We start from the raw sequence: 72,089 nt of genomic DNA on the forward strand, positions 1-72,089 counted from the left end.
AATGTGCATTTGTTGAAAAATATATGGCTAATAGAAATCAAACTGCATGGTCTTCAGAAATAGATTGGAGGGGTTGAGGGTAGTGGAAGGATAGGAGTAAAAACTATTGTAAAATAGATTGTGTCCATAAGATGTATATAAACACAGCAAACAAAGAAATGTCCTCTCACTGTCAACTGCATTTATTTTCAGCAAACGTAACATGTGTAAGTATTTGTATGAACATACCAAGATTCAACAACTGAGACATAAACTGAACAAGTTCCAAATACATTTGACTAATAGAAATGGAATAATGTGTCCCTGAACAAAGGGGGGGTAAAAAAAAAAGTAACAGTCAGTATCTGGTGTGGCCACCAGCTGCATTAAGTACTGCAGTGCATCTCCTCCTCATGGACTGCACCAGATTTGCCAGTTCTTGCTGTGAGATGTTACCCCACTCTCCCACCAAGGCACCGGCAAGTTCCCGGACATTTCTGGGAGGAATGGCCCTAGCCCTCACCCTCTGATCCAATAGGTCCCAGACGTGCTCAATGCGATTGAGATCTGGGCTCTTCGCTGGCTATTGCAGAACACTGACATTCCTGTCTTGCAGGAAATCCTGCACAGAACGAGCAATATGGCTGGTGGCATTGTCATGCTGGAGGGTCATGTCAGGATGAGCCTGCAGGAAGGGTACCACATGAGGGAGGAGGATGTCTTCCCTGTAACGCACAGCTTTGAGATTGCCTGCAACGACAACAAGCTCAGTCTGATGGTGCTGTGACACGTGGTCTGCCACTGCGAGGACGATCAGCTGTCCGTCCTGTCTCCCCGTAGCACTGTCTTAGGTGTCTCAGTACGGACATTGCAATTTATTTCCCTGGCCACATCTGCAGTCCTCATGCCTCCTTGCAACAAGCCTAAGTCACGTTCACACAGCTGAGCAGGGAACCTGGGCATCTTTCTTTTGATGTTTTTCAGTCAGTAGAAAGGCCTCTTTAGTATCCTAAGTTTTCATAACTGTGACCTTAATTGCCTACCGTCTGTAAGATGTTAGTGTCTTAACGACCGTTCCACAGGTGCATGTTCATTCATTGTTTATGCTTCATTGAACAAGCATGGGAAACAGTGTTTAAACCCTTTACAATGAAGATCTGTGAAGTTATTTAGATTTTGACAAATTATATCTGAAAGACAGGGTCCTGAAAAAGGGACGTTTATTTTTTTGCTGAGCTTAGGCTTCTACTTCCAGCTAATACATACTAATTGTTGTTGTTCATTAGTTTACAATTAGGGGAGGGGTGGAAGGGTTAGTGGAAAATAATAAAGGAAAATATATTTATTGTGGCAGACCAGGGGCTTGGTCAAGACATTTACATAGATCAGACACGGACAGAGTTGGATTAGCTCGGTTTCAAGGGTGTTTATTTAAATAACAAACAAAGTGAAAAGAATATCCTCCGGGATACCGTCTTCTGGGCTCCGGAGTCTTGCTGTATCCTGTGGTTAATAAAACTGAGCTCCCGCCATTATCTTTGGTACTGAGCACGACTATATTGGAGTAACTTCTCTTCCCCCAGTCCACCCTCTCATGTGCTGCCATTCTGGAAGCTTTATGGGACTTGTCCAGCTGGTGAGCAATCTGCCCCTCGATTACTCACAAACCAGAATCAGCCCCAATTAGTCCTGGCTAGAGATCCCATCGAGACCTGTCACGTCCAGCAGCGGGAGCCATCGCCTTGTGATGTAGATTCCATCCTCGACGAGTCTCCCCCTGGTGGCTAACCTGCTGTACGGCACAATGTGTATTTTGTATGTATGTAAATGTACAGTACCAGTCAAAAGTTTGGACACACCTACTCATTCAAGGGTTTTTACTTATTTTTTACTATTTTCTACGTTGTAGAAAAATAGTGAAGACATCAAAACTATGAAATAACACATATGGAATCATGTAGTGACTGAAAAAGTGTTAAAGAATATATACAGTATATATTGGATTTTTGAATCTTCAAAGTAGCCACCTTTTGCCTTGATGACAGCTTTGCACACTCTTGGCATTCTCTCAACCATCTTCATGAGGAATGCTTTTCCAACAGTCTTGAAGGAGTTCCCACATACAGTATGCTGAGCACTTGTAGGCTGAGTTTCCTTCGCTCTGCGGTCAAACTCATCCCAAACCATCTCGATTGGTTTGAGGTTAGGAGATTGTGGAGGCCAGGTCATCTGATGCAGCACTCCATCACTCTCCTTCTTGGTCGATTAGGCCTTACACAGTTGGGAGGTGTGTTTGGTCATTATCCCGTTGAAAAACAAATGATAGTGGGACTAAGTGCATGGATGGTGTATCACTGCAGAATGCTTGGGTAGCCATGCTGGTTAAGTGTACCTTGAATTCTAAATAAATCACACAGTGTCACCAGCAAATCACCCCCACACCATCACACCTCCTCCTCCATGCTTCACGGTGGGAAACACTCATGCGGAGATCATCCGTTCACCTACGGCAGTTGGAATTTGGACTCATAAGACAAAAGGACAGATGTCTAATGTCAATCGCTCGTGTTTCTTTGCCCAAGCAAGTCTCTTCTTCATATTGGTGTCCTTCAGTAGTGGTTTCTTTGCAGGAATTCGACCATGAAGGCCTGATTCACACAATCGCCTCTGAACAGTTGATGATGAGATGTGTCTGTTACTTAAACTCTGAAGCATTTGTTTGGGCTGCAATCTGAGGTGCAGTTAACTCTAATAAACGTATCCTCTGCAGCAGAGGTAACTCTGGGTCTTCCTTTCCTGTGGCGGTCCTCATGAGAGTTAGTTTCATCATAGCGCTTGATGGTTTTTGCGACTGCACTTCTTGTTCTTGAAATTTTCCAGATTGACTGACCTTCCTGTCTTAAAGTAATGATGGACTGTCATTTCACTTTGCTCATTTGAGCTGTTCTTGCCAGAATATGGACTTGGTCTTTTACAAAATATGGCTATCTTCTGTATACCACCCCTACCGTGTCACAACAAAACTGATTGGCTCAAATGCATTAAGAAGGAAACATATTCGACAAATTAACTTTCAACAAGGCACACCTGTCATTTGAAAGCTAGCTCATGAAGCTGGTTGAAGAATGCCAAGAGTGTGCAAAGCTATCATCAAGGCGGCAGGTAGGCAAGGTGGCAGGTATCCTAGTGGTTAGAGCGTTGGACTAGTAACCAAAAGGTTGCAAGATCGAACTCCTGAGCTGACAAGGTAAGAATCTGTCGTTCTGCTCCTGAACAAGGCAGTTAACCCACTTGTTCATAGGCTGTCATTGAAATTAGGAATTTGTTCTTAACTGACTTGCCTAGCTAAATAAAGTGCAAAGGGTGGCAATTCATTTTGATTTGTTTAACACTTTTTATGTTACTACATGATTCCATATGTGTGATTTCATAGTTTTGATGTCTTCACTATTATTCTACAAAGTATAAAAATAGTAAACATAAATGTATGCATGTATAAATGTGTGTATGTATGTACATTGCATCCAGAAAGTATTTAGACCCCTTGACTTTTTCCACATTTTGTTACGTTACATCCTTATTCTAAAATGGATTCATTCATTTTTTCCCCCTCATCAATATTTACACAATACCCCATAATGACAAACCAAAAACTGTTTTTTAGAAATGTTTGCACAAAAAAAACTTGAAATATCACTTTTACTGAATACTTTCTCGAAGTACCTTTGGCAGTGATTACAGCCTCAAGTATTTTGGGGTATGATGCTACAAGCTTGGCACACCTGTACTTGGGGAGTTTCTCCCATTCTTCTCGGCCCCTCAAGGACATTCAGAAACTTGTCCCGAAGCCACTCCTGCGTTGTTTTGGCTGTGTGCCTAGGGTCGATTTCCTTTTGGAAGGTGAATCTCCAGGCCCTGAGCGCTTTGGAGCAGGTTTTCATCAAAAATCTGTTTTTACTTTGCTCCGTTCATCTTTCCCTCGATCCTGACTAGTCTCCCAGTGCCTGCTGCAGAATATTGCCACAGCATGATGCTGCCACCACCATGTTTCACCGTATGGATGGTGCCAGGTTTCCTTCAGACGTGACGCTTGTCATTCAAGCCAAAGATTCAATCTTAGTTTCATCAGACCAGAGAATCTCGTTTCTCATGGTCTGAGAGTTCTTTAGGTCTTGGGGTCATTCAATGCTGCAGACACTTTTTTTGGTACCCTTCCCCAGATCTGTGCCTCAGCACAATCCTGTCTCAGAGCTCTAGGGACAATTATTTCGACTTGGTTTTTGCTCTGACATGTTCTGTCAACTATGGAACCTTATTTAGACAGGTGTGTGCCTTTCCAAATCATGTCCAATCAATTTCATTTACCACAGGGGGACTCAAATCAAGTTGTCGAAACATTTCAAATATGATCAATAGAAACAGGATGCACCAGAGCTCAATTTTGAGTCTCATACCAAAGGGTCTGAATTATTTTTTATTTTTAGTACTAGACCTGTTTTCGCTTTGTCATTATGGGGTAATGTGTGTAGATTGATGAGGAAAAACATAATGTAATACATTTTAGAATAAGGCTGTAACATGACAAAGTGTGGAAAAAGTCAAGGGGTCTGAATATATTCCAAATGCACTGTATATATTTACAAAAAATTATATGGGGGATTGGAAATGATGCAGACAATTACAGTCTTTCTGCAATATTAAAGCTGATCTACACCCCCCCCCCCCCCCCATTTTTCTATTATAATAATGAAATAAATACTGCTACAACCCTTCAACTGACAGTTTGCACAAATACATAAACTGAGTTCAAACATTAGGAACACCTCCACCCGCGCTGATCCATATGCTACACTACCATAGTCCAGTGATGACCTTGATAGCGCCCAGACCCTTTTGCCCTCAGAACATCCTTCGTTGGGGCATGGAATCTACAAGGTGTCAAATGTGTTCAACAGAGATGCTGGCCCATGTTGACTCCAATGCTTCCCACAGTTGTGTCAAGTTTTTAGAATGTTGTGTCATGATCCCCTGGAATACTTGGGACTCAACCTCATTTGGCATTTGAACTCAACATAATCTTTTCCTGCTGCACCACCAGGTATGTGGACATGAAAGAGATTGGCAATACATACACTATATTTACAAAAGTATGTGGAGATCCCAGCAAATTAGTAGATCTGCTATTTCAGACACACCCGTTGCGGACAGGTGTATAAAATCGAGCACACAACCATGCAATATCCTTATACAAACATTGGCAGTAGACTGGCCTTGCTCAGGGACATTCCACGTGGCACCATCATAGGATGCCACCTTTCCAACAAGTCAGTTCGTCAAATTTCTGCCCTACCAGAGCTGTCCCCGGTCAAATGTAAGTGCTGATATTGTGAATAGGAAATGTCTAGGAGCAAAACGTGTCAGCCGCAAAGTAGTAAGCCACACAAGCGCACAGAACGTGACCACCGAGAGCTGAAACACGTGCGCATAAAATCATCTGTCCTCGGTCGCAACACTCACTACTGAGTTCCAAACTGCCTCTGGAAGCAACGTCAGCACACAAACTGTTCGTCTGGAGCTTCATGAAATGTGTTTCCATGGCTGACTAGCCGCACACAAGCCTAAGATCACCATGCGCAATGTCTAGCGTCGGCTGGAGAGGTGTAAAGCTCGCTGCCATTGGACTCTGGCGAAGTGGAAACGCGTTCTCTGGGGTGATGAATCACGCTTAAGCATCTGGCAGTCCAATGGAGGAATCGATGTTTGGCGGATGCCAGGAGAACGCTACCTGCCCCAATGCATAGGGCCAACTATAACATTTGGTAGAGGAGGAATAATGGTCTGGGGCTGTTTTTCATAGTTCGGGCTAGGCCTCTTAGTTCCAGTGAAGGGAAATTGTAATGATACAGCATACAATGACATTCTGTGCAGGGAGGGGAAAGCCCTTTCCTGTTTCTGTGACAATGCACCTGTGCACAAAGCGTGGTCCAAACAGAAATGGTTTGTCGAGATCGGTGTGGAAGAACTTGACTGGCATGCACAGAGCCCTGACCTCAACCACATCCAACATCTTTGGGATAAATTGGACACTGACTGCGGACCAGGCCTAATCGCCCAGCATCAACGCCTGACCTCACTAATGCTGTTGTGGCTGAATGGAAGTAAGTCCCCGCAACAATGTTCCAACATCTAGTAGATAGCTGTTATAGCAGCAAAGGGGGACCAACTCCATATTAATTCCCATGATTTTGGAATGAGATGTTTGACAAGCAAGTGTCCACATACCTTGGTCTCATGTAGTATATGTGGCCAAGAATACAATTTAGCATTTTGTCTAAAATACACAATCTTGAAGGTGTTCTTTTTATACAATGACAGTATGTTGCTGTATTCTGATTTAAATTAGTGTAAAAAAAGGTAGTTTATTAATTTGTACTGAGACAACACTTGGAACTTAGCCTTAACTGGGATTTGAACGTAAAACATTTTGGTTGCAAACAACCTGATAAATCCTGCTACACCACCAGTTCTGTGAGCATAAATTCCTGCACTTTGCTGAAGGCTGCCCAAAATCAAGTAAACAATTGTCCAATTATCACCACCAACGGTGATGCTCCCCTTCAGCGTACGACGTCGCAAGAGTACTAACCACGTTTCCTGGGATTCATCATCAGGCACACCTGAATCATTATGATTCACACCTGGACTCCATTACCTTCATTATTTCCCCCCCCCCCCCCCCCCCCCCCCCCCCCCCCCCCCCCCCCCCCCCCCCCCCCCCCCCCCCCCTTCTTTATGTCACTCTCCCATGTTCACTCACCAGTTGGTATTGTTCTTGTGTATCGTGTCTCGTGTTTGTGGTTTTATAAAAACATTAGCCACCTGCTTAGCCACCTGCTTCTGACTCATCACCCAATTATTACAAATAAGGACACTTGACAGAGTATACAGTGGCATGCGAAAGTATTCACCCACCATGGCATCTTTCCTATTTTGTTGCCTTACAACCTGGAAATAAAATAGATTTTTTTGTGGGTTTGTATCGTTTGATTTACACATGCCTACCACTTTGAAGATGCAAAATATTTTTTATTGTGAAACAAACAACAACTAAGACAAAAAAACTGAACACATGAGCATGCCTAACTATTCACCCCTCAAGTCAATACTTTGTGGAGACACCTTTTGCAGCAATTACAGCTACATGTCTCTTGGGGTATGTCTCTATAAGCTTGGCACATCTAGCCACTGGGATTTTTGCTCTTTCTTCAATGCAAAACTGCTCCAGCTCCTTCAAGTTGGATGGGTACCGCTGCTGTACAGCAATCTTTAAGTCATACCACAGATTCACAATTGGATTGAGGTCTGGATTTGACAAGGCCAGTCCAAGACATTTAAATGTTTCCCCTTAAAACACTCGTGTTGTTTTAGCAGTATGCTTAGGGTCATTGTCCTGCTGGAAGGAGAACCTCCGTCCCAGTCTCAAATCTCTGGAAGACTGAAACAGGTTTCCCTCAAGAATTTCCCTGTATTTAGCGACATCCGTCATTCCATCAATTCTGACTAGTTTCCCAGTCCCTGCCGATGAAAAACATCCACACAGCATGATGCTGTGGGGATGGCCAATTTTCCTTGATGGTCAAAAAGCTGAATTTTTTGTCTCATCTGACCAGAGTACCTTCACCCATATGTTTGGGGAGTCTCCCACATGCCTTTTGGCAAACCGCAAACTTACTTGCTTATTTTATCTTTAAGTAATGGCTTTTTCTGGCCACTCTTCCGTAAAGGCCAGCTCTGTGGAGTGTACGGCTTAAAGTGGTCCTATGGACAGATACTCCAATCTCCGCTGTGGAGCTTTGCAGCTCCTTCAGTGTTATCTTTGGGCTCTTTGTTGCCTTTCTGATTAATGACCTGGTTGCCTGGTCTGTGAGTTTTGGTGGGCGGCCCTCTCTTGGCAGGTTTGTTGTGTCACAACCCCCTTTTGAATTTTTTTATTATGGTTTTAATGGTGCTCCGTGGGATGTTTAAAGTTTCTGATATTTTTTTATAACCCAACCCTGATCTGTACTTCTACACAACTTTGTCCCTGACCTGTTTGGAAAGCTCCTTGGTCTTCATGGTGCCCCTTGCTTGATGGTGTTGCAAACTCTCGGGCCTTTCAGAACAGGTGTATATACACTGCTCAAAAAAATAAAGGGAACACTTAAACAACACAATGTAACTCCAAGTCAATCACACTTCTGTGAAATCAAACTGTCCACTTAGGAAGCAACACTGATTGACAATAAATTTCACATGCTGTTGTGCAAATGGAATAGACAACAGGTGGAAATTATAGGCAATTAGCAAGACACCCCCAATAAAGGAGTGGTTCTGCAGGTGGTGACCACAGACCACTTCTCAGTTCCTAGGCAACAACCCAGCAGCAGGACCGCTACCTCCGCCTTTGAGCAGGAGGAGCACTGCCAGAGCCCTGCAAAATGACCTCCAGCAGGCCACAAATGTGCATTAATAGAATAACCACTTTATTTTAAGAATGTGTTATGTCAGAATAATAGTAGAGAGAATGATTTATTCCAGCTTTTATTTCTTTCATCACATTCCCAGCGGGTCAGAAGTTTACATACACTCAATTAGTATTTGGTAGCATTGCCTTTACATTGTTTAACTTGGGTCAAATGTTTTGTGTAGCCTTCCACAAGTTTCCCACAATAAGTTGGGTGAATTTTGGCCCATTCCTCCTGACAGAGCTGGTGTAACTGAGTCAGGTTTGTAGGCCTCCTTGCTCGCACACACGTTTTCAGTTCTGCCCACACATTTTCAATAGGATTGAGGTCAGGGGTTTGTCTTGGCCACTCCAATACCTTGACTTTGTTGTCCTTAAGCCATTTTGCCACAACTTTGGAAGTATGCTTGGGGTTCTTGTCCATTTGGAAGACCCATTTGCGACCAAGCTTTAACTTTCTGACTGATATCTTGAGATGTTGCTTCAATATATCCACATAATTTTCCTGCCTCATGATGCCATCTATTTTGTGAAGTGCACCAGTCCCTCCTGCAGCAAAGCAGCCCCACAACATGATGCTGCCACCCCCGTGCTTCACGGTTGCGATGGTGTTCTTCGGCTTGCAAGCCTCCCCCTTTTTCCTCCAAACATAACGATGGTCATTGATGCCAAACAGTTCCATTTTTGTTTCATCAGACCAGAGGACATTTCTCCAAAAAGTGCGATCTTTGTCCCCATGTGCAGTTGCAAACCGTAGTCTGACTTTTTTATGGCGGTTCTGGAGCAGTGGCTTCTTCCTTGCTGAGTGGCCTTTCAGGTCATGTTAACTTCTTATGGCTGCAAGCCCGACGTCGGTACACTTATGACAACAGCCAGCTCAAGTGCAGGGCGCGAAATTCAAAATATATATTTTTTTAAATATTTAACTTTCACACATTAACTTTTTATGGCTGCAGGGGCAGTATTGAGTAGCTCTGATTAAAGGTGCCCATTTCAAACGGCCTCGTACTCAATTCTTGCTCGTACAATATGCATATTATTATTACTATTGGATAGAAAACACTCTCTAGTTTCTAAAACCGTTTGAATTATATCTGTGAGTCAAACAGAACTCATTTGGCACAAACTTCCTGACCAGGAAGTGGAAAGTCTGAAATCGATGCTCTGTTCTACTTCCTGCCTATACATGGGCATGCTACGTAAGAGTCTACGTGCACTTCATAGACCTTCCCCTGGATGTCAAGAGGCTGTGAGAGAAGAAATGTAGTGTTTATCTTGGTCTGAAGTTGAATACAAGCTCTTTGTATGACGTGTCCCTCATTTCCGGTACTCTTGGGAGCGCGAGGTGGACAGTGGGATTGCCTTCTGTTTAGCTGCCGTTATGGACGACTACTATCTCCGGCTCTGATTTTATTTGATACATGTGACCATATCATCGTAAAGTATGTTTTTTCAATATAGTTTAATCAGATTATTGAAATTTTTTCGGGAGTTTTGCCGTGTTCCGTTCTCTGACTTTGTTGACGATGGAGCGATTCGTGCCACTTGGCTAGTGCGCGTGCTAAATGAAGAGGGAAAGTTGCCGTTCTAAATCCAAACAACGACTGTTCTGGACAAAGGACACCTTGTCCAACATTCTGATGGAAGATCAGCAAAAGTAAGAAACATTTTATGATGCTATTTCATATATCTGTCGTAGATGTGAACTAGTCGTCGGCGCCCAAGTGTTTCTGGCTATTGTGCTAAGCTAATATAACGCTACATTTTGTTTTCGCTGTAAAACACTTAATAAATCGGAAATATTGGCTGGAATCACAAGATGCCTGTCTTTCATTTGCTGTACACTATGTATTTTTCAGAAATGTTTTATGATGAGTAATTAGGTATTTGACGTTGGTGTCTGTAAGTTTTATGGCTGCTTTCGGTGCAATTTCTGATTGTAGCTGCAATGTAAACTATGATTTATACCTGAAATATGCACATTTTTCTAACAAAACATATGCTATACAATAAATATGTTATCAGACTGTCATCTGATGAAGTTGTTTCTTGGTTAGTGGCTATATATATCTTTATTTGGTCGAATTTGTGATAGCTACTGATGGAGTAAAAAACTGGTGGAGTAAAAAAAGTGGTGTCTTTTGCTAACGTGGTTAGCTAATAGATTTACATATTGTGTCTTCCCTGTAAAACATTTTAAAAATCGGACATGTTGGCTGGATTCACAAGATGTGTACCTTTCATATGCTGTATTGGACTTGTTAATGTGTGAAAGTTAAATATTTAAAAAATATATATTTTGAATTTCGCGCCCTGCACTTGAGCTGGCTGTTGTCATAAGTGTACCGACGTCGGGCTTGCAGCCATAAGAAGTTAACAAGTCCAATACAGCATATGAAAGGTACACATCTTGTGAATCCAGTCAACATGTCCGATTTTTAAAATGTTTTACAGGGAAGACACTATGTAAATCCCAAGAGTACCGGAAATGAGGGACACGTCATACAAAGAGCTTGTATTCCAATTCAGACCAAGATAAACACTACATTTCTTCTCTCACAGCCTCTTGACATCCAGGGGAAGGTCTATGAAATGCACGTAGACTCTTACGTATCATGCCCATGTATAGGCAGGAAGAAGAACAGAGCCTCGATTTCAGACTTTCCACTTCCTGGTCAGGAAGTTTGTGCCAAATGAGTTCTGTTTGACTCACAGATATAATTCAAATGGTTTTAGAAACTAGAGAGTGTTTTCTATCCAATAGTAATAATAATATGCATATTGTACGAGCAAGAATTGAGTACGAGGCCGTTTGAAATGGGCACCTTTAATCAGAGCTACTCAATACTGCCCCTGCAGCCATAAAAAGTTAATATAGGACTCGTTTTACTGTGGATATAGATACGTTTGTACCTGTTTCCTCCAGCATCTTCACAAGGTCCTTTGTTGTTCTTCTGGGATGATTTGCACTTTTCGCACCAAAGTACGTTCATCTCTAGGAGACAGAACGCGTCTCCTTTCTGAGCGGTATGACAGCTGCGTGGTCCCATGGTGTTTATACTTGCGTACCATTGTTTGTACAGATGAACGTGGTACATTCAGGCGTTTGGAAATTGCTCCCAAGGATGAACCAGAATAGTTGGGGGCCTACTAATATTTTTTGCTGAGGTCTTGGCTGATTTCATTTGATTTTCCCATGATGTCAAGCAAAGAGGCACTGAGTTTGAAGGTAGGCCTTGAAATACATCCACAGTTACACCTCCAATTGACAATTGTTGGAAAAATTACTTGTGTCATGCACAATGTAGATGTCCTTACCAACTTGCCAAAACTATAGTTTGTTATCAAGACATTTGTGGAATGGTTGAAAAACGAGTTTTAATGATTCCAACCTAAGTGTATGTAAACTTCCGACTTCAACTGTAAGATCACATGTGTTTTTGGAACACTTCACGTGTTCATGTGAAATTCATGTGGTTTTTCCATAAAGGGTATAATACAGGAGTTTCCTGACATGTATTACACAGGGTCACCCCCCCCTTTTGATAGTACCATTCGATTCAATAATAACAATAGACAGTAAAAAGTAAAAAAAATGTCTCTTGTATAATTTTAATGGTGAGTACAATGTGTCTCCCAATTCAGACATCAGTATTAAGTCTTTCAATCAGAGGACTCCATGACCAAAGCCTCACTCCTGGACCTCATTTGTAACCATTGCGTAAATGTTACACTAAAGATATGTGTGCGCTATATCTGAAAAATCATCTACGTAATTGAATCCATTCTCAAAAGAAGTAAATTCAAGTACAATTTATTTATTTGATTCAATGATAAAATCTTCATTTTGAGTGCAGATGCGTAAGAATTGCCTGTACGGCAAGCCCCTCTTCAAAGAGTCAGGGTGGTACCTTGATGTGTGGAGAACGCTATCTGTCGGTTTGACATAGAGGGTAGTGTAGAACGAATTGTAAAAAAAATCATAACCATTATGTGTCTGGAAAATGTATCTTATCATCAGGGTTACATTCCAAACTAAAGTTATTAGGGTCAACTAAGCCATTGTCATACTGATGGAACGAGTCCAGTTCCGTTTTGGTGCCTTTCCATATGATTAAAAACATCATCAATATAGTGTTTGAAGGACACAATGTTATCAGAATGAGGCCCAAAGAAAGGTTAGAATAATCAGGGGTAAAGGTAGCGCCCATCCGGTACCTCAGGATTGTAGATAATAATCCTCTCCAAACATAAAATTGTTCTTAGTTAGCACCAACTCAGCCATTTCTCTAAGAAACTGGGTGGGAGGAGTAGGGTCAGCTCTAGAGTCTAAAGAGTAACGTAAAGCCTACAGTCCAATGTTGTGGGGAATGTTGGTGTAGAAGCTAGTTACGTCCATAGTTACAAGATAAATAGGCCTATCATCCTTGTTCAGCTTTAGTTCAGATAATTGATTGATGAAGTCGCCTGTGTTTCTTAGGTAGGATGGTAGCTTAGTAACGAGAGGTCTGATGTGGAAATCAATTAAGTTAGACAAAGGCTCGGTTAGAGAGTCATTATTTTCCACAATCAGACATCCGGGGGAAAGTCCTTTCTAATCCTTGTGCGTTTTTGGTGGGCCACTTGTTGATGAAGTAGCACCGCTGCTTGTCAGTCAGGTAGCCTGCCTCATGAGCTCAACATTTCAGTTTTGTACACAGAGGTAGGGTCACCTTTGAGTTTGCAGTAGGAGTCAGTGTCAGACAATTGTGTATGGATTTCTCCATCACAGTCAGATCTATTCATGCATGCCAATCCACTTCCCTTATCACAGCTCTTGAAGATAAGGTTGAGATTTTTATAGATGGAATGGCATGTCTATTTTTTTATATATTTTTTAGGGGGTAGATCAGCTTTAATATTGCAGATAGATTGTAGCTTCCATCAATGTAATTGTCTGCACCACTTCCAATCCCCCATATATATTTTTTTGCAAATATATATATATATATATACACTACCGTTCAAAAGTTTGGGGTCACTTAGAAATGTCCTTGTTTTTGAAAGAAAAGCACATTTTTGTCCATTAAAATAACGTCAAATTGATCAGAAATACAGTGTAGACATTGTTAATGTAAATTACTATTGTAGCTGGAAACTGCAGATTTTTTATTGAATATATTCATAGGTGTACAGAGGCCCATTATCAGAAACCATCACTCCTGTGTTCCAATGGCACGTTGTTTTAGCTAATCCAAGTTTATCATTTTAAAAGGCTAATTGATCATTAGAAAACCCTTCTGCAATTGTGATTAACTTCTTATGGCTGCAGCCCGACGTCGGTACACTTATGACAACAGCCAGCTCAAGTGGAGGGCGCGAAATTCAAAATATATTTTTTTTAAATATTTAACTTTCACACATTAACAAGTCCAATACAGCATATGAAAGGTACACATCTTGTGAATCCAGCCAACATGTCCGATTTTTAAAATGTTTTACAACGTAAACACCACGTATATTTATGTTAGCTCACCACCAAATACAAAAGAGGACAGACATTTTTCACAGCACAGGTAGCATGCACAAAGCCAATCTAACTAACCAAGAACCAACCAAACTAACCAAGAAACAACTTCATCAGATGACAGTCTTATAACATGTTATTCAATAAATCTTTGTTTTGTTCGAAAAATGTGCATATTTCAGGTATAAATCATAGTTTACATTGCAGCTACAATCAGAAGTTGCACCGAAAGCAGACAGAATAATTACAGACACCAACGTCAAATACCTAATTACTCATCATAAAACATTTCTGAAAAATACATAGTGTACAGCAATTGAAAGACAGGCATCTTGTGTTTCCAGACAATATTTCCGATTTATTAAGTGTTTTACAGCGAAAACACAATATAGCGTTATATTAGCTTAGCACAATAGCCAGAAAGACAAGCCATTTCCCAGTAGCAAAAGTAAGCGATCGTAACAAACAAGCAAAATATATATAATTTTTGACTAACCTTGATTTTCTTCCTCAGATGACAGTCCTATAACATCAGGTTATACATACACTTATGTTTTGTTCGAAAATGTGCATATTTAGAGCTGAAATCAATGGTTACACCGTGTGCTAACTTAGCTACTTTTCCCCACTACGTCCGGATTTTTCCTGACACTTTTTCTGACACACATATTCTGACCAAATAGCTATTCATAAACATAACTAAAAAATACATGTTGTATAGGAAATGATAGATCCATTAGTTCTTAATGAAATCGCAGTGTTAGAATTCTAAAAAATAACTTCATTATGATATGCAGCTTCGGTATAGCTAGAGTACCCAAACGTTGGCCGCCCACGACTAGTTCACATGCACGACAGATATATGAAATAGCATCATAAAATGTTTCTTACTTTTGCTGATCTTTCATCAGAATGTTGGACAAGGTGTCCTTTGTCCAGAACAGTCGTTGTTTGGAATTAGAACGTTCATTTTCCCTCTTCATTTAGCACGCGCGCTAGCCGGGTGGCACGAATCGCTCCATCGTCAACAAAGTCAGAGAACGGAACACGGCAAAACTCCCGAAAAATTTTCAATAATCTGATTAAACTATATTGAAAAAACATACTTTACGATGATATGGTCACATGTATCAAATAAAATCAAAGACGGAGATATTGGTCGTCCATAACGGCAGCTAAACAGAAGGCAATCCCACTGTCCAGCGCGCGCTCCTCAGAGTACCGGAAATGAGGGACACGTCATACAAAGAGCCTGTATTCAACGTCAGACCAAGATAAACACGAAATGTCTTCTCTCACCGCCTCTTGACACCCAGGGGAAGGTCTATGAAGTGCACGTAGACTCTTACGTATCATGCCCATGTATAGGCAGGGAGTAGAAGAGAGCCTCGGTTTCAGACATTCCACTTCCTGGTCAGGAAGTGTGCTGCAGAATGACTTCTGTTTCACTCAGAGAAATAATTCAAACGGTTTTAGAAACTAGAGAGTGTTTTCTATCCAATAGTAATAATAATATGCATATTGTACGAGCAAGAATTGAGTACGAGGCCGTTTGAAATGGGCACATTTTATCTGGCTACTCAATACGCCCCCTGCACCCAAACAGGTTAAAGAAGCAATAAAACTGGCCTCCTTTAGACTTGTTGAGTATCTGATGCATCAGCATTTGTGGGTTTGCTTACAAACTCAAAATGGCCAGAAACAAAGACCTTTCTTCTGAAACTCATCAGTCTATTCTTGTTCTGAGAAATTAAGGCTATTCCATGTGAGAAATTGCCAAGAAACTGACGATCTTGTACAATGCTGTGTACTATTCCCTCACAGAACAGCGCAAACTGGCCCTAACCAGAATAGAAAGAGGAGTGGGAGGCCCCGGTGCACAACTGAGCAAGAGGACAAGTACATTATAGTGTCTAGTTTGAGAAACAGATGCCTCACAAGTCCTCAACTGGCAGATTCATTAAATAGTGCCCGCAAAACACCAGTCTCAACATCAACAGTGAAGAATGGTGACTCCATGATGCTGGCCTAGGCAGAGTTCCTCTGTACATTGTCTGTGTTCTTTTGCCCATCTTAATCTTTTATTTTTATTGGCCAGTCTGAGATATGGCTTTTTCTTTGCAACTCTGCCTAGAAGGTCAGTATCCCGGAGTCGCCTCTTCCATGTTGACATTGAGACTGGTGTTTTGCGGGTACTATTTAATGAAGCTGCCAGTTGAGGACTTGTGAGGCGTAAAACTTTGCTCCCGTAAATGTGCATTATAACTCGTCCTGAATAATGCCCATCATTCACGTTTTATGGTGACAATAATGCCATTATTTGCAGTATACTTTGGAAGTATTGGAAATATATGCCAAGACATATATCTAAAGCAAATATCAATGGCGAACTTGATCAAATTGTTGGCAGAATGTTTATTTTTTGTAGTGACATTTGTTGTATCTGATCATTTCTGAAACAAAAAAATATAGCAAATTGATGTGGACCTGATGTGGACCTTCAAATATGTTTTGCATCTACTTCCCCCTGAACCTAAATATGCTGCACTGCCAGCAAATTCTGAAACTTTCTCTACTCTGAGAAAAATTAAAACTACTTTAGGCCTACTTACAGTGGTAGCCTACGCACTTCAAAGCAAAATATGAACTGTCTATTCACCTGTTAAATTATACTGTATGTTATAAACCGTGCTCCCTCCATAGAGCAAAAATGTGAAATTATAATAGACTATCTAATAGGCCCATTTAAATAAAAGATGCGCATGGTAATTTGTTGTTTGGCTACTTCAGGAATATAAACTCATCATGGCCAGAAAAGGTGCAATGGTTATGTAAAGATGTTTATAAATGAAATATTGTCTAGGCTACTCGAGAAATTTGACATTACAGTATTCAGACGTAGCCTACAAACGTCAATGGAAAAAGACTGTCCTACTGTTAAACTGTGCTTCGATTCGGCTCTCATAGAGAAAAATACTTTAAATACCGGTAGCTTAATCTATTTACTACTGTGAAGTCGGTCCAATTAAATGAGAGATTTGTAGCCCATCCTAACTTGTTGTAGGCCTATAAGATATGTTGCAAGTATGAAACCATCAGTCAGAAAGGTGAGGAATTTATTCTGTATTGATCATGGAAATTAAATAAATAATTGTAAATATATTTCTGAAATAAATAATCAGAAGAAATGCAAATAAATGGTTGCATCTTGTTAATAAATTTATGGTGCCTTCAGAATGTATTCACACCCCTTGACTTTTTCCACATTTTGTTTTGTTACAGCCTGAATTTATGGATAACAATAAGATTTTGTGTCACTCGCCTACACACAATACCCCATAATGTCAAAGTGGAATTATTTTTAGAATTTTTTACAAATTCATTAAAAGTGAAAACCTGTAATATCTAGAGTCAATAAGTATTCAACCCCTTTGTTATGGCAGGCATAAATAAGTTCAGGAGTAAAAATGTGCTTAACAACTCACTGAATAAATTGCATGGATTCAATCTGTGTGCAATAATGGTGTTTAAACATTTTGTGAATATCCCTTTGATCATGGTGAAGTTATTAATTACACTTTGGATATTGTATCAATACACCCAGTCACTGTAAAGATACAGTTGTCCTTCTTAAATCAGTTGCCGAAGAGGAAGGACAGTGCTCAGGAATTTCACCATGAGGACAATGGGGACTTTAAAACAGTTACAGAGTTGAATGGCTTTGATAGGAGAAAAGTGAGGATGGATCAAGAACATTGTAGTTACTCCACAATACTAACCCACATTACAGAGTGAAGGGAAGGATGTCTGTACATAATACAAATATTCCAAAACATGGATCCTGTTTGCAATAAGGCACTAAAGTAAAACTGCTTTAAACTGCTATGTGGAAAGAAATAAACTTCATGACCTGATTATAAAGTGTTATGTTTGGGGCAAATCCAGCACATTACTGACTACCAGTCTTCATATTTTCAAGCATGGTGGTGGCTACATCATGTTACGGGTATGCTTGTCATCGGTTAGGACTAGGGAGTTTTTTAGCATAAAAATAAATGGAATATAGCTAAGCACAGGCAAAATTCTAGAGGAAAACCTGGTTCAGTCTGTTTTTCAACAGACACTAGAAGACAAATTCACCTTTTAGCAGGACAATAACCAAAAACACAAGGCGAAATATACACTGCAGTTGGTTACCAAGATGACATTGAATGATCCTGAGTGGCCCAGTTACAGTTTTGACAGAAATTGGCTTGAAAATGTTTGGCAAGACTTGAAAAGGATTGTCTTGCAATGATCAACACCCAACTTGACAAAGCTTGAAGAATTTTAAATAGAATAATGTGCAAATAGTGTACAATCGAGATGTGCAAAGCTCTTAGAGACTTACCCAGAAAGACTCACAGCTGTAATCGTTGCCAATGGTGATTCTAATATGTATTGACTCAGGGATGTACATACTTATGTCAATTATATATTTTTGTAAATCTTTTTTTTATACATTTTTCTAACATTTCTAAACACATGTTTTCACTTTTCCATTATGTGTAGATTGGTGAAAAAAAACAAATGTAATCAATTTTGAATTTAGGCTGTAACACAACAAAATGTGAAATAAGTCAAGGGGTATGAATACTTTCTAAAGGCACTGTATATGATATAGAGGGATTTTAGACCGGTGACACTGACACCGTTTCTATGAAGCCAGCTGTGTAAGTTGCTGAATGCTTGCTGACACATTTTTCTATTTGCTGCAAGAGCCATAGCTATATTTGCAGTAGACAAGTACCATCCTTAATTTATTTTTGCCCTAGAAAATACACTATAAACTTTTACGAGAACAGGCATGTTGTTTTGGTTTAGCAGACAAAGCCCCTGAAGCGAACCTAGTTTGCAAATCTGGGTCAGTTATCAAAATCTCTGTCCGAGTTTAAATTAGTTTGTTTAGCTAGCTAATGTTTGCTAGCCAATTTGAGTTGATACATTATTGAATGCAAACTGGCTACATCATATGATTAGTATGAAGCTAGTATCCAAATGCCTTCTTATTTAGCTTGCTACAGTATCTTTCCCCTTTCATCTGTGGTATCATAGCTAACCAGGCTCACTAGCATTATCAAAAGTAGCTACTAGCTAGCTAGCTAGCACCAGTTATCGACTGAGCTACTCACCAACACCAGTTACAGGTTTGATGGTTCATAGCCAGCAGAAGTGGTAGTGTTGAATGTAATCCATTACTGGCCATCTAGGAATATTGTTGAAATGCATTGGAAGTTTTCACTAACTTTATGGAAGCCCGTTGTCACTCCTATTATCCGAGTGAAATGTGCATGCATTGCACCTATATGGACACTTGACAACATGTCCACATGGCAGCTGAGAGTGGACCCCACCATGTTGTCTCTGGGAAATTGTGCATCATTGACAAAAGTAGACATGTAAGTTATCCGTACCCAATCCTCAGAAAAACTGACTTACCCTTCATTTGGGACATGTCCTTTTTTTCCTAATCATCTTACAGCCTCAATCTCAGGGGTTTCTCTCCAAATCCCCATTTGAATACCACAGATAATGCTCTTTAAGGTCTGAACTGCTTTTTGTTGCTGCTGTAAGCAAATGACAATCTGCTGCCTGCCTACCGTGTGTTGTGTTCCTGCAAAGCAGACCTAACACAGCGTTCAATGCCATTATGCCATGTTAAACGAATGACCTAACACAGAACCCCATGTAATCACCTGCATTAGCAGACCAGTACAGAGCCAGACAGATCTCTCACATCAGTAGCAGCAGCATGTGGCTGGATATCATATTGTAGTCTAGGCTGTGTCCCAAATGGCACCCTATTCCCTATAAAGTGCACTACTTTTGACCGGAGCCTATGGAATGATGATGGACCGAAGTGCCCCTAGGGGACATGGAGACACTGACCGTAACATAATAATATAACATGAAGTAATAGCATTGTAATCAAGTGTCATACGGATGCCATTATGCATGCACAGCAGGGACATGTTTCTCTCTGCCCTATATTGGCTAACCAGCAGCACGTCAGGTCAGTGCTACAGTACAGTGGCGGGGCGGGGTGAGACAACTAATGTAGCACACACACGCTGAAGCATCCACACACTCGCAGGCACACTGTCTGCCAGGATCAACAACAAGGTCAACAGCCTTTTAGCAAGCGACAGAAACAGTGATGTTTTGACTCCGGGTTAAAACAAATCCCTCTTCCTCGGCTCGTGACCTTGTCTTGTTTAATGAAATGTAGTAGTGAGCACATTTAACTTCTACCCGCTGCTTAACAGGGTGTGTCTTTCCTACACAAATGTTCCAGTGTTAAATCAACACTGACAGTGTTAAATTTAAAACTGGGCCAGTGTCTATACGAGTCTTCTTGGGTATGACTACCAGCTTGGATCACCTGTATTTGAGGAGTTTCTCCCATTCTTCTCTGTAGATCCTCTCAAGCTCTGTCAGGTTGGATGGGGAGCATTGCTGCACAGCTATTTTCATGTCTCTCCAGAGATGTTCTATCGGGGTCAAGTCCAGGCTCTGGCTGGGCCATTTAAGGACATTCAGAGACTTGTCCCAAAGTCACACCTGCATTGTATTGGCTGTGTGCTTAGGGTCGTTGTCCTGTTAGAAGGTGAACCTTCACCCCAGTCTGAGGTCCTGAGTGCTCTGGATCAGGTTTACATCAATGATATCTCTTTACTTTGCTCCATTCATCTTTCTCTCGATCCTGCCTAGTTAACCAGTCCCTGCTGCTGAAAAACATGACCACTGCATGATGCAGCCTATACCATGCTTCACCGTAGGGATGGTGCCAGGTTTCCTCCCGATGTGACTCTTTGCATTAAGGCCAAAGAGTTCAATATTGGATTCATCAGACCAGAGAATCTTGTTTCTCATGGTCTGGGAGTCTTTATGTGCCTTTTAGAAAATTCCTAGCGGGCTCCCATGTGCCTTTTACTGAGGAGTGACTTCCGTCTGGCCAGTCTACCATAAAGGCCTGATTGGTGGAGTGCTGCAGAGATGGTTGTCCTTCTGGAATTTTCTCCCATCTCCACAGAGGATCTATGGAGCCCTGTCAGAGTGACCATTAGGTTCTTGGTCACCACCCTGACCAAGGCCCTTCTCCTCAGATTGCTGTTTGGCCGGACGCCCAGCTGTAGAAAGAGTCTGTGGTTCAAAATTTCTTCCATTTAAAAATGATGGAGTTCACTGTGTTCTTGGGGACTTTCAATGCTGCAGACATTTTTTTGGTACCCTTCTCCAGATCTGCGCCTCGACACAATCCTGTCTTGGAGCTCTAGGGATAATTCCTTCAACCTCATGGCTTGGCTTTTGCTCTGAAATGCACTGTCAACTGTGGGACCTTATGTAGACAGGTTTGTGCCTTTCCAAATCATGTCCAATCAATTGAATTTACCACAGGCAGACTACAATAAAGTTGTAGAAAAATCTCAAGGATGATCAATGGAAACAGGATGCACCTGAGCTCAATTTTGAGTCTCATAGCATAGGGTCTGAATACTTATGTAATTAATATATATATATATATATATATATATATATACTACCGGTCAAAAGTTTTAGAACACCTACTCATTCAAGGGGTTTTCTTTATTTTTACTATCTTGTGCATGTACAAAGCTGTCATAAAGGCAAAGGGTGGCTATTTGAAGAATCACAAATATAAAATATATTTTGATTTGTTTAACACCTCTTTGGTTACTACATGATTCCATATGTGTTATTTCACAGTTTTGATGTCTTCAATATTTTTCTACATTTTAGAAAATAGTAAAAATAAAGAACAACCCTGGAATGAGTAGGTGTGTCCAAACTTTTGACTGGTACTGTATATATATTTTTATTTATTTGGGGGGCCAAATAAAACCACCCCCGGGCCAATTTCAGTCAGTCTGTCAAATGTCTGCCCTGCTAGAGCTGCCCCGATCAACTGTAAGTGCTGCAGTAGAGCGTGCTGGGAAATATGATAATGATGTGCTTGGTTTTGATGGGAATGATTAGCTCTGCACTGAGTAAAACTGACACGATTACACTCTCAAACTCAACACTGGGTATTAACACAACCACTTGGGTTATTTTACACCACTGAGTGTTAATTTTAATCTTAGAGAGTTAATTTAACTCCTGAATCAACATTTGAAACGTTACACTGAAACACTGGCTCTGGCCAATTTACTGTGTATACATGCAGGAGGATGCATATTGGGAGAATGCGATCTATGTCTACTATTCCATAATGTTCAACACATGACTGTACTCTTGAACTAACATTTCACTACACCCTCAATAACATCTGCTAAACACGTGTATTTGGCCAAAATGTATTTGAAGATGGACCTGTAACACAATCTTAGAACATACTCTACAAGAATACTAAAGACATAGCACCTATTGAACCAAAACTGCAACAGAGAAATGAATTAAATATTTACTCAATGCCACTGCTTATTGACCTAATGCTGTGTCACATCTCCCCATTTATTTCTTATTTTGCTGACATAATCACAAAGGTGTCTAGATTGGGTTAGGTTGTGCCCCTCCCTCTCTCCCGGCCACAATCCCAAATGGCTCATAGTGAACACTAAATAAGGAATAGGGTGCCATTTCTGATGCACAATGTGGGATGCAGGCACAGTGTCTTGCCGCTTCCAGCTACCTCATCTCACTGGTGTGCAGCATTAGCCTTGAAAAGGGGCAAAAAATTGTTTGAATGTAATGTAATTTAAACCCGGACATGTCTGCCTGATAGCTGCATCCATCATTGTCAACAATGGGTACATCAACACAGACCCCAAGGTTCTGCCAAATGATACACTTGGAATTTGAACTTCTCACTCAGGTGTCTCTAAACATTGTGGATGGAGAGAGGAGGCAAATCTAATTGAAAGTGACAAGGCACACTGTGCCCTCCTCTTCGCCACACTCCTCAGAGTATCTTTCTGACTGGCTTCACAGACAGAGTCATGGCTAACTGCATATTGTAGCTATGCCACAACAATGTTTCCAAAGCTTCATTATTGAAATCCAGATCAATAATTGAATTGTTGTTGTTAGATTTTAAAACCAAACTTCCTTTTTATCTATTGCGCAACCTGCACAGACCACAACAAGCCCTGATATATAAAAATGTACTATTTTGTTCACTGTAGTTTCACATACACTCTATGATAATACTGTATACGTGGATTTCTAGACAAATGCCTGGATGAAGCTATCAGGAAGGTGTTTTCTGACTGAGTGATGTCTGTGATGTCTCCCTCTGCCAAACAAGATCATCAGTTAATGAAAGAAACATCAAAGCACTTACAGTGCCTTGCAAAAGTATTCATCACCCTTGGCGTTTTTCCTATTTTCTATTACAACCTGAAAGTTAAATGGATTTTTAAAATAACTTCTTTAAAAAAAAATCCAAAAAAATAAGAAACGGAAAAGTGGTGCATGCATATGTATTCACCCCCTTTGATATGAAGCCCCTAAATAAGATCTGGTGAAACCAATTACCTTCGGCAGTCACATAATTAGTTAAATAATGTCTACCTGTGTGCAATCTAAATGTCACATGATCTCAGTATATATACACCTGTTCTGAAAGGCCCCAGAGTCTGCAACACCACTAAGCAAGGGGCAACACCAAGCAAGCGGCACCATGAAGAACAGGGAGCTCTCCAAACAGGTTAGGAACAAAGTTGTGTAGAAGTACAGATCAGGGTTGGGTTATAAAAAAATATCCGAAACTTTGAACATCCCACGGAGCACCATTAAATCCATTATTATTATTTTTTAAAGAAAATGGCACCACAACAAACCTGCCAAGAGAGGGCCGCCCACCAAAATGAACAGACCAGGCAAGGAGGGCATTAATTAGAGAGGCAACAAAGAGACCAAAGATATCCCCGATGGAGCTGCAAAGCTCCACAGCGGAGATTCCATAGGACCACTTTAAGCCGTACACTCTACAGAGCTGGGTTTTACGGAAGAGTGACCAGAAAAAAAGCTATTGCTTAAAGAAAAAAATGAGCAAGCACGTTTGATGTTTGCCAAAAGGCATGTGATAGACTCCCCAAACATATGGAAGAAGGTACTCTGGTCAGATTAGACTAAAACTTAGCTTTTTGGCCATCAAGGACAATTCCATGTCTGGCGCAACCCAACACCTCCCATCACCCTGAGAACACCATCCCCACCAGTGAAGCGTAATGGTGTTAGCATCATGCTGTGGGGATGTTTTTCATCGGCAGGGACTGGGAAACTGGTCAGAATTGAAGGAATGATGGAGAGCGCTAAATACAGGGAAATTCTTGAGGGAAAGCTCTTTCAGTCTTCCAGAGATTTGCGACTGGGATGGAGCTTCACCTTCCAGCAGGACAATGACCCTAAGCATACTGCTAAAGCAAAACTCAAGTGGTTTAAGGGGAAACATTTAAATGTCTTGGAATAGCCTAGTCAAAGCCTAGACCTCAATCCAATTGAGAATCTGTGGTATGACTTAAAGATTGCTGTACACCAGTGGAACCCATCCAACTTGAAGGAGCTGGAGCAATTTTGCGTTGAAGAATGGGCAAAAATCCCAGCGGCTAGATGTGTCAAGCTTGTAGAGACATACCCCAAGAGACTTGCAGCTGTAATTGCTACAAAAGGTGGCTCTACAAAGTATTGACTTTGGGGGTGTGAATAGTTATGCATTCTCAAGTGTTCTGTTTTTTTTGCCTTATTTCTTGTTTGTTTCACAATAAAACATATTTGCATCTTCAAAGTGGTAGGCATGTTGTGTAAATCAAATGATACAAACCAGCCAAAAATGTATTTTAATTCCAGGTTGTAATGCAACAAAATAGGAAAAATGCCAAGGGGGTGAATACTTCTGCATGCCACTGTACCTGGCTGTCATCATTTGGAGCCTGACGATTACACAAACCGGCCATTTAAAATGAATTAGAGCTTGTTAAAGGTTAGAATAACAGATTGATGTTGTTTATCCAGTCATTTATAGAATCATTACTGGACTTAGATTTATTTAATGTTTCTTTAATTTTAGATCACAGCCCTTTTAGACCAGAAATTGACCTGATTGTCAGTTTTAGTCAATCAGTTGTATTGTTGTGCTGTTATTCAACCTATTCCTCCCTCTGTAACTTCTCTTTACATCAGCTATGAGGTTACTTATGCAACTGTGAAGTTTGTTATTGCAAGGTACAATTTTAAACTCTCAATCCACCCCTCTTTTTTTCTCGGCCCTAAGCTTGTTTTGTCCCTTCTCTTTGAAGACAGCTATCTGTCCTCCCTATACCGTCCTGTCAATCTCTCCGCTGCGACTTTTGTCTTTTTCTCTTCCATCTTGAACTTGTTATTTGTCCAACAAAGAGACAGGAGAAAGATTAATGAAACTGCTTTGACATCTCAGTCACATAGCCACATCACCGCCGCTACCACCACCACTACTGCCACTCCACTTCCTCAAGCAAATAAATATCCACTTTCCCATCTGTCACTTCTGACTAATGTCCACTGCCAAATACTTATCTTGATTTTTACCAAAATTGAAAAGACATGAGAGAGGGACTTTTATATGGGCGTTCATGGACCAATTTTTTGACTACCAGTGGGAGGAAGAGAATACTTATAACTGCTACTTAAATACTTTGAGGTTAAAAGTAACTCATTATGGTATGTATGTTTAAATGCATGTACATGTACACTGAGTGTACAAAACATTAAGAACACCTTCCTAGTATTGAGTTGCACATAGGTCTGTTACAGTGACCGTATTCGTCACACCGGCGGTCTCGAGTCATGACACAGTCAAATTCCACATGACCATTTAGTCACGGTAATTTGGCTTCTCAAAGTTCTGATGATGCTGATGGTCATTAGTAGCCTGCCAAACTTGCTAACTGCCTGCTACTCAGCCCTCGATTGTCCCTCTAAACACTCTGATATCAATGCAAATGTAATCAAAAATCGAATCAAACACTTCATGAGAGCCCATGAGCTCATGTTGCGCAACATTTCTATAGGCTATGCAATTGCGTGAAAAACAGAAGAGGATCCCATTAGTTTTCTATAGTCTAGGCCTACTATATTTATTTCTCAACTTTCCTAATATTAGGAGTATAGCCTAGAAAAGGAGTACAGCCTACCTGGCATGAAAATGAACCACTGGAAAAGCGTCCTCCATTCGCTATTTAAGTGCATAGATTACATATTTTTTCCCCCTGTTTTGAGACATGTGCATGATAGTGGTCCAATCTAAATTAAAACACATTTCACACATATATTATTTAGTATATGTTAAGACTCGATTAAATCAAGAACATTCCGATGGGTGACAATATTAGCCTATCACTTGTGATGATTCCCAGCTTGCGTGCAGTAATGCAAGAAACAGCACATGCCTTTAATTGCGACTTTTTCAAAGCATAGTCGCGCCTATATAGCCCATAGGCCTATATGTTTTGATACGGTTTGTACAACAACTAAAGTGGCCCAATAACTTCTAAAAATTAAGTATATTTATCTGCTTTACAACATGTGTAGAGCCTAACTGGCATACATATGCAGCACATGAATTTCAAGTTTGGGGAAGGTAGTTTTCACCATAAAAATGCACCTTTATACTAAAGCATTACATGCATAATCGCATTTGCAGTCACTTTTGAGAATGGCGTTTTCCCATAACTACTTGCATTTTTGAACATGTGTGCATTGCTGCTCTTATAATGTGAAGAAATAACCTAATAGTTTGTCAACATTTTAGGCTAAACATTCTGATCTGTTGTGCCAGCCTCATCATACTTATTTTCCACCATAGTTTGCAAATAAATTCATTAAAAATCCTACAATGTGATTTTCTGGATTTTTTTTCTCATTTTGTCTGTCATAGTTGAAGTGTACCTATGATGAAAATTACAGGCCTCTCTCGTCTTTTTAAGTGGGAGAACTTGCACAATTGGTGGCTGACTAAATACTTTTTTGCCCCACTGTATTACATGGGAATGCACATAAAATCAATGAGATTACGACAAGCTTGACTTTACCTGAATATTTCCTGGAACGAATAAAGGTGTTTTTTGTTTCCCCATTCCTACTGTATATTTAGCCCACCATGTAGAATAATGCAGTCCAATAAAGGGGTGATAATTTACATTGTTGAAGCTAAAGTATGAGGAGCACAATGGAAATAAGTCGTAGACTATTTTTGCATTTAACCTCAATGATTCTTAATCAAGTGTATATTTTTGTTTGTGTTTTGTACCTTGTTTTAAATTCTCAATTTAAATAAACTAAACAAAAAAACAGTACAGTAGAAGGTGGAATTGGCTTCCTTGTACAGCATCCATTAGGGGTTTATTTGGTTAGTTTTAATTTAATCAGATTACTTTCAAGTATTTGTGAGAAAGGCATTTAGCCGAAGCAGTGTAAATAACCGTGGGCTGATAAACATTGAAAAAAAGTTTTCATTTGAGTAACTTCTAATTCTGCCAGATGTCTATTTCATGATTATAATGAGATGCAAATTGATGTTGTCACCAATACAAACTGTGACAGTGTACTGCAAAGAAATAATTTGCGAAAAAATATGCTTTTACCTCCATAGGTTTTGAAAACTTGTGTGTACCTAATTCTGAAAACCTCTACTTTAGGTAGCTTCTAGCTTGTTTTATGGTACTCCCTGATGAAGACCATGCTGAAACAGAGTTTAATAATTTTGTTCTATTGAACACGTGTCGTGTAGCATAGATAGATAAGATGTTATTTTCATCATATGCTTGTGAGATACTTGTCATTAGAATGGTGCCCTTTGGACTATAGGGTTGGCAGTGCATTTTCCCCTTCTGAGCTAGGGCTTAGTCACGTGGGGCCCAGAGAGGGGAGAGGTCAGGCTTGTCTTCATATGTCAATGTATCTGTTAAACCATGTGGTGCTATGTAGAATATCAGAAGGAGAGGAGGACAGAATGGAACATTGTCTTCTTATGAATGTGTCTGTAACTATAATCTTAAACCATATGAAGGGATGGCGTTATTAATGGGGAAACAGTTAGTTATCTCATACAATGTCTGTACGCCAGTCACTCCCTACTTTTCTCATGGGGGGAAGGAGTAAGGCAGGGTTTGGAACCATTGTATGTCCCCTCTGAGGTTGCCCTTATCTTGATCTGGTATATGACCTAAGAGGCTCACTGTCTTCAGTGAGTTTGTCCAGGTTTGGAAGTATCTAGGATTGACAATTGATATATGCCATTGGATGAGGTAATGTTTTGGTAGACAGTGAAGTACCAAGCATGAGATTGAAACCTCGTATTAGGAGACCAAACTGAACAATGATTTATAGCTGATGCTGTCTAGCTATGGGTTACTCCTCTTTCAAGTAAAAGGTTCTTTGTAAGGAGAGGGGTGTATCTTGGCTATAAATGAAACTAAGAATTGTTTTGTAAGGACTCTCAGAGAATTCATTTATAGACACTGAATTGATCTGAGAGTCAAAAAAGGGCTTTGGTGAAGCTCATATATTATTAAAGATGGAATTTATAATATAACTCTGACTTGTGTGTGGTTGGATCTCTCTCTCTCTCTTCATTGAGTAATACAGGAAATTGCCACGACACACGATACTATAATAAAGCATTTATCCTCCTTGTGTTTTGAGCTTCTAGGTTTTCAGGTGGAATGGGTTGTCTTGTGGCAGTGTGTCTCACAGATTCAAAGCTGTATTCCGCATTATAGACATTTCAATGGTCAAAACAATAACAAACAGTTTTTTATTTTCCTTTGTCTTTCAGAGGATAAGTGGTGACCATTGGGAGACCAAGGACATTGATCTATGTGAGCAGGGTCCACAGTGCCAAACAACAAGGTGAGCTGTCTAATGTTTCTAGAAGTGATAGCAGTAAATAACAAGCACATATCACACAGATGGGTGTGATACAGTAACTGCACTGAAGCTTCCATTGTGTGGATTGTTTGTCCACTCCACATGTGTAGCCTCCAATGTACAAAGCTGATTTCTTTGGTCTAGACCAGGGGTGGGCAAACTTTTTGACTCGCGGGCCACAATGGGTTCTAAAATTTGACAGAGGGGCCGGGCCAGGAGCATTTGGAGGGAGTGTTTGGGCCGGATATACTAAAGCATTAAATGTAGTGTGTGCAAACCTCATAGCACAGTAAGAACACTACAACCCAATTTATTAACTGTCTTTCAAATGTGAAAAATAGCCCTTATCAGTTAATAAATTTGTCTCAAGGAATATGCAAGATATGGCATTTACATACTATTTCGCCGCCCGTTCTTGTGTTGACTGCTTGCTAGCATAGTTTGCATGCTTCGTGGCAAAGTGACGGCTGATATTGTACTCTTTGAAAACCGCAACAGCTTCTTGGCATATCAGACATACAGCCGTTGATCGGACTTCAGTGAAGAAGTATTTTGTTGTCCACTCCTTATTAAACACTCGGCATTCGCTGTCCACTTTCCTTCTCTTTGGTCCGCTCATTTTCACAGAAGGGCTTAATGGTGACGTGAAACGAAGTGAAAATTAAAGTGAAATAAAGAGAAATACGCGCCACTCCAACAACGGTCAATGTGTTTTGAGTGCGCCATCTATTGGGGAAACGTGGGCATTGCAGGGAAAGGGGAAAAAAAGGAGGTTTTTACTATAATTTGGACAAGTTCGGCGGGCCGGATTAAAAAGCCTAACGGGCCGTATGTGGCCCGCGGGCCGTAGTTTGCCCATGTCTGGTCTAGACGCTGTTCGGTTCACCTTGGGGGAAAGAGTGGTGTGTGTGTGTGAGTGCAATAACTAGCGTTCGTGAGTCCTTGCGGGTATCCGTGCATGTCTGTCTGTGTCTGTGTCTGTGTATGGTGAGGTGGAAGGGTCATGTCTCATAGTGTGTGTGTTATACAGTCTAACAACCAAAACTGAGCACCTTTTCACGCAAACAAATCCGCCCTGTAGCTGTGTGTGGCTGTGGATTGAATTATTTATGCGAGAGCAAGGCCTTGGAAGTAACAGTATTGAAGGGTGTGATGCAGTGTGTGTTGTTCAGTGTAGAAGACTGTTCCATTGTGTATAAAATAACCCTAACCTGTTGAGTTCCGGTTCTTAGGTATGCACACAGTTGCTGTTTCCATTAACTTCCCCAGTGATTTTTTTTTGTTTACATTTAGAACGTTTGCATATAAAATAGATGCTACACTTGCGTTTCCAATTAACTATCTTGTGTCGATAGAAACAGCTGGACTTTATGATGTCCCACCCAATTATTATTATTTTTTTTACAAAAACCTAACATTACAGTTTCCATTACAAATGTCTCAATGATTTTTCTTGCGACATTGCTTTTGTCGAATGAACCTGGGTCAATGGAAACCAACCTACTGTCACCAATTTCCCTCTCTGCTTGTACAGGATTTGCAAGGCCAACAAAACACAAAGACAGTTAATGATTCTTTAACTGTGAGATATTGACCATGAATCCGATGAATAATCGAAGGGGAAATTGGTGAATATACAGTATACTACCTACACTGTATTTTCTGCCATAGGGCCTAGTCAAAAGTAGTGCACTATATAGTGAATATGGTGCCAATTTGGACTCAGATGGGAGTTTTGTTCCTCTAGATACTAGGGAGATACTCTAAGTAAACATACATTTTGATGTAAAAAAGACATACTATGCAGTCTCGTTAATACAATTATGCATGTCACTTAATTTCATTTCCCTCTCATTTGATAGGATTGCATGGTGATAGAGGAGTGTTTTGTAACATTTGCATTGCAGACTTTACATACCAGGTTGTCATAGCGGCTAAACTGTTTGTAATTATAAAAACACAGAAATGCATCAGAACAGTCAGTTTACATTCAGTTTTGTTTTTGCATAAAACACAGTGGTTATTTATTCAACCCACTGTTTGTAAAGAGGAGTGGCATTTTGCAGCCATGTGATTGTGTGTGTCAGACATAAAAGGGCTGAGTGATAGGTGTCGTAAAACAGACAAAGAAATATGAATGTCTAAATTACCATTATGAATCACAATCAACGCTTTACGACACGCAAATAAGATTAATCTCACCAGTTTAAATGGATGATTACCATCAGTGATGTAGTGGTAAATAAAAGGTGGGTAAACGCTGATCGCTGCGGTGAATAAAGTAATGCTTCTCATATTTTCTGATGCATTTTATTTGCGTTTAAGGCACTTATGTGCATTTACTCTCCACTACACCACTGATTACCATGTGTGACCATACCCAGTTAGGTTACTAATACAAAACACATCAGCTAGAAGTTTAATTCTGTTTACAAGAGGAGAAAGTAAGAAGACAAAGGACAATCAATGCTAAAAAAAAAGGCAAGAACCTGATAACCGAATATGCATTACCAGAAATATAGCATCCATTACAACTACCATAATGTAAAGGGGACGAGTGTACTCCAGCCTACGTAGAACCGAGAAATCAACTTTATGGCTGTTTAGAATGACATTAACAGATGGTAGCATTATTCATTCATCTTCATTTTATTTATTTATTTATCGGCAAAGACGAAAGAAAGTCAGGCTGCGGCTCTCAAATCCCTTTGATTTATAATGGATGAATGTGTATAGTACATGTAGTAAACCTTGCCTTTGAAGGGAATTGTGTTGTGTGCCTGTGCCAAACAGTGCTGAACAATGCTGAACTGCACTACTCCGCATATAAGACAAACTAGACAAATTAATCATCCCTTTGGTAGGACTGTATGGTTGTATTTTTTGTTTCATTTTCCCCGGGACACTATGATGACTTGCTGTGTCATAGCCTTTTCTAGCTAGACCATTCATCTTCAATGGGTGTGAAGGTTACGTCCTGCCTACAAGATCACCATTTATCATTGATTGCTGGTGTAACACTCTGATGCCATAGGAATGCGTCACACCTTGGTTGCTCTCTCTCTCTCTCTCTCTCGCTCTCTCTCTCCACTGTTCCCTTGATGTGGTACACAGTATACGTATATGTTTGCTCTGCAATTATGTTCTTGTTTGTATGCCTGTGTTTCTCTAGGCATGATTCTGTAAGTACATTGTTTTTCTGAGAACTGTGCATGCGTGTGTGCGTGCGTCTGTGTTTTCTAAGGATCCATCTCTGATCGTGTGGAGAGTGTAAAGACAAGGTCTGCGTGCCAAATGGCACCTTATTCCCTATATACTGTAGTGCACTACTTTTGACCAGAGCCCTGGTCAAAGAAGTAAACCATATAGGGAATAGGGTATCATTTCGGACGCAACCCACACTTCATGAGACAGCATTCTCCTCAAGGGGCTAATGTTCTCCCCTGAGGTCAGATGCATATTGAATTAAATCAAGTGGAATTGGGACTGCGAAACCGCATGAGAAATAAAATCTCTGACAGGCAGAAAAACACGGTTATCATATGTCAAAATACGTTAGACTCTCCTGCCTGATTGTAGACCAATATTCTGAATATCATCTCTAAACATCAATGTTTACAATGACTCTTTCTTTCTTTACTGTAGTCATAATAATGATTATATGATTATATGATCCTTCATAAATGTTTAATCATAAAATCCTTCCATTATTGGCAAGTAAGGACTATATCAAAAAGGAAATTGGCAGATTGCTTATGGCTGTACATCGATGTTGATGATGGTGCACCCAATTCTCATAGAGGTCCTTATGCCATTGCATGTTTCTGCCATTGTTGCATGTGGCTGTGAGTTGAGGATGAGGTTGTGATGGTAAAGGGATAGGGACAGGGGTACACTGATACATTGATGAAATGTATCAAAGGCAGGTCGAGGCAACTCAGCTAAGCTAATAAATCCTTTAATACATTGCATGCTCAAACCTTCAATATTTTTGCAAGCTTTCATGGTAGAAAAGAGAGCAGCTTTCACAAGCACATTGTTAATTACACAATTTTCCTATACAATTTATTTCAATTATGTTGCTAAAGAGGCAACCCTTAATCATCATCCATTTGCTTAGTCCCTAATAGTGAACAGATGCCTGCATTATTGTAGCTTATAATTTTCAAGTAGGCAAAAGGACAACTGCCATACCCAGCATGATGATGTAGTGTGGTATAGTGACCTCCTCTTCTCAGGGAGCTCAAGTCGGGCAGCCTATAGTCCTGCCCTTGATAATTTGCGTCCTTTGCCTTGTCCTCTTTCTCCTTTCCTATGTGTGCCACATTGTGTCATCACAGGTGACAAATGGCCATGCTATGGAAAAAAGTAGGGAGCGGAGTGTTACATGTATTTTTGGGAGGGGTATTTACATTAAGCAATTGTATTCCCTTTTTCTTATTCCATGTTAGAGGTAATTGCTTAAATACATTTTCCTCTGGAGACAGGCAGACCTCTTTTTGCACAGTGTCCTCTCTCTCTGTCTCTGTCTCTGTCTCTGTCTCTCTCTGTCTCTCTCTGTCTCTCTCTCTCTGTCTCTGTCTCTGTCTCTGTCTCTCTCTGTCTCTCTCTGTCTCTCTCTGTCTCTCTCTGTCTCTGTCTCTCTCTGTCTCTCTCTCTGTCTCTCTCTCTGTCTCTCTCTGTCTCTGTCTGTCTCTGTCTCTCTCTGTCTCTCTCTGTCTCTCTCTGCCTCTGTCTCTCTCTGTCTCTCTCTGTCTCTCTCTGTCTCTGTCTCTCTCTGTCTCTGTCTCTCTCTGCCTCTGTCTCTCTCTGCCTCTGTCTCTCTCTGCCTCTGTCTCTCTCTGCCTCTCTCTGCCTCTCTCTGCCTCTCTCTGCCTCTCTCTGTCTCTCTCTGTCTCTCTCTGTCTCTCTCTGCCTCTCTCTGCCTCTCTCTGCCTCTCTCTCTCTCTCTCTCTCTCTCTCTCTCTCTCTCTCTCTCTCTCTCTCTCTCTCTCTCTCTCTCTCTCTCTCTCTCTCTCTCTCTCTCTCTCTCTCTCTCTCTCTCTCTCTCTCTCTCTCTCTCTCTCTCATATATCCTCCCTGCTGCATCCTTAAACATTGTCATCTGTGTTTCTGCGGAGGTGGAAGTAGATCAGCAGGGGCCCCAGTCTCTCAGCCACCACACAGTGGTCTGATCACACAGCAAGAGGCGTGCTCGCTCCACAGACAGAAAAGCCCATGATGTAAATAAGGACGCCCCTTTGGCTTTCACTGCTGCTGTGTTTGCAAAATAGGCAGCCACCAATGTGCCTGATGTTCTGATGTTAAATGCTTCCCCGCTGAGCCAGGTCCTCTGACATCAAATTAAGTCTTCATGTCATGATAAGAAAGAAAACGGAAAAGGAAACAATAAGTGGGGTCAGAGAATAAAATAAAAACAAAATGTGGGTCATCCTCGAATCAAAAGGGATGATTTGTAGCTACGTGTTTTGAAGTGACAAAAGATGATCAGACAGAAAGGCAAGAGTGTCCTTTGTCCCCTTTTAGATCTGCTGTCCCTTGTCGTTTAGTTTTGTATTGTGGACACAGACAGACAGTGCTCAGGACAGCAGTGAATCAATACAGGCTGCTGGCTGTCTCCCATTATCCTAACAGCAGAATGATGAGTGGGTTCATCCACTCTGCCACTCTTCCCCCAGCATCAGATCTCACTGGGTCGCGCCAGGTCACACCACGACACTCATTTTACCATTTATCATTCGCCATGTTTTTCATCAGCATGGTTGCCTCCATGGGCACTGAATAATTCTAATGTCCCAATCAGGCACTGGCACAGATATCAAATGTATTTATAAAGCCCTTTTTACATCAGCAGATTTCACAAAGTGCTTATACAGAAACCCAGCCTAAAACCCCAAACAGCAAGCAATGCAGATGTTGAACTCCCTAGAAAGGCTGGAACCTAGGAAGACACCTAGAGAGGAACCATGCTCTCCACCCGGCAGTGCCGGTGGAGACTATAAGAGTACATGGCCATTAAGGCCAGATTGTTATTCAAGATGTTCAAACGTTAATAGATGACCAGCAGGGTCAAATAATAATCACAGTGGTTGTAGAGGGTGCAACAAGTCAGCAACTTCAGAGTAAATGTCAGTTGGCTTTCAGAGGTCGAAACAGCAGGTACGGTAGAGAGAGAGAGAGAGGGAGTCATAAGGTCCGGGACAAGGTAGCACATCCGGTGAACAGGTCAGGGTTCCATAGCGGCAGGCAGAACAGTTGAAACTGGAGCAGCAGCATGACCAGGTGGACTGGGGACAGCCAAGAGTCATCAGGCCAGGTAGTCCTGAGGCATGGTCCAAGGGCTCAGGTCCTCCAGGAGGGGAGGGAGAAAGGGAGATAATTAGAGGGAGCATACTTAATTCACACAGGACACCAGATAAGACAGGAGAATTACACCAGATATATCAGATTGACCCTAGCCCCGACACATAGACTATTGCAGCATAGATAATGGAGGCTGAGTCAGGGGGGTCAGGGGACACTGTGGCCCCGTCCGACGATACCCTCGACCGGGCCATCCAGGCAGAATATAACCCCACCCACTTTGCCAAAGCATAATCCCCACACCACTAGAGGGATATCAACAGACCACCAACTTACTACCCTGAGACAAGGCTGAGTATACCCCACAAAGATCTCCTCCTCCGCATGAGCCCAAGGGGGCACAAGACCGGACAGGAAGATCACGTCAGCCCACTCAAGTCGAGTATAGCACAAAAAAGCCTGGCACAACGTGACACACCCCTCGCAGGGACGGCATGGAAGAGCACTAGTAAGCCGGTGACTCAGCCCCTGTAATAGGGTCAGAGGCAGAGAATCCTAGGGCTCAACTGCCCTGTGAAAATGTGGCCTCGCAGCTTGGTGGACTTCTACATGCATTGCCAACTGGCTACGGGCAGTGAGATTGAATATTGCAGTAGGCTACTTTATGTTGGATCTGTCATGCCACTGTCAGGAACACAGAAGAGGGAAATTTGATTATTTGTTAGTAAGGTGCAGATCATAGAATCAGAATAAACTCAAATCAAGTAAAAACAAATATGTTTCGACAGCATAGCAAGCTTGCATTTGCTATGATCAGCTGATAGTCCATCCTTTTCCCAATGTCAATCATCTCTAGTCATCTCTAGTTAGTAGGAGTCACTGGCACAACTTGCTTACCATGTGTGATGAGTGATTGGGTTGTTGCAGAAAATAAATAAGCAGTAGCAGGTAGCCCCAACTACCTGGGGGGGAGATTTGGGCACCTGCCACCCGAACGGTCTGTGCATGGCCCTGGTCGCGATACGATGTAAACTGTGGTCAATGTTTATCTTCGATTGAAAATATTGTTTAGTTTCTCTCCTTTTTTTTGGAAATGCAGGTTTTGGACATTGGCATTCAATTGCTTCGCTTCCTTGTGAGTTGTTATTGCACATCCTGAATATGCCAACCAGCTTAAACTCGCATGTATATTTTTTTGTTTGTTGTAAAAGCCCATCAGCAACCCTTGTATATTCTGTCAGTATTTCCATGTGCAGTAGAGTGCAGCTGTGTTGTACGAAAAGAGGCTCCCGGCTGAATGGGTAGGACGTCTAGATTTGACTTAACAGTCTTAAAAGCAAATGTAATTGATAGAAGTGGGACGATAAAGGGATCAAATTAGTGATGCCATTAGGAAGACTGGGAGAGAGGAAATCTGTTGCAAAACCTATGGGAGGAGACCTCTTGATTAAATCCACTGTTAACATAATAGCTCATGGGTTAGAGGCGTGATGCTTCTGCTATCTTGTTGCGAGGGACGAGGAAAACCATCCATCAGTAGGGTGTATGTAAAGCTGAATACAATAGCCCCCTAGTCTCTCATGTGTAGTTCTTCTTCACTAAGATCATAGTAGCAGAACCATCATAAACACACATCAATAGTGTTTTTTTTCTCCACCCCTAATACAGAATACAGAATTTCAAAGCACTAACGTTAACACAGGTCCAGGAGCTTAGAGGCTTTCTGATTTACTCTAGTAATCCTGTCTGTAACTCCTCTTACATGTGACTCCTGTAAGAGTAGGGTGACACTAATGCTAAATAAGAAAATAAGAGGGAAATAAATAACTACTCAGAATCCTTAATTTGACTTAATTTGACCGTGTTTTAGAGTTGTTTTGGTTTAAAGTGATCAGATGCAAATTATGTGCATTTTTACAGAGGATGTTGATGTCAATTACCCTAAGTATTAATTGCCTTGCATTCTGATTAGGGCTGTAATGGTATTAACTCGAATTGAACACAATTCCCTATTTTCTCCAAAGTGTACTGCCCCCAAAGCCAAATGTGGGCATATATTCTTGAATGAATTGGGAACATACACAAAAGCATGTAGACGCCTCTTCAAATTAGTGGATTCGGCTATTTCAGCCACACCTGTTGCCGACAGGTGCATAAAATCGAGCACACAGCCATGCAATCTCCATAGACAAACATTGGCATTAGAATGGCCTTACTGAAGAGCTCTGTGACTTTCAACATGCCACTTTTCCAACAAGTCAGTTCGTCAAATTTCTGCCCTGCTAGAGCTGCCCCGGTCAACTGTAAGTGCTGTTATTGTGAATTGAAAACGTCTAGGAGCAACAACGGCTCAGCCACGAAGTGTTAGGCCTCACAAGCTCACATATCGGGAACGGCGAGTGCTAAAGCGCGTAGCGCATAAAAATTGTTGCAACACTCACTACCGAGGTCCAAACTGCCTCTTGAAGCAACGTCAGTACAATAATTACTTCTCGGGAGCTTCACAAAATGGGTTTCCATGGCCGAGCAGCCGCACACAAGCCTAAAATCACCATGCGCAATGCCAAGTGTCGGCTGGAGTGGGAATCTGGGTTTGGTGGATGCCAGGCAAACGCTACCTCTCCGAATATATAGTGCCAACTGTAAAGTTTGGTGGAGGATGAATAATGTTTTTCATGGTTCAGGCTAAGCCTCTTAGTTCCAGTGAAGGGACATCTTAACACTACAGCATACAATTACATTCTAGACAATTCTGTTCCTTCAACTTTGTGGCAACAGTTTGGGGAAGGCCCTTTCCTGTTTCAGCATGACAATGCTCCCATGTACATTGTGGAAGAACTTGACTGGCCTGCACAGAGTCCTGACCTCAACCTCATCCAACACCTTTGGGAGGAATTGGAACGCGGACTGCGAGCCAGGCCTAATCGCTCAACATCAGTGCCCGACCTCACTAATGTTCTTGTGGCTGAATGAAAGCAAGTCCCCGCAGCAGTGTTCTAACATCTAGTGGAAAGCCTTCCCAGAAGAGTGGAGGCTGTTATAGCAGCAAAGGGGGGACCAACTCCATATTCATGCCCATGATTTTGGAATGAGATGTTCGAGCAGGTGTCCATATTCTTTTAGCCGTGTAGTGTGATAAGGAAGACATGACTTGACCCAAATTATGAATGGTTGTGCATGTTAACTGGAGGTTAAAAGAAAATGTCTTCTAGGAAAGAAAATGTGTATTTTCCTTGGCATCCAGACCAATCACTGTTGTGTATTGGAAATTGTGATTTCCAAAGATTGGGCTCAACATAATACAGCACGGCTATCTGCAGCACAGTGGGGAGGAAAATGACGTTCATTAAATTACATTGAAGTTTATACATCAGTGATGATAAGGGCAGTACGGGCCTGCCAACTCCCTAGAAACAAGATTGAACTGCTCCGTCTCCCACAATATGAAGAAATTAAGTATTCTAATAATTTTCTGCTGCAGATGCATATGTAGAGGTAAATGAAATCAGAAGATTTAATTTAAAAGCAATGTGACAGAGTAAATGAAAGTAAATTCATATTACTGTAGCTACTCCACACAGTCAGGTACTGTGTCAGTTGGGATTCAGTGTGAATATTTGTCTGTATATATAACTGGGTGGGCCTATAAGAATAACAGCGTTTCAGTATTCTGGAGGCAAATAAGCGTAAATAGTACTTTATTGACGCTATTAAATTAAGTTGACGGGTTTAGTCCATAATACTCTCAATGATTAGATGAACAATTGTCAATGTCAATCGAGGCTCCTTAGGGTCTGGAACAAGTCACATCAATCTGCTCTGTTGCTGTGTGTTTAAAAAGATATAGACACCTCACAGCACCGACATGGCAACGTACAAGTGTCAAACAAACTGTTGATAAACCCTTTCACAGATTTCAAGCATATGTCATACAATTGTAGCTTCTCCTGCCTCCAACCATAGTAGTTGGCAGAGTGGCTTCAGTGTTAAGAGCTTACTGTGCATCCCCTGCATAGCGTGCAATTCCAATAGGCTACCCATTGAAAGTGATGGGCCACGTGCCTTCTCTATTTTATCAATGTTTACGATAAAAATACACAAGATACACATAACAAATTCCAAGACATCTAAATAATGCAAAGATACTGAATTTGGTTATTACTGACATTTGAAGTGCTGTCTAGTCTACTCTCCTCTTTTGAACTTGGATTTGGCCATCAGAGTCCCCACTTTTTGGGGGGTGGATGACACCATTGCTTGAATTGATGGGCAGCCTCTGAAATGACACCCTAATCCCGACATAGTGCACTATTTTTGAACAGGGCCCATAGGGACGCAACCCTAGTTTCTGTCCAGAGATCAATGAGGTTAGGAGTGAACAGCCTCAGAGGAAGTGATGCAGTTAGAGCTGCAGTGTCGGAGAACTGTGAATCCATCCACAAGTTCATAGTTGATCAACAGCTTCATCACTTTTCGATTGAATCAACAGTTCATTATTGGTTCGTGAAGAAAGGGAATAAGAAGGAAGCCTTCAGCATGATGCTCAGAGTAAATTCCTGATGTAGGATAGGCGAGACAAATATGGAGATGTAACTATCTACTATCTACCCACTCATGTGTTTCAATTACAAGAGGGGAAAGCATATCCGAATGGACCCAGATAGCTAAAGCAAGCTATCTGAACAACCCAACATATGGAAAATCATATTTCTAAATGTGAAACACACACAGTTGCCATCTGAAAATTGTGATTTACTACCACCACAGACATACATCTCTACAAGATAATGATATGCAATATAGTAAAAAGTTTAAATGGAAAGGGAAAAATATGTACAAATGCTTTACGGTTGAGTTCAGTGCTGGCTGCCTTATCCTTTGAGTAATTGTCAATTGGGGAGGTTTTGCCGTTTTAGTATCAAATGAACACACTCACTCCTATCTTGAGTTTGTTGTTCCCATAGTGGAGCCGCATAAAGCATCAGTGACTGGAGAAGGTTGAGGAGAATTGATGGAGGCAGGGGTTTTATAGGGCAAGATTCACAACCTGACACCCCTACATCACTTTTCAGGGTGAAGGTGTTGTCGCCTGAGACCCAACCGGGCCCTATTAATTTATACTGCTTCACAGGAATGTGTTACCAAAGAGAAATGTAGCCAATAATACGGATGTGTTGTAAATTATCAAGTCTCTATTCCAAGCATGTGTCCCTCATCTCGGTGTAGAGTTGATAAATGGAGCATATGATTGGATGTGTACATTTCTTCTGAAAGCATTGGATAATAACGTTCATACTCTAAATTACAAGCTGAGAATTTTCGCTGGCAGTGGGAAATTGTTCATTAATAAGCAATGTGTAGTGCAACACATTTCAAAAAGTGACATTGTGCATAGAGAGTGTTTGGAAAGAAAGCACACAGAATACCACAGTTGCATTTAACCCCTACTCATCGCAGACTCAAAACTATGTGACACATTGAAAATAAAGAGCAACAAAAGAGTATGCGCCATAATCTATGAGGTTGCTTGCCGTTAGCCTTTCCACTGTTCATGTGTGTTAATGGACATGAGTTCACCTGGAGATGCTTTGATCTAGGTTGCGTCTCAAATTACACCCTATTCCCTAGATAGTGCAGTACTCCCTACTTATAGAGGGCATAGTGTGCCATTTGGGACACGTACCTATTTCAATGGGAAAATGGTGAAAAGGTACTGAGAGTGGTTTGTCTTTTGTTTCTGTGGATTGTACTGTACAGTATTTAATTGGAGAAATGTATTTCATATTGTGTACTGTCTTTCTGTAATCCCATTCCTATTCACCTACTTCCATTAGCCCCTTAGGATGTTACTGTCAGATCAGCATCTCATAGGAGCTAACTAGTCTCTATGCATCTTCCAAGATACAACTGGACTGACTGTCAGTTTGGGATTTGCCTGTTTTTCATCTTGTAAATATGTGAGAACTACGTCAGAGGTAGCTGCCGATCAGTTTCTGAGACAATGTGACTTGATTTTTGTTGGCTGCGTGTCATTCTCCATGCAGAGATTATGCTGTGTGGATGTCATATCAAATTGCAACTCCAGATTGAAACAGAACAACAGAGCAATACCTACATATCCCAAACATATCATCTCCTAACATGTCTATTTACATGAAACAACGTAAAAAAAAAGACACAAAGGTACTGAAGCTAATGTAAGCTTCTTACAGTATAAATATTCTGCAAAGGTAGCCAGTATTTCAGCCAAATATTTACAACATTCTCCCTTCATATAGTAATGTTAGCAATGTTTACATCAACATTTGTGGATTAAACTATTGTGTCTCTGTGATAAGTGGAAAACTAGGTCTGTGTCCCAAATGGCACCCTATATATTGTACTAATTTTGACCAGAGCTCGTCAGAAGTAGAAGACTGTACATTTGGAACACAGCCTAAGATGGCGCCGAAGCAGAAGGCAGATGTTTTACGTGCCCCCAACCGATTGTGTTTTTTTGTTTGTTTATTTGCGTTGTTTGTAACAAATGTACTACTAAAAGATGACAATATCAACATACAGCTGGCTGGTTATAAGATGTACCGGCAGGATAGAACAGTGGCGTCTGGTAAGACAAGGGGCGGCGGACTATGTATTTTTGTAAATAACAGCTGGTGCATTTTAACCTGTTATGGCTGCAGCCCGGCACCGGTTCACTTATGACAACATCCAGCTCAGGTGCAGGGCGCGAAATTCAAAATCTATTTTTTTTAAATATTTAACTTTCACACATTAACAAGTCCAATACAGCATTTGAAAGATAAACATCTTGTTAATCCAGCCAACGTGTCCGATTTTTAAAATGTTTTACAGCAAAAACACCACGTATATTTATGTTAGTTCACCACCAAATACAAAAGAGGACAGACATTTTTCACAGCACAGGTAGCATGCACAAAGCCAACCTAACTAACCAAGATCCAACCAAACAAACCTAGAAACAACTTCCTCAGATGACAGTCCTATAACATGTTACACAATAAATCTATATTTTGTTCGAAAAATGTGCATATTTGAGCTATAAATCAGTTTTACATTGATGCTACCATCATAGCTACAGTCAGAAATAGCACGGGAGTAGCCAGAGTAAATACAGACACCAACGTCAACTACCTAATTACTCATCATAAAACATTTCAGAAAAATATATGGTGTATAGCAAAATGAAAGACAAAGATCTTTTTAAGTGTTTTACAGCGAAAACACAATATATCGTTATATTAGCTTACTGCAATGGCTAACACACAACAGCATTGATTCCAAGTAATCGGTAGCGATAGCACAGCTCGACAGATATATTAAATAGCATCCCAAATTGGGTCCTTATCTTTGTTGATCTTCCATCAGAATGTTGTAAAGGGGTCCATTGTCCAGAACGGTCTTTGTTTGGATCCAGAACGAACTATTTCCCTCTTGAATTAGCAAGCACACTGGCCGTGCGGCGCTAACCTCTCCTTCTTGAAAAAATTCTTCCAACGCATCACGTCTAAAGTCGCGAATACATTTCAATAATATAATTAAACTATATTGAAAAAACATACTTTAGGATGATATTGTGACATGTATCAAGTAAAATCGAAGCCGGAGATTATATTCACCTATAACGACGGTTTTCCAGGAGGCAATTCAAGGTCCAACTTCGCGCCTTCGAAAAAAAAAATTATGGCGGACCTCTCACTCCAAGAGGCTGTATTCAATCCCAGAATGAGATATTCAAGTCCTTTCTGCTCTCACTTCCGCATGACACCCAGGGGAAGGCGTATGACGTGTTTCTATGGTCCCAAGTGACATGCCCTTTTATAGACAAGCTCTTGAAAAAATACCTCGCATTTGGAAATCTCACTTCCGGATAGGAAATGGGCTGCAGAAAGAGTTCTGGTTCACTTAGAGAAATAATTCAAACGGTTTAAGAAACTAGAGAGTGTTTTCTATCCAATAGAAATGATAATATGCATATTGTACGAGCAAGAATTGAGTAGGAGGACGTTTGAAATGGCCACCTCTTTCCAGGTTACTCAGTGCTGCCCCTTGCAGCCATAAGAAGATAACTAAGGAAGTCTCAAGCTATTGCTTGCCTTAGGTTGAGTATATCATGATAAGCTGTAGACCACACTACCTACCGAGAGAGTTCTCATATGTATTCTTCATAGCTGTTTACATACCACCTCCGTCAGAGGTTGGCACTAAGATAGCATTGAATGAGCTGTATTCCGCCATAAGCAAACAAGAAAACGCTCACCCAGAGGCGACACTCCTTATAGCCGGAGACTTTAATGCAAGGAATCTTAAATCAGTTTTACCAAATTTCTATCATCATGTTAAATGTGCAACCAGAGGGAAAATAACTCAAGACCACCTATACTCCACACACAGAGACGCATACAAAGCTCTCCCTCGCCCTCCATTTGGAAAATTTGACCATAATTCTATCCTCCTGATTCCTGTTTACAAGCAAATATTAAAACAGGAAGCACCAGTGACTAGATCAATAAAAAAGTGGTCAGATGAAGCAGATGCTAAGCTACAGGACTGTTTTGCGAGTACAGACTGGAATATGTTCCGGGATTCCTCCAATGGCATTGTGGAGTACACCACATCTGTCATTGGCTTCATCAATAATTGTATCAATGACGTCGTTCCCACAGTGACCGTACATACATACCCCAACCAGAAGCCATGGATTACAGGCAGCATCCGCTCTTAGCTAAAGGGTATAGGTGCCGCTTTCAAGGTGTGGGACTCTAACCCGGAGGCTCATAAGAAATCCCGCTATGCCCTCTGACGAACCATCAAACAGGCAAAGCGCCAATACAGGGCTAAGATCGAGTAATACTACACCTGCTCTGACGTTCGTCGGATGTGTCAGGGCTTGCAAACCATTACAGACTACAAAGGGAAGCACAGCCGAGAGCTGCCCAGTGACACGAGCCTACCAGACGAGCCAAACTAGGCCAGCTTTAGGAAGAGTCATTCCAAACTTCTTCCATTTAAGAATGATGTTGGCCACTGTGTTCTTTGGTACCCTTCCCCAGATCTGTGTCTCGTCACAATCCTGTCTCAGAGCTCTACGGACAATTCCTTCGACCTCATTGCTTGGCTTTTGCTCTGACATGCACTGTCAAATGTGGGACCTTATATAGACACGTGTGTGCATTTCTGAATTTACCACAGGTGGACTCCAACGAAGTTGTAGAATCAATGGAAACAGGATGGTAAACTCCAAGTGGGAGTGAAAAACAATAATTTAATTCATTGAAGAATAAGGCTGTATCGTAACAAAATGTGTAAAAAGTGAAGGGGTGTGAATACTTTACAAATGCACTGTATAATGTTGCATCATCACCATACATAGACACACAGGCTTTAATCAGTGCCAGTGGCAGGCCATCAGTAAAAAAATGTAGTAAGGGGCCTGGACAGCTGCCCTGGGGTATGCCTGACTCTACCTTCATTATGTTGGAGAGGCTTCCATTAACGAACAGCCTCTCTGTTCTGTTAGACAGGTAACTCTCATACCATGAGATAGCAGAGGACGTAACATATCAATAATGTTAAAAGACCTATAGGCCTATATATGTTCTGTATGGAGCTGGCTGAAGGGAGAAAGAATGTTATCCTTGTGAAATTGGCCAATGATGACCATAGAGTTTGAAAAGTCAAAAGGAGAGTGTTTCTATGTGTTTCTATGTTAAGTATGGTTATTGTCAGCCACTATATGACAGGTTAACTCATTATTGTTATAGTTTGATGCCCTCTGGTAGCATTTTCTAAGCAACACATAAATTGTAAGCTACCTTCATTAGATACATTTCAATTTCAAAACTTTAGTCCTATATTCTGATTCAGGTTACTACTACAGAGCCAGAGCAACAGAAGGTAAAGAAAGTTTTGGTTCCCAATTATATGTCTGACTGAAAATTAAGTGAGTGGTTGCCTCTTAAGCTCCGCAGACCTGGTACCCGGCCCAAAACAACCGCTCAAAGTTTATTTCACAGATTTAAATGTTTGTCTTTTGGGAATGGAATCATACAGTACTTATCTCCCATCTGGCATGGGGACCGTAGAGGAGACTGCAGAGGATTCTGTCCAGAAGAGTCATTTCCTGCAAAAAGGCAAAAATGTGTAAATAGTACACAAAGAACACTTTGTTGACTATATGTGAACACACACTCTCAGGGACACTGGGGGGGCATTATTATGGGAACATTGGCATCTAGCACCCTTTTTCTGATCTGTTATTTTATTTCAAATTAATTGAGTTGAGTCACATTTCACCTTCATCTAATACTGTCTATGTCTGCATTCCAAATGGCACCCTATTCCCTACATCTGGAAAAGGGTGCCATTTGGGACACTAAAGGTAAGCACAATGAGCAGCTAGGCAGGCGGGCTGCATAGATGAGAGAGACTAGAAAGATGGTATTTGAACCCCTTTGTTACACAGCCCCAGATATCATTTGGCAACCTGTCATTAAGTGCCTTTGAACGAGGTATGGTAGTAGGTGGCAAGCGCATCGGTGTCTGTCAAGAACTGCAACGTTGCTGGGTTTTTCACACTCAACAGTTTCCCGTGTGTATCAAGAATGGTCCACCACCCAAAAGGACATCCAGCCAACTTTACACAACTATGGGAAGCGTAGAGTCCCACAATGGAGGTGTCATAATACCCATAAAACCTAGCATTCAAAAACACTTAAAATAAGGGCTTGGTTTTGTGTAGGTTTGCCCTGGCGTGACGTTTTGATAACCATGTAAATCTCTCTCGGACATGGTGACTTTTATCAATATATTCGGCTCCATTTACTCTCAGATTGGAAAATGCTAATTAGCATTAAAGTAGACATCATGTAAAAGGTTGTATGGTTATGGGACTCATACTGTGGTACTCTATTGGAGTAGCATCCATGCCCCGGTGATTGAAGCTGTTCTGAGGGCAAAAGGGGTGGGTGCAACTCAATATTAAGAAGGTGTTCCTAATGTTTGGTATTCTTAGAGTATGTCTAATTGCTGTATACTGGATGAGCGCCTTAGGGTATCAAAGTGTGAGTGTTCTCAAACCTCAAATTGAACTGCAAAGTGACTTATCAATGTTAGAATTAGAGAAGTACTATGTGTCATCAGTTTGTTCATTATTGACTTTCCTGGTTAAGTAAGGGTTGTACAAGTAAGTATTTATTGTATAACTAATTATAAGCAATACGTGTGCATTGCTATGATTGCACAACATCTCAATTTGCCACCATCAAAGCCGCTGATCATGTCTTTTTCCATGTCAACCCAACTTGTATTATATCCGGTCATCCGTCTCATAAGTAACCACAGCGTCTTATACCACAAAGTGGTGCTTAGATTGCCACCGCTTGTCCTTGGAGATTAAAGTGAAAAGTAGTGGCAAGCAGTACAAATGGTCTCTATTGAACAGATGTGTTGGAAATCATTTAAACCTAGGCAATCCGTTTATGTGATTTATTTCCCTAAGATGATAAGGAGGGATTACTCAGAGAATTAACAGCAACCCCTGATAGAAGTGGTTGTTTCTAAGCATGTTCTCTTGTTGCATTTCTGCTCAGACGACAAGTCACCTCTGACCGCCATGCGCATGATTTATCATCACAGATACAAGAACATCGGACTCCAAAGTCAACACTGTCTGGCTGCTTTCCTGTCCCTGCCTTGAATGAGAATGTTTCCACAGTATAGCGCTTAATGAGGTAAGAGATGTCGCCCTCCAATCGCTAAGGCTCAATTAACACGGTGGATTCAAATGACTTTTAGTTTACCAAAATGTTTGGATAGACTGTTATGAAGTGCTTTTTGATTTAGCTCGAATTAATAATCTAACTTGGGAGGTTATGGACAGTTTTTTACAGGGTGAAACCATTAACTGTTTTAATGAGGGAATCTGGCAAATGCTTAAATGTGTCATGCAGTAAACAGGATGGTAGCTAGTGCTGGTGGCTTGACCAGGTTTGTTAATTTATATTATGAATGTTAATTCTGAATGTTGTTACTGGAGTAATTACAGCCTTACACAGGTATGTGAGAAAATGAATGTAAAGTGTTACTGGAGTGATACTAACATTTTGTTAATGCTATATAAGATTAAGGACAAAATGCCCTGTCCTCACTTATCCTTTCCTTTCAAAGGGGTCCAACCTAAACTGTCTCTAATAGGGGTAGCTGTGGAGGACAGGTCAATATGGTCTGTATGAGATGTGGCCAACAGGGGAAAGGATTTATTTGAGTGGTTATATTAAGGCTGCCTCCCAAATGGAACCCGATTCCATTTATAGTGCACTACTTTAGACCGGAGCTCTATGGGCCCCAGTAAAAAGTACAGCACAAAATAGGGAATAGGGTGCCGTTTGGGATGCATCCCTAACATGGGAGATAAAGGACCTCCACCTCCTCAGGTTACCTTTTCTGTGACGCTGCAGCACAAAACTCCCCCCTCCTGATTTCACAGCTAAGATATTTCACTTACTAGCGCTTGACACGCCAGCTGCATCCCAAATGGTACACTATCCCCTTTATAGGGCACTCCTTTTGACCAGAGCCATTTTGCATTATAAAGGGAATAGTGTGCCATTTGGGAGGCAACCTTAGAAGACTCTGGAGAGCCCACACAATTTAAAACCCAGAGTGTCTGGTATATGGATGTTGCATGAGTCAAAGCCTAAAGGGTAACGATAACTGCTGAACTCTGTGACCCTGTGGAGAAATTGTGTTTTTTTGAGAGGTGTGGCTGGCTGGCGCCTGACCCCTTGCTTTCCAATAATCAATGTTTTATGAGATTACTGAGACATCATGTTTGCCATGCAGGTGTCCTCCAGATCTATAGTGCCAGCATTTGACCCCATAAACTGTAGCATTGATTAAACATTATGAAATGTTTATAGCCTTTGTGAGTGAGGCACTTATGTTCAGATGTATTTTTCAGAGAAAGAGAGTACTGTATTTGCGAGTTGAAATTGAGGCCAAACTGTCCACTTGCTCCAATTGGACCATGTAGAACTGTTCTGAGTTGACCTACAAACGGTTCTTGACCGGTAATAAGCTGAAGAGCTTATCTGTAGATATTCCCTCAGTCTTAAGGTGCGTCCCAGACGTCACCCTATTCCCTTTATAGTGCACTACTTTTGATCAGTGCCCTTTAGGCCCTGATCAAAAGTAGAACACTACTTAGGGAATAAGGTGCCATTTGAGATGCAACCAATAGGCCTATTGTACGGTGTCTGCTGTCAGCTGTATTTAGAAACAATGGCTGACAGGCCTGACCTCTGGGACAGTGAGACACACAAACTGGATTACCAGCTGATACACTGTACTGTACCTCATGACTCGCTTATCCCTGCTCTGTCTCTCCAAGATTATACTACTCAAGAAATCAACCACATGCAAAGCAGAGCAAGAGAATAAGATATTCATACTGCTAAAAAAAAGCTTCAGGAGACCCTATTATTCCTAAACAGCATGATTCATATCTTGTTGTTAAATAGCTACCGAGCTACAGTATAATGCTTTGAAGTATTCATTAAGTTATTTCCATCTTTTTCCAAACATTGCCTCTGTTGCTACCGGAAAATAAACAGATCCAGGACATGTCAATTTTAGCTTTAAATGTTAGCTGCTGTAGAACCCAGAGCCATTTCCTTTCGAAAAATACTTGTTATGGTGGAGGGTAGGAGAACATAATGAACGCCACCGGAATAGGAACACTGGGTGTGGGAGAGAGAACTGAAGCAGAGGCCCACATACTGATAGAGGACCTCTGAACATTAGTGATCCGTCTCACCTCACAGTGGGAAAGTGCCTTATCTCACTCCTAGATTATGGTGCTAGCTTCCTCTGAAAATAAAACATATATTTTTTTCTGTGTGCGTTGGGGTGTGTTTGTGTCTGTGTACAGAACTGAAGTAAACTTGAAACAGGCGAAGAGAAGAGAAGAGTTTTCAGGCAACTGTAGCTAATGTCACTGAGTCCATGGCCTTGCAAGTATAGTGTTGCCTCAGCCACACTTCAGTCTATAAAATAAGCTTTGACATTATACAGCACATAGAGGAAAACCCATAAAATTGTCAGAGACTCCAGTCACCCAAGTCATAGATTGTTTTCTCTGTTACCGCACGGCAAGTGGTACCAGAGCGCCAAATCTAGGACCAAAAGGTTCCTTAACAGCTTCTACCCCCAAGCCATAAGACTGCTGAACAATTAATCAAATGGCCACCGGACTGTTGCTTCTCGCTGTTTATTATCTATGCATAGTCACTTCACCCCTACCTACAGGTGCAAATTACCCCAACTAACCTGTACCCCCCACACTGCCAATTGCCGTGTTGGTTAAGGGCTTGTAAGTAAGCATTTCACGGTAAGGTCTACACTTGTTGCATTCAAATAAAGAAATAAAGTTTGATTTCATTTGATATTTTGCAGAATTACAGACCGGTATGTTGTTGATGTTATACATTTTCATTAACACATAAACAATTATAACAAAGATATTTAACATACATCTATTTAATTGTGTGATCAAGTGCAGAAAAATATACTTACTTCTGGTGAATAGATTATCTCTGAATACAGGGCCAATGTACTAAGTGGTTATATTATGTTTGCCTGTTGTGCAAAATTAGTCATTCATTGTCATTTAACCCATGTGTGGTGTTCATGTTTTTGTTATTCACCCAATGTTCGCGGGTCTGAGGGACCCACAACATTATTGGGTTTTTAAAACAATACAGCCATAACAATTTACGTAAAAATACTTAATCACAACCGGCTGTGATTAGGAGTCCCATAGGGCGGTGCGCAATTGGCCCAGCATAGTCCGGGTTTGGGTTTGGCCAGGGTAGGCCGTCATTGTAAATAAGAGTTGCCTAGTTAAGTGAAGGTAAAAAAATATATATATATATATATTATATATATTTTTTTAAATACTTAGATGTTGACTTATATCAATTACAAGCAATATAGACAGCATACATGGTTGATATTTGCCATTTACCTCTGCCAGATCACATTTATCAATAAAAGCGCTTTTTATTTTTATAAAAAAATTGTAAACAAAAAGGTATTATAATCAAGAAATGGGTGGAATAAATCATGTTTATCTTGAACAAATATAAATGAAACAATGTTTTCATCACTGTTGATGTTTATTGCTTTGAACTGAACATATTTGAAGGAAATGATAAATGAGCCCCATTGAAAAGAAATTAAGGCCGGTCTACACACCACATGAGGGACATGAGTTTTACTGTGTGTGTTGCAAATGTATTTCTCGCACTTGTATGTGTACTGTGTCTTCTTGTTCATCACAGCGCTTCTTCTTGTTGCTACCGGCTGCAATCTAGAATGATGAAAACACTTAGTTCAGGAATTTCACTAACATTTCATTCACTCACATATATAGTTACAGCTGGCCAAGGAAGGAGAGTCAGACACACACACATGCAACAACATCACTCACACTTACTTCCGGTATTGGAGTTGTTGGTTCTGTGGGTCAGGCAGATGGCAAACCAGCATCCTCCTCCTGAATCCTCCTCACGATGGCTGCAGAAGCTGGGGTCCTTGGGATATTCTGCCTCCTCTGGATTTGAGGTCTTACCAATGCCTTGCCCAACTCCTCGAGAAAGAGCCATCTCCCCTAGAGCTTCCCTCTGTTCCAATCTGGGTTCAACGCCACCCAGATGACAAACACGTTTTGTACGCCGAGATGTCAAAGATGTTGAAGAATATCACAAGTGGCCAGCGTAGGGTTCTTCTTTTGCAGCTGTAGCCAGTCACCAGCTTGTCTAAATTGTTCACCCCTCCTTTTCTGGCATTGTAATCTATTTTGATTTCTGTTTTTTCACTGCTTCTCCGATCCCTATGCAGCGTACTTAAAGAGTACCACATTTTTGCCTTTCTTTGGCACTTAGGACACTCGGGACATGACGGCTGTGAACACAAACTTATAGGAATAGATTGGCCTGTTCCATGTATTTAACAGCTGAGTTGGGAGCTCTGGCTTGTTTTTTCGTACTGTTCCTACCATCGTCAGCCTCCTTTTGAGGAACTCCTGTCCCAGCTTGTTCAAAGTTAAAAAGTTATTGCATGTGATGTTGTGGCCCACGGAGTCCCTGTGTCATGTCCAGGACAATCCGCATCCTTTGGTTCTTCACAGGGGCTCCTCCATCTGGCTTCTCCGTATACACTTGCAATTTCAACCCATATGATGAAGCAGCATCACAGGCAGCCCAGATCTTGATTCCATATATTGCGGGTTTAGACGGTAGGTACTGCCTGAAGGGGCAGCGGCTCCTAAATGGCATAAGCTGCTCATCAACAGTAATGTTGGGCCCAGGGTTGTAAAACAGGGGAAGGCGGTCCACCCACTTGTCCCACACTGACCTGATTACAGCTAGCTTGTCTCTCTGCCGCCGAGCTGGGCTGGTGTCTTAGCAGGTAATCCTGGAAATATTGTGGGATTTTTCCAGAGACATTGTTGCACAGAAAAGTTATCTGACAGTTTCTGCATTGAACAGGGATTATGTGGATTCCCCCATTGGATCTGAAAACACCAGCAATGATAGGAACCCAAAAGAATGCATGTAAATGCATGAATGCATGTTTGGTCCATCTTCTTCCATCTTTCTCCAAAAACATGCCTTCCCTCCAAATTAGTGTAGTCCAGAATTATTTTCTGGATGGTGTCTGGGATGAACAGTTTAAAAGAAGACTTTATGTCCATCTGCGTTGGTTCTTGTTGCATCCTTATCACATTGGCATCCATGCAGGGTGGCTCATTCCTTGGGCATGAAGACCATTCAATATCACCATTTGTTGACATCCATATTTCTCCTCCTAGAGGCTGCTGATGAGCTGGTTGTTGACGGGCTGGTCCTGGGGCTGGCTGATGGTCAATCTCATCATCTTCTTCCAACTCACTGTCAGACACCGAATTGACAGAGACATGATCCTCATTTTCGGAAAAGTCGCTCCATCCACACTAGCGTCTCTCTCTCTGCAAATTAAACATTCTAAATCCCTCTGAGCAGAGATTAATTTTGCCATGCTGATTGACTGTGGTAAGGAGCCACACATAGGAAACTATGTAATATAAATGTGCAGGGGGGGTGCACGGTGTGCACTCAATAAAATGTGTTATTTTACATGTTCTTCACAGAAAATGAACCAAGAGCAAAAAGTCTCAGGCTGAAAAAAGTATTAATTGTATCATTTTTCTTTTAGTAAACATAAAAAATGGGTCTCACAGACCCGAACACCACACAAGGGTTAAGTACTTTCTCCACAAAACAGAGATCTCAAGGATTCCTTTTCAATCTCTGCAATGGATGGACAAAGTCAGCACTCCAAGATCGCACATGTATTAGAGGTCAATACTGCTAGCTAAGCGTAAACAATGATCACAAAAGATTAAGAGACGGTAGATATTCAGATTCAGAGTGTTTAATAGTCACATGTATAGGTTGGAGGGGGAGCAGGTAGCTGACTAATGGTAGCTATTGGCCAGTCTTTCAGTTTTTGCCATGATGCACCTGTACTGGGCATCTTAGTGATTGAAGCGGGGTGAACAGGGCATGGCCTGGGTGGCTGGGGTCCCTGATAATTTTCTGGCCTTCCTGAGACACCTAGTGTTGTAGATGTCCTTTAGGGCAGGCAGTATGCACCCAATGGTGTGTTTGGCTGCATGTATCACCCTCTGAAGAGCCTTGTGGTCCGCAGCGGTGGAGTTGCTGTTCCAGACTGTGATGCAGCCTGACAGTATGCTCTCGATGGTTCTCCTGTAGAACACTGTGAGTGCCCTCGGGGACAGGCCAAACTTCTTCAGCTTCCTGAGGTTGAAGAGTCGCTGTTGTGCCTTGTTCACTATGGTGTCTGTGTGGTTAGACCATTTCAGCATCTCTTAGATGCGTATGCAGAGGAATTTGAAGTTGGTGACCATCTCCAAGGAGGCCTCATTGATGAGGATGGGTGCGTGGCCAGCCTGGTTCCTCCTGAAGTCCACAATCAGTTCTTTTGTTTTCCTAACTTTGAGGGAGAGGTTGTTTACGTAGGACCATGCCGTCAGAGTTCCTTCCTCCTCCCTGTAGGCTGTCTTGTCATTGTTGATGATCTGTCGTGTCGTTAGCAAACTTGATGATGGAGTTGGAACTGCATGAGGCCACGCAGTCGTGGGTATACAGGGAATACAGGAGAGTACTGAGGACGCACCCTTGTGTTGTCCCCATGTTGAGGATCAGTGTCGAGCAGGTCATGTTGCCTATCATCACCAACTGGGGATGGCCCGTCAGGAAGTCCAGGACCCAGTTGCGTAGGGAGGAGTTCAGACCTAGGGCCGTGACCTTTGTAATGAGCTTATAGGGAACTATGGTATTGAAGGCGGGGGTCTTGTGTGCGCTTGAGAGAGAGTGAGTAAAAGAGAGAGAGCATTCTGACCGGTTGCATTACCGTCTGGTATGGCAACTGCTCTGCATCTGACAATAAGCCGCTACAGAGGGCATCGCGTACGGCCCAGTACTTCACTGGGGCCACGCTTCCTGACATCCAGGACCTACAGTGCCTTGAAAAAATATTCATCCCCCTTGCCTTTTTTCCTATTTAGTTGCTTTACAACCTGTAATTTAAATTGATTTTTATTTGGTATTTCATGTAACGGACATACACAAAATAGTCAAAATTGATGAAGTGAAATGAAAAAAATAAAAACGGAAAAGTGGTGCGTGGATATGAATTCACCCCCTTTGCTATGAAGCCCCTAAAGAAGATCTTGTGCCACCAATTACCTTCAGAAGTCACATACATAGTTAAATAAAGTCCACCTGTGTGCAATCGAAGTGTCACGTGATCTGTCACATGATCTCAGTACATATACACCTGTTCTGAAAGGCTCCAGAGTCTGCAACACCACTAAGCAAGTGGCACCATGAAGACCAAGGAGCTCTCCAAACAGTTCAGGGACAAAGTTGTGGAGAAGTACAGATCAGGGTTGGGTTATAAAAAAATATTAGAAACTTTGAACATCCCACGGAGCACCATTAAATCCATTATAAAAAAATTGAAAGAATATGGCACCACAACAAACCTGCCAAGAGAGGGCCGCCCACCAAAACTCACAGACCAGGCAAGGAGGGCATTAATGAGAGAGGCAACAAAGAGACCAAAGATAACCCTGAAGGGAGCTGCAAAGCTCCACAGCGGAGATTGGAGTATCTGTCCATAGGACCACTTTAAGCCGTACACTCCACAGAGCTGGGCTTTACGGAAGAGTGGCCAGAAAAAAGCCATTGCTTAAAGAAAAAAATAAGCAAACACGTTTAGTGGTCGCCAAAAGGCATGTCAGAGACTCCCCAAACATATGAAAGAAGGTACTCTGGTCAGATGAGACTAAAATGTAGCTTTTTGGCCATCAAGTTAAATTATATGTCTGGTGCAAGCTCATCACCCCGAGAACACCATCCCCACAGTGAAGAATGGTGGTGGCAGCATCATGCTGTGGGGATGTTTTTCATCGGCAGGGACTGGGAAACTGGTCAGACTTGAAGGAATGATGGATGGCGCTATATACAGGGAAATTATTGAGGGAAACCTGTTTCAGTCTTCCAGAGATTTGAGACTGGGACGGAGGTTCTCCTTCCAGCAGGATAATGACCCTAAGCATACTACTAAAACAACACTCGAGTGGTTTAAGGGGAAACATTTAAATGTCTTGGAATGGCCTAGCCAAAGCCCAGACCTCAATCCAATTGAGAATCTGTGGTATGACTTAACTTCTTATGGCTGCAGCCCGGCGTCGGTACACTTATGACAACAGCCACTTCAAGTGCGGGGCGCGAAATTCAAAAGATATTTTTTTTAAATATTTAACTTTCACACATTAACAAGTCCAATACAGCAAATGAAAGGTACACATCTTGTGAATCCAGCCAACATGTCCGATTTTTAAAATGTTTTACAGCGAAAACAGCACGTATATTTATGTTAGCTCACCACCAAATACAAAAAAGGACAGACATTTTTCACAGCACAGGTAGCATGCACAAAGCCAACCTAACTAACCAAGAACCAACCAAAATAACCAACAAACAACTTCATCAGATGACAGTCTTATAACATGTTATTCAATAAATCTATGTTTTGTTCGAAAAATGTGTATATTTCAGGTATAAATCATAGTTTACATTGCAGCTACAATCAGAAATTGCACCGAAAGCAGCCAGAATAATTACAGACACCAACGTCAAATACCTAATTACTCATCATAAAACATTTCTGAAAAATACATAGTGTACAGCAAATGAAAGACAGGCATCTTGTGATTCCAGCCAATATTTCCGATTTATTAAGTGTTTTACAGCGAAAACACAATATAGCGTTATATTAGCTTACCACAATAGCCAGAAACACATGCCATTTCCCAGTAGCAAAAGGTTAGCGATCGTAACAAACCAGTAAAAGATATATAATTTTTGACTAACCTTGATATTCTTCATCAGATGACAGTCCTATAACATCAGGTTATACATACACTTATGTTTTGTTCGAAAATGTGCATATTTAGAGCTGAAATCAGTGGTTATACATTCTGCTAACGTAGCTACTATTTCCCACAACGTTCGGATATTTTTCTGACACTTTTTATGACACACATATTCTGACCAAATAGCTATTCATAAACATAACTAAAAAATACATGTTGTATAGGAAATGATAGATCCATTAGTTCTTAATGAAATCGCAGTGTTAGAATTCTAAAAAATAACTTCATTACGACATCCAGCCTCGGTATAGCTAGAGTACCCAAACGTTGGGCGCCGACGACTAGTTCACATGCACGACAGATATATGAAATAGCATCATAAAATGTTTCTTGCTTTTGCTGATCTTTCATCAGAATGTTGGACAAGGGGTCCTTTGTCCAGAACAGTCGTTGTTTGGATTTAGAACGGCCACTTTCCCTCTCGATTTAGCAAGCGCACTAGCCAAGTGGCACGGATCGCTCCATCGTCAACAAAGTCAGAGAACGGAACACGGCAAAACTCCCGAAAATATTTCAATAATCTGATTAAACTATATTGAAAAAACATACTTTACGATGATATGGTCACATGTATCAAATAAAATCAAAGCCGGAGATAGTAGTCGCCTATAACGGCAGCTAAACAGAAGGCAAATCCAGGTACCGCCTCGCGCTCTCCAGAAAACCGGAAATGGGGGACACGTCATACAAAGAGCTTGTATTCCACTTCAGACCAAGATAAAAACTAAATTTCTTCTCTCACTGCCTCTTGACATCCAGGGGAAGGTGTATGACGTGCATGTATACTCATACGTATCATGCCCATTTATAGGCAGGAAGTAGAACAGAGCATCGATTTCAGACTTTCCACTTCCTGGTCAGGAAGTTTGTGCCAAATGAGTTCTGTTTGACTCACAGATATAATTCAAACGGTTTTAGAAACTAGAGAGTGTTTTCTATCCAATAGTAATAATAATATGCATATTGTACGAGCAAGAATTGAGTACGAGGCCGTTTGAAATGGGCACCTTTTATCTGGCTACTCAATACTGCCCCTGCAGCCCAAACAGGTTAACCTGTTTGGCGTGCAAGCCCGACGTCGGTACACTTATGACAACAGCCAGCTCAAAGTGCAGGGCGCGAAATTCAAAAGATATTTTTTTATTATTTAACTTTCACACATTAACAAGTCCAATACAGCATATGAAAGGTACACATCTTGTGAATCAAGCCAACATGTCCGATTTTTAAAATGTTTTACAGGGAAGACACAATATGTAAATCTATTAGCTAACCACGTTAGCAAAAGACACCACTTTTCTTACTCCATCAGTTTTTTACTCCATCAGTAGCTATCACAAATTCGACCAAATAAAGATATAAATAGCCACTAACCAAGAAACAACTTCATCAGATGACAGTCTGATAACATATTTATTGTATAGCATATGTTTTGTTAGAAAAATGTGCATATTTCAGGTATAAATCATAGTTTACATTGCAGCTACAGTCAGAAATTGCACCGAAAGCAGACAGAAAAATTACAGACACCAACGCCAAATAACTAAATACTCATCATAAAACATTTCTGAAAAATACATAGTGTACAGCAATTGAAAGACAGGCATCTTGTGATTCCAGACAATATTTCCGATTTATCAAGTGTTTTACAGCGAAAACACAATATAGCGTTATATTAGCGTAGCCACAATAGCCAGAAACACTTGGGCGCCGACGACCAGTTCACATGCACGACAGATATTAGAAATAGCATCATAAAATGTTTCTTACTTTTGGTGATCTTCCGTCAGAATGTTGGACAAGGTGTCCTTTGTCCAGAACAGTCGTTGTTTGGATCTGGAACGGCAAATTTCCCTCTTGATTTAGCATAGGCACTTGCCAAGTGGCACGGATCTCTCCAACGTCAACAAAGTCATAGAACGGAACACGGCAAAACTCCCGAAAAAATTTCAATAATCTGATTAAACTATATTGAAAAAACATACTTTACGATGATATGGTCACATGTATCAAATAAAATCTAAACCGGAGATGTTAGTCGTCCATAACGACAGCTAAACAGAAGGCAAATCCATGTCCCCTTTCGCGCGCTCCAGAAACAGGAAATGGACGGTCACGTCATACAAAGAGCTTTAATTCCACCTCAGACCAAGATAAACACGAAATTTCTTCTCTCACCGCCTCTTGACAACCAGGGGAAGGTGTATGAAGTGTACGTAGACTCTTACGTATCATGCCCATGTATAGGCAGGAAGTTGAACAGAGCATCGATTTCTGGCATTCCACTTCCTGGTCAGGAAATGTGCTGCAGAATGAGTTCTGTTTCACTCAGAGAAATAATTCAAACGGTTTTAGAAACTAGAGAGTGTTTTCTATCCAATAGTAATAATAATATGCATATTGTACGAGCAAGAATTGAGTACGAGGCCGTTTGAAATGGGCACGATTTAACTGGCTACTCAATACTGCCCCTTGCAGCCATAAGAAGTTAAAGATTGCTGTACACCAGCGGAACCCATTCAACTTGAAGGAGCTGGAGCAGTTTTGCCTTGAAGAATTGGCAAAAATCCCAGTGACTAGATGTGCCAAGCTTATAGAGACATAACCCCAAAAGACTTGCAGTTGTAATTGCTGCAAAAGGTGGATCAACAAAGTATTGACTTGAGGGGTGAATAGTTATGCATAGTTATGCATGCTCAAGTTTTCAGTTTTTTTGTCTTATTTCTAGTTTGTTTCACAATAATAATATTTTGCATCTTCAAAGTGGTAGGCATGCTGTGTAAATCAAATGTTACAAACCCCCCAAAAATGTATTTTATTTCCAGGTTGTAAGGCAACAAAATAGGAAAAATGCCAAGGGGGATGAATACTTTTGCAAGGCACTGTAACTCTGCTACAACAAAGTTTCTAACTAGGGGTGTCTTTGCTACAACAAATACAGAATATGCACAACCTCTCCCAGAACAGCATTTTCTATGGTGTTTAAAAGAAATTCAGTCTCACCCTTAATTTATTTTGTCTGTCCGGAATGGAGTCTCCACTCACTGACGCTCCCAGCCGTTCTGAGGCGGGTCCATTTCTGCTCCGTTTTAATCGGAGAGTGGGCTCCCTGAGCCACGTCTAACGCAGTCCTGCACATAGGTAACCTCGGTCTCCTCGGGAGCAATCAGCAAGCGGAGTTAGCCATCCCAGTCGCCAATTTGTCAGATAAATTATATAGGAAAAGAGAGACTTGATTCTTCCAACAACAGCTTTATTATAAGATTTGCAAAAATGAAGCAATCAACATCACCAAGAATGGTTCAGAGTTGAAAGCTTAACAAACATAGTCGGGTCTCTGCTTTTATAGAGAAGATACAACCCCTTTCTGTATACGTGGCAGTCAGCAGATAGTGTGTAAAAGGTAATTTAGTTGTCTGTGCAGACTTATGATAGCACAAGGTTGATAGCCTGAGGGCTCAACTGTCTAACTGCATTCACAACAAAAAACAGTATATTATGTGATTTTCTGTAAATAGTAAACCCAAGGGATGTCACATGCTGCGGTTGCACCCAAACCTCTCTTGGCTGTAAGCCCAGAATTATGACTAAGTCACACCAAGACAAGTTTGAAAAAACACTAGCATATAACAAGAGACTATTCTTTAAGCTGTAAAACAATGAATAGCGTGACTTACTTTGTACTTTTCCACGACACAGTGGATGAGATTATAGTTGTGAAGTTGTATATAGTCATGTCAGTGTTCAAGAAAACTGGTGAGGACAATGTAAATAAAACCACATCTTTTTTGTACTTCATGCCATTGATGACTAATCTGTTTGTCATGTTCGCTAAAATAAATGTTGGACCAAGGCGCAGCGGATGTTGAGTTCCACATTATTTATTAGAAAGTGAAACTGAGCAAAAACAAATAGACAATAAAATAACAACGAACCGTGACTACAGAGTTGCTATGTGCACTAACTCAAAACAATATCCCATAAAACACAGGTGGAAAAAATGCTACTTAAATATGATCCCCAATTAGAGACAACGAATACCAGCTGCCTCTAATTGGGAATCATACAAAATCACCAACATAGAAAAACAAACCTAGAACCCCACATAGAAATAGTAAACTAGACTAACCTCCCAGTCACGCCCTGACCTACTCCACCATAGAAAATAAGGACTCTCTATGGTCAGGACATGACAGTACCCCCCTCCCCCCCAAAGGTGCGGACTCCGGGCCCCAAAACCTGAAACCAAAAGGGAGGGTTAGGGGGGATGTCTAGTGTCAGCTCTGGTGCAGGACGAAGAACCCCCTCATCCCGCGGATCCGCCAGCATCGGAGGCGGCTCTGGTGCGGGACGAAGAACCCGCTCAGCTCACGTATCCGCCAGCTTGGGTGGCGGCTCTGGTGCGGGCCGAAGAACCCGCTCATCCCGTGGATCCAGTCATGGCCCGGGCTGAAACCTGTGCCTGGACCTCGGTGTCAAGGAAGGCTCCTGCCATGGAGCGGGACTGGACACCAGATCTGAACTGAGCACCGGCGCAGGAGAAGGCTCCGGCCATGGAGCTGGACCGGACGCCGTGCCTGGACTGGGCATCGACGCAGGGGAAGGCTCCCGCCATGGAGCGGGACTGGACGCTGTGCCTGGACTGGGCACCAACGCAGAAGAAAACTCGGGCCTTGGAGCTGGACTGGACGCCGTGCTTAGACTGGGCATCGGCGCAGGGGAAGGCTCCGGCCATGGAGCTGGAGTTTTCGGACCATTGATCGTCGCAGGAGGTTCCGGACCGTGGACCGTCTCAGGAGGTTCCGGACCGTGAAACGTCGCTGGAAGCTCTGAACTGGGAACTGTCGCCTGGAAGCTCTGGACTGGGAACTGTCGTCCGAAGCTCTGGACTGGGAACTGTCGCCGGAAGCTCTGGACTGGGAACTGTCGCCGGAAGCTCTGGACTGGGAACTGTCACCGGAAGCTCTGGACTGGGAACTGTCGCCGGATGCTCTGGACTGGGAACTGTGGCCGGAAGCTCTGGACTGGTAACTGTGGCCGGAAGCTCTGGACTGGGAACTGTCGCCGGAAGCTCTGGATTGGGGATCGTCGCAGGACGCCTGGTGCGTGGGGCCGGCACTGGTGGTACCGGACTGGTGACACACACCTCAGGGCGAGTGCGGGGAGCAGGCACAGGACGTACCGGACTGGGGAGGCGCACTGGAGGCCTGGTACGCGGAGCTGGCACAGGACGTACTGGGCTGTGAAGGCGCACTGGAGACCTGGTGCGTAGAGCCTGCATCAATTTTACCGGAACTTTAACTTCTTATGGCTGCAATCCCATTAACGGGATCGATATGACAACAGCCAGTGAAAGGGCAGGGCGCCAAATTCAAACAGAAATCTCATAATTAAAATTCCTCAAGCATACAAGTATTTCACACCATTTTAAAGATACACTTCTTGTTAATCCCACCACCGTGTCCAATTTCAAAATGCTTTTCAGCGAAAGCACCACAAACGATTATGTTAGGTCACCTCAAAATCACAGAAAAACACAGCCATTTTTCCAGCCAAAGACAGGAGTCACAAAAAGCAGAAATAGAGATAAAATGAATCACTAACCTTTGATGATCTTCATCAGATGACACTCATAGGACTTCATGTTACACAATACATATATGTTTTTTTCGATAATGTTCATATTTATATCCAAAAACCTCAATTTACATTGGCGCCATGTTCAGAAATGCCTCCAAAATATCCGGCGAAATTGAAGAGAGCCACATCAAATAACATAAATACTCATCATAGACTTTGATGAAAGATACATGTTTTACATAGAATTAAAGATAAACTTGTTCTTAATGCAACCGCTGTGTCAGATTTCAAAAAAGCTTTACGGCAAAAGCACAATATTCAATAATCTGAGAACAGCGTTCAGCCACAAAAGGAAGCCATACAGTTACCCGCCAAATTGTGGAGTCAACAAAAGTCATAAATAGCATTCTAAATCTTCACTTACCTTTGCTGATCTTTGTCAGAATGCACTCCCAGGACTCCCACTTCCACAATAAATGTTTGTTTTGTTCGGTAATGTCCATCATTTATGTCCAAATAGCTACTTTTGTTAGCGTGTTTGGTAAACAAATCCAAAGTCACGAAGTGCGTTCACTAAAAGCAGACGAAATGTCAAAAAGTTCCGTAACAGTCAGTGGAAACATGTCAAACGATGTATTGAATCAATCTTTAGGATGTTTTTATCATAAATCTTCAATAATGTTCCAACCGGAGAATTCCATTGTCTTCAGAAGTGCGATGGAACAGAGCTCCCTCTCATGTGAACGCGCATGGTCAGAGCATGGTCAGCTCATGGCAGACCTTACTCATTCCCATCTCCTTCGGTCCTACTTCACAGTAGAAGCATCAGACAAGGTTTTACAGACGGTTGACGGCCTTAGGAAGTGCAAAATAATCCATATCCCACTGTGTATTCGATAGGGGCTGAGTTCAAAAACTACAAACCTCAGATTTCCCACTTCCTGGTTGGATTTTTTTCTCAGGTTTTTGCCTGCCATATGAGTTCTGTTATACTCACAGACATTATTCAAACAGTTTTAGAGTGTTTTAGAGTTTCAGAGTGTTTCCTATCTAATACTAATAATAATATGCATTTATTAGCATCTGGGACTGAGTAGGAGGAGGTTTACTCTGGGCACGCTATTCATCCAAAAGTGAAAATGCTGCCCCCTATCCCAAAGAAGTTTTAACACATTTCTCAGGTGGCATTAAACTAATTACACGCTCCTTAGATCCACTGTCGTGCATTTTCCACCAACTTAACAACTCTCTCCTCCCTTTATCCTCCAATACCTCCATCGACAACGATTACCAGCTGCCTCTAATTGGGAATCATACAAAATCACCAACATAGAAAAACAAACCTAGAACTCCACATAGAAATAATAACTAGACTAACCCCCCAGTCACGCCCTGACCTACTCCACCATAGAAAATAAGGACTCTCTATGGTTAGGACGTGACACTGTTGCTGCACTATACGTCCTATCCGATTATGTTTAGCCAACACCCCATTACTTTCACCATTATCTGTTTTCCTCTCACAGGAACACCTTCTAGAGCTTGAGCACATGTAAAACAATACGTTTAAAAGGTACTTTACATGCCATGATTTTGACTTTCATTCAAGCCTTGTTTTTTGATCTGTTTATTATGTTATGTAAATAATAGAGAATTTATGAATGACAACAACCTTTCATTGCAGTCTGGTTTCTTTATTTACTTTCAACAACAGAAAATATTATTATAATCTTATTATAATCATAGTTTTCAGTATCGTCAGACCTAACAGTTGACTTCTGAGGACGTAGCGCCATAGTCTGCCCTGTGGCATTCTGCAATGAATAGATGGCAGACATGGTATAGGCCAGGATGGTCCACCATGCAAACAGGCTGTTCTGGGACCTGTCTGCATCTTCTGGTGAACTATTGAAAACAGTACAATGATATAGCAAATTAAGATGCATTATGTATTTTGATGACAAAACAAAGTAGCCTACACACCTGTGGAAGTTTGACGCTTTTAAGGTCCAACTCCAGCTCCAACTGACAGGATGAATACCCTGTGCTTTTTTCCCCTTCTTTTTTTTAAGGGGAAGGGGTTGGGCTCTAGACAATTATATCAGCCAATCAGGGCTGTATATGTAAATACATTCAAATATGTATCCTCATGCCCACACAGTCAGATTCAGAATTTCAGTGTCCCAAGGAAGCTCAGGGAAATAAATTATAACAAATATGTTTTGTAGTTATATTCATAGACATGTAGGGATTATTTAAAAATGTTTCCTAGAACGACTGTATAGGGGCTTTAAGAAAATGACAAATGTGAATTCTACATGTTAAAAGGTATGGACTAAATTCTTCATACAGGATCCATCAGAGGTTCCAGACGCCATCAGATATCTAGTCTCGCATACAGCTTTTATTATGGATGATTTAATGGCCTTGTGGTTAGTGTGTCTTCACCCCCCCCCTCCCCCATCCCGAAATCCTGATTTAGATTTAATCTGCAGTTAAACCACTTGGACCCAGTATTGATTGCCTGAAAGATTCAAAGGACACAGTGAGTCACTGGCAGAGATTCCATCATCACATAATAACAATAAACATGATTTAATGTTATGAATTGAGAATTTTAAATGAGTCAATAGTGAAGAAATGGAACATTCATATTCAGTTGGCCAGTATTCCTTATCATTATTCAGCTTTTGTTTTGAAGTCAAAGAAAGATTCTGAGAAATCAGAATACGATGTAACTCAGGTTGTGTCTACACTTCACACTTACAGTACATGCGACTTCTTCTATCAGAATACGAAGATCGCATTGAAAAGACTGGTTTAGACTCACAAAAGTTGCTTTGTGGTCTGATTGTGTTCAGATCTGGCTGACCACTTCAGGGATGCATTGTGTGCGGATTTCTGCTCAGTCTGGACACAATCAGGCTAATGAAAGGACGTACAGTGGGCGACGTCATCAGCACACATTGACGTCATCAGCACACAAGTCTCCAGAATACGTGTGTTTATTGGACCGAAAGGCACCTTTTTGTTGGAGGAAATACATGTTTGCTGACCTCATAAATGCTAGCCAGCTAACTAATATTTAGAAGAAAAAAAACATTGTTTGGCTAGCGTTATGCTAACCCGTTTGCAATCCCTTTAGCATTGTTTGTTAGCTTGCTGGCAAGCTACAGACGTTACCTGGCTAGTTAGCTACAGTAATTAGCTACTGCCATCAGTTGTTGTTGTGTTATTATCCTATTTTTCCTATTCCATCATTTGTAGAATGCATAAAGGTATTTGAATGTAGCGCAGGGGAAAGGGAATCCAGACACACTGTGGACACGGTAACATTTAAATGTAGGTGTAGATGCATGATGTGTTCAGAATTCCATGATCAGAACTTTAAGAACAGAATAGTAACGCTACATGAACTGTCAAGTTTAGACACGGCCTCAGTAGCTCAACAATGACACCAACTACAATGAGTGGAATGTTAGCTAAACAGACCAGTACCGAGGCAACTAACTTAATGGGATTCCACATAAAGATTCCTTTCTCGTGATATCACAAGTCAAAGCATGTCCTACATGCTTCCTGCATCCTGCAATGTTATCCAACAGCACTATTCCTCAAGTAGCTAGAATCCATGGCAACTGTCCTTGGGAGGTTCAATCGAGTTCCTTATGTATCATTTGGCAGAGTGACATAAACAGCACCATCCGTTCCCTTAATCATCCATCTATGCTGAAAAGAATATGATAGTAAGATCCTTTTTTCCCCCTTTCCATTTTCCCTGAATGCATCCCAAATTGCACCCTATTAAGTATATAGTGTACTACTTTTGACCAGAGATCCATGGCCCTGGTCAAAGGTAAATGGAATACGGTGTCATTTGGCACACAAGCACTGTCTACCTCAATTATCTAGATGAAACCCATCACTCTCTGGCTGTCATGTGTGATAGTCATCACTGTTGATTGGGACCAGTGGAGTTACACACACACACACACACACACACACACACACACACACACACACACACACACACACACACACACACACACACACACACACACACACACACACACACACACACACACACACACACACACCGTGCATAAGACAGCTCACATCTCTGTGGCTCCAGGAGTCTAGCGTTAACTCCTGTCAATGACCATAACTGTCAATGACCATAAATCTCCCATATCCTAATACTATACTTACTAAACCCATCCCTACAACCCACTATCAGTTAATTCATATTTCTGATTTGCTCGTAACCTGTCCATTACTAAGATTACAGCTTATTAGCTTTATTTCTTAGAGCAGAAGTAATATTAAGGTTTTCAGTTGGGCTCAAACCTAACTGTCTATGAACTACATCCAGATTCACTTCATTGTCCCCAAAAAAATGAGTTCAGAAGTGCATTCACATGGCTATTTTGCAAATCTGAGTCAAAACATCTTCATCCCCATTGGAAGGGAAAGAAAGAAAACAAGATTTCAAAAAGGGTGAAAAACACATCCTGGCCATCAGCAATAATTGTTATTTCTCAATATATAGCCTAGAGTAACTCTGATCAAGGTTAGCAAAGTATTTTTGAAGGGGAATAATGGTGTCCTGCTGAGGCAACCTTTGACCCCTAGTAAAGCCTTAAGGTAGAATGTGAATGTGTGCAACCATCTGAGCGTGACTGATTATTGCATATTAGAGATATGCAAGGTCAATGCAGAACTTTAATGGAACTTATGCATGTGAATTGTAGGCTACTGGATTTCAAGACTTAATCAATCATAAGCCATCAATATCAAGATTTGTCGTAAAAAATGTAATGGCCTTTCAAATGTATTAATTAAATAATTATTTACATTATTTGAGTAGCAAGTTTAATGTTTAAGGGTTTTGGACTATGTTAAATCATTCCACGTCCCATTTTAGATGGAGTAATCTAGTTCTACTAATAAATAAGAGGAAACCCATAACTAGCCTAATGATATTGTTGCACTCACTTTGTCTAGGGGTCCTAAGCCTAGTTACAGAATCTGTAACCTGAATTAATGTGTGCATTTATGAAATCACAGTGTTAAATAAATTGGGTTAAATTTGCATAGACGCTGTTTCATCCTTTCCTATACTTAAATTGCCCTTGCCTAACGATTGCGTCTGAAGTTGGGCTTACAACTAGGTTATCCTCACCAATAGGCGATAGTTCTCCTGCATAATATGAGTACAGCGACTGCAATTTCATGGCATTGCGTTAGTGTTACTACTTGTCTTTTTCGGCTGGTGGAACTCCTGTAGAACCATGCCAAGATAAAGCATACAGGGTAAAAAAGATCAATGAAAAATGTCGAGCAAGGAAAACATTAAGACGTTGGCACAACACGGAAGTGTGACATCACGAAGAGGGGTCAAGAATTACAGACAAAAGACTACAATTTACCTACATTTTAAAACATTAACATGTAGTGTGGGTGTGTATGCATCTATCAGCTGCAACTTAACTAGGTCATTCTTTGCAGCACTTGACCATATGACGGGACAATAATCAAGATAAGATCAAACTAGAGTCTGCAGGACTTGCTTTGTGGAGTGTGGTGTCAAAAAAGCAGAGGATCTCTTTATTAACAATTTAATCAATATATTTTGACCATGACAGTTTACAATCTAACACCAAGTCATTTAGTCTCCTCAACTTGCTCAACAGCCACACCGTCCATTACCAGATTCAGTTGAGGTCTAGAACTGATTTTTAACAAATACAATGCTCTTAGTTTTATAGATGTTCAGGACCAGTTTATTACCGACCACGCATTCTAAAACAGACTGCAACTCCTTGTTTACAGTTACAGTGATTTCACTAGCTGTGGTTATTGACGTGTATAGGGTTGAATCATCAGCATACATGGACACTCAGGCTTTGTTTAATGCCAGTGGCAGGTCATTGGTAAAAATAGAAAAGAGTAGAGGGTGAAGAGAGCTGCCCTGTGGTACACCATCCTTTACATGTTTAACATTAGAGAAGCTTTCATTCAAGAAAACCATATGTGTTATATTAGATAGATAGCTCTGTATCCACGATATAGCAGTTTGCTAAGAGCTGGAAGGAAGCTAATAGGTTGGCTGTTAGAACCAGTTAAGGCTTATTTAACCTTCTTGGGTAGCGAAATGACTTTGGCTTCCATCCAGACTTCAGGACAAACACTTTCCTCTAATGTCAGATTAAAGATATGACAGATAGGAGTGGCTATGGAGTCTGCTACTATCCTCAGTAGCTTTCCATCTAAGTTTGTTAATGCCAGGAGGTTTGTCATAATTGATCGATAACAACAATTGTCACACCTCTCCCACACTAACAAAAACATGTAACTTACAATGCTTTTCTTTCATTATTTTGTTATGCATGTATACAATGGCTCACTGTTTGTTATTGGCATTTCCTGCCAAAATTGACCCACTTTGGCAATGAAGAAATCATTGAAATAATTGGCCACATCAAATGGTTTTGTGATGAATAAGTCATCTGATTTGATGAAAGATGGAGTTGAATTTGTCTTTCTAACCATAATTATATTTAATGTACTCAAAGGTTTTCCCCATCATTCTTCATATCATTCATCTTGGCTTCATAATATAGTTTCTTCTTCTGTTTGTTGAGTTTAGTCACACAATTTCTCAATTTGAAGTTAGCCAGCCAGTCAGATGTGCAGACACTCCTTTCGCCCCCTCTCTTTCAACCATACAGTTGTTCAATTCCTCATCAATCCATGGAGCCTTGACAATTCTAACAGTCAGTTTCTTAACAGCTGCATGTTTATCAATAATTGGAATAAGCAATTTCATAAATTCATCAAGTGCAGCGACTGGATGCTCCTTATTAATCACATCAAATAAGCAAATATTTTTAACATCCCATCCTCCACATAAGTCACAGCACAAAACATGTGGGATCTCTTATACACTATTTTAGGCCCATCTTTTTTCTTTTTTTTTCTTGGAAATAGCCACTATATTGTGATCACTGCATCCAATAGAACAAAGTTCTACAGTATTAGTAAACATGTGATCAATGCATGTGGAATATATAGTTCCTGTAGTGTTTGTAAACTCCCTGGTAGGTTGATTAATAACCTGAATCAGATTATAGGCACTGGTTACAGCTCCCTCTTCAAATCAAATCAAATCAAATTTGATTTGTCACATGTGCCAAATACAACAGATGTAGACCTGAAATGCTTACTTACAAGCCCTTTTTATTTATTTTTTACCCTTATTTAACTTCTTAGTGATCCCTTCCCGCGCCAATCCCGTTAACGGGATTAATTTGACAACACCCAGTGAAATAGCAGCACGCAAAATTCAAAAACAGAAATACTCATAATAATAATTCATAAATCATACAAGTGTTATACATGGGTTTAAAGATGAACTTCTTGTTAATCCAGCCACAGTGTCAGATTTCAAAATGGCTATACGGCAAAAGCAGACCATGCTATTATCTGAGGATAGCATCCCATCAAACATACACATGAAATCAAAATGTCAATTTATTTGGCGCGTTTGATTCAGAAAATACACCGGCTCCAACTCCCGCAACATGACTACAAAGTATCTAATATAGTTACCTGTAAACTTGATCCAAACATTTCAAACAACTTTCCTAATCCATTTTTAGGTAGTTTTAAACGTAAATAATCGATCAAATTTAAGACGGAATAAACTGTGTACAATACCGGAGGAAAACAAAGTGGAGCGGGCTTCCAGGTCGTGCGCCTCAACCACAACAGTACACTTCACTCGACCCTCGTTCTGGACAGCCCTACTTCTTCATTTCTCAAAGGAAAATCATCAACCAATTTCTAAAGACTGTTGACATCTAGTGGAAGCGATAGGAACTGCAAGCAACTGCCTTAGAATTCTAGATTTCCATTGAAAACCATTGAAAAGAGAGTGACCTCAAAAAATACATTTCCTGGATAGTTTGTCCTCGAGGTTTCGCCTGACAGATAAGTTCTATTATACCCACAGACATGATTCAAACAGTTTTAGAAACTTCAGAGTGTTTTCTATCCAAATCTACTAATAATATGCATATCCTAGCTTCGGGGCCTGAATAGCAGGGAGTTTATTTTGGGCACACTTTTCATCCGGACGTGAAAATAGTTCCCCCTAACCTTAAGAAGTTTTTAACTAGGTAAATCAGTTAAGAAAAACATCTTATTTTCAATGACGGCCTAGGAACAGTGGGTAAACTGCCTTGCTCATGGGCAGAATGACATATTTTGACCTTGTCAGTTCTGGGATTCGATCTTGCAACCTTCCGGTTACTAGTCCAACGCTCTAACCACTAGGCTATCTGCCACTGCTTAAACTTCTTATGGCTGCAGGGGCAGTATTGAGTAGCTTGGAGGAAAGGTGCACAGAGGTGCCCATATTAAACTGCCTGCTCCTCAGTCCCAGTTGATAATATATGCATATTATTATTCATATTGGATAGAAAACACTCTGACGTTTCTAAAACTATTTGAATGATGTCTGTGAGTATAACATAACTAATATGGCAGGCAAAAACCTGAGAAAAAATCCAAACAGGAAGTGGGAATTCTGATGTATGTCGACTTTCAACCAAGACCCTATTGAATACACAGATATGGATGAGTTTGCACTTCCTACGGCTTCCACTAGATGTCAACCGTCTGTAGAACCTTGTCTGATGCCTCTACTGTGAAGTGGGGGCGAAGGAGACAGGAATTAGTTACGTCTATCATGACCTGACCATGCTCTGACCATGCGCGTTCACATGAGAGGGAGCTCTGTTCCATTACACATCTGAAGACAATGTAATTCTCCGGTTGGAACATTACTGAAGATTTATGTTAAAAACATTCTAAAGATTGATTCAATACATCGTTTGACATGTTTCTACTGACTGTTACGGAACTTTTTGACATTTCGTCTGCTTTTAGTGAACACGCATCCTGACTTTGGATTTGTTTACCAAACACGCTAACAAAAATAGCTATTAGGACATAAATGATGGACATTACCGAACAAAACGAACATTTCTTGTGGAAGTGGGAGTCCGGGGAGTGCATTCCGATGAAGATCAGCAAAGGTAAGTGAAGATTTATAATGCTTTTCATGAGATTTGTTGACTGCACAATTTGGCGGGTAACTGTATGGCTTCCTTTTGTGGCTGAACGCTGTTCTCAGATTATTGAATATTGTGCTTTTGCCATAAAGCTTTTGAAATCTGACACAGTGGTTGCATTAAGAACAAGTGTATCTTTAATTCTATGTAAAAAATGTATCTTTCATCAAAGTTTATGATGAGTATTTATGTTATTTGATGTGGCTCTCTTCAATTTCTCCGGATATTTTGGAGGCATTTCTGAATATGGCGCCAATGTAAACTGAGGTTTTTGGATATAAATATGAACTTTATCGAACAAAACATATATGTATTGTGTAAAATGAAGTCCTATGAGTGTCATCTGATGAAGATCATCAAAGGTTAGTGATTAATTGTATCTCTATTTCTGATTTTTGTGACTCCTGTCTTTGGCTGGAAAAATGACTGTGTTTGTCTGTGATTTTGCGGTGACCTAACATAATCATTTGTGGTGCTTTCGCTGTGAAGCCTTTTTGAAATCGGATACTGTGCTGGGATTAACAACAAGATTACCTTTAAAATGGTATAAGACATGTATGTTTGAGGAATTTTAATTATGAGATTTCTGTTGTTTGAATTTGGCGCCCTGCACTTTCACTGGCTGTTGTCATATCATCCCGTTAACGGGATTGCAGCCATAAGAAGTTTTAACCAACAATGCAGTTTTAAGAAAATACAAAAAAAATAGAGTTAAGAATAACAAATAATTAAAGACCCGCAGTAAATAACAATAGCGGGCCTATAAACAGGGGGTACCGGTACAGAGTCAATGTGCACGAGCACCGGTGTCGAGGTTATAAAGGTAATATGTACGTGTAGGTAGAGTTATTAAAGTGACTATGCATAGATAATTACGGAGAGTAGCATCAGCGTAGAAGGGTGGGGAGGTGGGGGGCAATGCAAATAGTCTGGGTAGCCATTTGATTTGCTGTTCATGAGTCTTATGACTTCGGGTAGAAGCTGTTTAGAAGCCTCTTGGACCTAGACTTGGTGCTCCGGTACCGCTTGCCGTGCGGTAGCAGAGCGAACAGTCTATGAGTAGGGTGGCTGGAGTCTTTGACAATTTTTAGGGCCTTCCTCTGACACCGCCTGGTATAGAGGTCCTGGATGGCATGAAGCTTCGCCCCAGTGATGTACTGGGCCGTACGCACTACCCTCTGTTGTGCCTTGCGGTCGGAGGCCAAGCATTTGACATACCAGGCAGTGATGCAACTGGTCAGGATGCTCTCGATGGTGCAGCTGTAAAACCTTTTGAGGATCTAAAGTTCCATGGCAAATCTTTTCAGTCTCCTGAGAGGGAAAAGGTTTTGTCGTGCCCTCTTCACAACTGTCTTGGTGTGATTGAACCATGTTAGTTTGTTGGTACTGTGGATGCCAATGAACTTGAGTCTCTCAACCTGCTCCACTACAGCCCAGTCGATGAGAATGAGGGTGTGCTCGGTCCTCCTTTTCCTGTAGTCCACAATCATCTCCTTTGTCTTGATCACGCTCAGGGAGAGGTTGTTGTCCTGGCACCACACGGTCAGGTCTCTGACCTCCTCCCTATAGGCTGTCTCATCGTTGTTGGTG

This window comes from Salvelinus namaycush, chromosome 7 (assembly GCF_016432855.1).
Source record: "Salvelinus namaycush isolate Seneca chromosome 7, SaNama_1.0, whole genome shotgun sequence".
NCBI lineage: Eukaryota > Metazoa > Chordata > Actinopteri > Salmoniformes > Salmonidae > Salvelinus > Salvelinus namaycush.